At 33.7% G+C, this 72089-nt stretch overlaps 1 long non-coding RNA gene, 1 other non-coding gene and 2 pseudogenes across 3 annotated transcripts; 3 read left to right on the top strand and 1 right to left on the bottom strand.

The window, feature by feature from the left end:
- The first annotated feature begins 17323 nt into the window (after positions 1-17323).
- Positions 17324-17430, top strand: LOC120173564. Its single transcript, XR_005521081.1, has one exon. It is a non-coding gene; the product is annotated as a small nucleolar RNA R71 (small nucleolar RNA).
- Positions 17431-20663: 3233 nt separating this feature from the next.
- LOC120173555 lies at positions 20664-22131 on the top strand. 2 transcript variants are annotated; one of them, XR_005521080.1, is made up of 4 exons: positions 20664-20882; positions 21456-21588; positions 21668-21761; positions 21834-22131. It is a non-coding gene; the product is annotated as an uncharacterized LOC120173555 (long non-coding RNA). The 2 variants fall into 2 exon arrangements; XR_005521079.1 differs by having other exon boundaries at positions 20664-21588.
- A 13723-nt stretch (positions 22132-35854) lies between these two features.
- LOC120173551 lies at positions 35855-40032 on the bottom strand (annotated as a pseudogene).
- Positions 40033-71715: 31683 nt separating this feature from the next.
- Positions 71716-72089, top strand: part of LOC120173557 — a 4288-nt pseudogene continuing 3914 nt past the window's right edge.

Below are 72089 nucleotides of genomic sequence, written 5' to 3' on the forward strand. Positions count from 1 at the left end.
GAAGTCTTTCACCCTCTATAGATATGCCATTGTATCCATATTCATATTAACTTGTATTATAGACATGTAAATAAATATATTCTTTTGGACACTATATGAAAAAATTAGTTAGTTAATGTTTTAGATAAAATGTTTTTCTCATGTAAAATGAGATAATTATTTTCTCATTTAGAGTGAATGATATAGTGCTCCATAAAAAATACTTAATAAACCGTAGTTTTTGGAAGACATCGAAAAAAAAACAAGATGTTTTTACATTCTTTCGAGAGGAAACAATTTTATGAACATATATGAAGTTTGAAGAAGACATCGTGTCTTCTGAGAATCATTAAAAAATACTCATATCTTCTACACTTCTTTTATATAGTATTCACTCTAAATGAAAAATTAATCACCTTAATATATTATATATAAAATTATTTTTTAAGTATTATTTAAATAATTTTACCCTTCTTATAAATTTTATTTTATTCATTGATCTTTATTTCTCTTTTTTTTATTAAATAAAAGTAATAACTATTAACAACTTCCTATTATAAAATATATTCCTCAATTTTAAATTAACACATTATAATTAAACTAAAATCGTACCTATATAAAGAAAATTTTATATCGAATTATTCAAAATGATGTTTACAGCTAAGATGAATCTTAAATCAAAGAAATTGAATGGAATTTAATATGATTTTAATCGAAGAAATTAATCGTTGTTAAACACGAAGAGGTGGTTGGTGGGAGTCATCAAAGTGTCTATGTTTTGTCTCCCAACATTTAAACCTTTTGGTTCATTCTTTCCAACCAAACCACCATACACATTTACTCTACTAAACAATCAAATATCTTTATAGAGAGTAAAGTACATAAATAATCCTAAACTATAAAACATTATTTTATTGATTTCTTTGATTATTAAACCTACAAAAAAAAATTGTATATAGTTAGTCGAGAATAGACGATCCTACCATAATTCCCACTCACAATAAATGTGATCAACCGTTTGGCAATCAAAGAGGACGACCGCTGAAATCGATGACTAGTCAGATCATTCTAGTGGTGCAACAACTTTCCCATGAACGACATATCGCCTAAGAGTTGAAGATTAGGATACCCTTATGAGGGAGTCTCTTGTGTCTGATACTGGAATTGACGCGCATCTATCGGGAGATACTACAAACGCCCTTAATGATCATTCATTTGAGACCACTGGAGAAGATTTACATGAGAGTAAGCAGCATCAAGGTGGAGAAAACAATCAACCTGATCATTCAATTTCCCTCAATGGACTTGAAAATCAACTCCAAAAGATCTCCTTCTCGGATATGGTTAAAGGGTCAGTTCTTTACATTAAGAAATCAAACTCCATCAATGATCTGTACGTTGATGTTCAACAGGAGGATGTGATACTGGGCAATAATGGACGCATTCCTGGAATCAGATTCTCTGAATGAGTGCATGTTGCAATCGATGTCAAGCTTGCGAATTCGATTATTGTTAGATTATTTGGGAAATCTATCGGGTATAAAGCGTTGATGAATAGAATCAAGGCGTTATGGAACCCTTTAGGCAATCTAAATTTGATCGATCTAGATAATGAGTATTATCTCGTATGTTTTGCATTGGAAGATGACTTTAATCATGTTCTCACAGGAGGACCTTGGGTGATTAACGGAAGCTATTTGACGTTCAACCCCTCATGATTATGGTCTGGGTTCGACTACCAGGTTTGCCATACCGCTACTATACGCGAAATTTGTTTGGCCACATTGCAGGAGCTATTGGTAAGGTTGATAGAATCGATTTTAATACTGAGGATGAAAAACGAGGTCCGTTTGTGAGGCTTGCCATTGTTGTTGATTTGAATAAGTCACTTATATATGGTATTATCATCGATGGCCAGAGACAAACTATTGAATATGAAGGCTTACCGATGATCTGTTACACTAGTGGAAAATACGGTCATTCAAAAAAAGCAACGTGGGAAGGAAGGTATAACTAACAACAGAGTTACAAAGTATTGAACTAACTTTTGATTTTGATATAACATGAATTTTTAAATGATTTAATTTGTTAAAATTTGCATTTCACAATTTTATAAAAAAAAATCATAAACAATTTTAAAGTGTTTTTAAGTGTGAAAAATAATCATAAGTGTTCTTGAGTAATTTCACAAATTGCAAGTCTTGTTTCAAAGCTCAAAACACTTATATTTTAGCCAAAACCCCTCTCAGTCTCGAGACCAAAGTGCTAGTTTCGATACAAAAAGCTCAGAAGGCTTCTGAGTCTCGAGACCATGGTCCCAGTATCGAGACCGGTGGTTGAATATCGATACTCATTCAAACAGTATCGACACCAAGGGTTCAACGGCTATAAATATGACCGTTAGGATGCTCGGTCTTGATACCAACACCCTGGTACGATACCGATTGTACAGGTGAGCATTAAATGCTCAAAATTAATGATTTCAATGGCTCAAATCAATCCCCAACGGCTCCAAACGGCTAGATTGATGTTAGAAGACATAAAAGGGACCAAGATTTAAATGGAGAATAACAAGAAACAAAATTAGAAGATCAAACCAACATTAATAGAGTTTTAGAGCAAAAATTGTCAAATTCATTTGTAACGCACTTGTGAGCTACAATTGTTAAATTTGCTTAAGTGTGATTTTTTTGTGAGTGCTTAATTTGTGCAAACATGTTTTCCATTGTGAGGTTTTTATTTTGTTTGCTAAATTTGTAATTACTCTTAGGGAGAGTGTGTATTCAAGGTTTTGGGGTATAAACCTTAAAGTGTTTGTAAGGTTACACAATTGTCCTTAAAGGTAAGGAAATCTAGTGGATTTGAGAAATCCTTATTGTAGATGCTAAGGTAGTGGATGTAGACTTTGTTTGAGAAAGTCAAACCACTCTAAATCAGTGTGCAAAACGTTTATATTTCGATTGCTTCCACCAAATTCTTAAAATGGCCAATTCACCCCCTATTGGCATTGTTCAGTTGATCAATAAAGCTAACAATTGGTATCATAACGGGTCTCTATCGATGGTTTAACAACCTTGAGAAGGTCTTATGAGAGCTCTATCAATTTTCCCTATCAACCGAGAAAGATGGCTTCAACTTTTGGATCTTATTATGTTGAAGATTCTCAACCGGTCAACAAGCTACCTTATTTCAATGGTGCAAATTATGCCTAATAGAAAAATATGATGACGCTCTTCATTCAAGCATATTATTTAGGAGCTTGGGAATCTATCATGACGGGTCATTCTACTACAACTAGAGCTTTGGCAGAATGGAGTGAAAAAGAGAATAAAGAGTTCCAACTAAATGCTAAGGCCTTGCACATTTTGTTTTGTTTATTAGGCCTGGATGAATATGAAAGACTTTCCCTCTTTTTCAAATACTAAGGAGATTTGGGATAAGCTCTAAGTCACTCATGATGAAACCAATGAAGTAAGGGAAACAAAAATCAGCCTTCTCAACCATAGCTATGAGAATTTCAAGATGAAACCGGATGAAGGCATCAAAGCTATGACATATAGATTTTCAATAATTGTCGATGGTCTTAAGGGATATTGAGAGATTATCTCTAATGAAAAGATTGTGAGGAAGATGATTTACTCTCTTCCAAAATCTTGGTAATCAAAGAAGAAGAAAATAATCGAAGCAAAAAACCTAAAGTCACTCAATCTTGATGAACTTATTGGCTATTTGCTAACTAATGAGTTAATGGTAAAAAAAGAGGAGCAAGAAGAAGAAAAGAAAGAAGAAGGAAAGAATGAGAAGAAGAAAAATGATGTTGGCATTACTCTCAAATACATCAATGAACACAAAGAAGATTCAAGTGAAGAGGTGGATGATGAAGATGAAGAGATGGTCAAGCTCTTAAAGAAATTCAAGAGATTTATGTCATCCAAAGAAAAGAAAGGAATCATGAATCAAACAAGGAAAAAGATCTTATCATATGCTACCATTACCAAAAACTGGGACACTTTAAGTATGATTGTCCCCACTTAAAGAAGAAAGGATCAAGCAAGCCAAAGAAAAAGGCTTTTGTGTCTACATGGAGTGATGAAGACTCCACCAATGATGAAGAGGGTGAAGTAGCCAATCTTTGCCTCATGGCCATCCAAGAAGATTCAAAGGTATCATCTAACTCATCTAATTCAAATTCATATACATTTGATGAGTTGTAAGATGCCTATGATGAATTAGTTTTGGAATGTGAAGTCATGATCTCAAAACAAAAAAAAGATTCATTTAAAGTTGAAAATAAAAAATGACTCACTTCCTAAGACTAATAGTGAACTTGAAAGCCAAGTCAATGATTAGCAAGAAAAATTAAATGTTTTTGAGAAAAAGAATTTAGACTTGCAAAACTTGTTTTTCAAAGTTCATAAAGATCGTCAAAGGAAAATTGATGATCTTAAGAAAGAAAAGGCAAATTTTGACAAAATTATAGTAAATTTTAAAAAGGAGATTGCTCAAAATCAAATTTTGTCAAAAATGGCTTTCACAATAGACATAATTATTCCCCCAAATTTTATAAAGGAAAAATGGTTAGGAGTATATAGGTCCCTAAAGGACTCACTGCTGCAGAAAATTTGGATATCATATCTTCATGGATACCTAAGGGGACTAGATTATTCAAACTAACATGAATGGACCCAAAAAGATTTGGGTACCAAAAATTGTATAATTGTTTATTATAGGTGTGTTGGAGCTATGATGAGCGATGTCAAGCTATTTTGGAGATCCAAAAACACGCTAAGGAAGAAAACTTGAAGAAAAGAAGACTTAACCAATCAACCTTAGTTCAAGTGGTAAAATGTTTCAATTTCATGCAATTTTATGTTTTTATGTGATTATACTTATTTTTGTGCTTGATTGTATGTCTCCTCTTAGTGACTTATTACATTTAGTAAGGGGAAGTAATATTGCATGAATTAGATTCTTGTGGCCTTATATGATTAACTTGATATCTTATGGCCTTAAATTCTTTTTCATATGTTTTGGAACTTGTTTGATATTGGTAATAATTTCTTCAAAAATCTATAACATACACTTTATTAAAGTACCTAGCAAAACATTAAATTTAGTATAAAATATTTATTTATAGTGCCTAAATAAGTTTCTAATGCTTCCTATAATCTTAAAATCATTAGGTGTTTATTCTGGAATGCCTTGAGGGTTTAAAATGTCATTTTTGGCATTTCCAGGCTATTGGTATCGAGACCATTCTATCGGTATTGAAACCGCAATTATAGTACCCAAAATCAGTATCGATGCCGCCTTTCAATATCGATACCATTAGAAGAGTCTTGAGATCGTTTGTCTCGATATCGAGATCGGGGTCACTGTACGCATTAAAATGGGTTGTTTTCCCCAAAACTCAATTTTTTTAAAAGAGCAATCAAAACCCTAAACACATCTCCTCTTACAAATCTATCTTCTCCGCTTTGATTAATCACATTTTTGTGCCAAATTCCTTGTTCCTTCATCATCTAGAGTGGATTAGCAAACTCATCATCACATTTTTCTCATTAAAAAGTTGAGGTAATCAAATTTTAAACCTATTTTTTTTCACAATTTATGTTAAAAATTGATTTTAATTCATGTTGTTAAGTTCCTTTTGGATCTAAAAATGTTTTATAAGGTTGTTTGAACACATTTTCATTGATGTAACATGTTTCTCTAAAAAATTCTTTCAAAAATTTTCAAATTTAGAATTTTGAGTCCTTTTAAACTTATGTAGTTTTTGAACAAAATTGATATAATTGATTGGTTTATTGGGTTGTATTATATGTATTTTCATTGCATGAAGTTAACCCATTCACCAATATTTTCTTAGAACCATTGTTTTAGGTTTGTTCTCCAAGTGTTCGATAAAATTTCTAAAAGAGTTCTCTCTTGTCTTTAGCCACTGTTTTTGTTTAAAATTCCACATAGAACTAATTTGAAACGTATTAGGACTAGTGGAACTACTGAACTTAGTCAATCCTTGAATACAATTAGTTCTAAAAATGCATGCTTTTGTCATTCTAATACCCTTGAACTCTTCAATAACTTTTTTTAAAATAACACCTCTTCGAATTGAATGTACCATGGATCCAAACTTTCTTATGTCCAAGGATTATCAATTTTGTATTTTTGAAATGTTCGTCACTTGAGGTTGGTTAGATTTGTTTAGCATTCTTCCTTTAGTCAATCCTAACCTCGTTTGAGCTTTCTCCTCGAATGTTATTCTTATTCATGAGGAGGAGGATGTAAACAAAGTTGTAGGGATATAGTCATACCTCATGGGAAAAACTTTCACTCATAGTCCCGCTTCAATTGGCTTTTTTCTTAAAAATCAATAACGATGATGGTCCTTTTAAATAAAATGCTCATGTTCCTATGAAGCGATATCCAAATGATAGCCCTACTTCTCTTAATTTTCTCGATCGCCTTCTTTTACTCCTCATTACATGATTTTTCGTCCTTCCGGTGATAAAGCTACCCATATGCACGCTTGTGGTTATTGGTGGTTTTATCATATCAATAACGACAATCGTCCTAATTTTGCCATGATCATTTTTCTTGAGCTTGTCGATGTTGTGTCTAAAGGGACAAACTATGCCAAAACTCTTCCCTATAGTTGTATTCTTATTTAGATATTTAGGGATAAGCTTAAAGTGTCTACCATATATGACCCCATTCCTTTCATTAGTATAATCAATATCAAATCAGCCCACAAGGCTAATTGGGATTTTGATATAAGAATTGTTGAATGACGTGCTTTTAGTCAACATCTCGAGGATATATTCGAGGATCAAGAAAATAAAATGGAAGACCCACCGATACCCCCACCTCAAGAGGAGATTTCGATGAAGACCATGTATGATTATATGGTTCAAAGCTTCGAGAACATAAATGCTTGTTTGGACACATCTGAATATAATGTGGATCATCACTTGGATTCACTTGAGCATGACATTCATTCGAAGCAAATGAAATGGAAGAGCCACCAATGCCCCAACCTCAAGAGGAGATTTCAATGAAGACCATGTATGATTATATGGTTCAAAGCTTCAGGAACATAATTGCTCGTTTGGACACATTTGAGTCTACTATGAATCGTCGCTTGGATGCACTTGATGCCTCCCTCTCTTTCTCCACTGCATCCGGAAGAATAGGTATATTTATGATGTTTTTAGGATTATTGCATTATGACTTATTTTCATGCACCTTATGGATTTTATTTTAGCACTTTATGTTGTTTTATCTTTGATACTATTTTATTTTGGTAATTTATGTTTGAACTACTATTGTGATGAATTTATGCTTATTTGATCTTTTAAACTTGTTTATTTTATGTTAAGAATGAATTTGATCTTATGTTTATCGTTGAATATTTGAGTTCTCTATTACACTAACATATTTTCTCTTTCGAAGTTAAATTTGAATCTAACAAAAAAGGGGAGAAATATGTGTAAGTGTAAAATTTTCTAGCCAAAAATTGTTTTAGCCAAAAATTATTTTATTTAAGGGGATATTTTTTCTTCAAAAAACTAAATTGACAAATCATTTTTAAAGCTAAAGCAAATTTTCACAAAGGGTTTTGTTATATCAAAAAGGGGGAGATTGTTGAACTAACTTTTGATTTTGATATAACATGAATTTTTAAATGATTTAAGTTGTTAAAATTTGCATTTCACAATTTTATAAAGAATTTGTCATAAACAATTTTTAAGTGTGAAAAATAATCATAAGTGTTCTTGAGCAAAATGACCAAAATTGGAATGGACCAAGATTCAAATGGAGAACAACAAGAAAGAAAATTGGAAGATCAAACCAACATCAATAGAGTTTTAAAGCAAAAATTGTAAAATTCATTTGTAACACAATTGTGAGTTACAATTGTTAAATTTGCTCAAGTGTATTTTTTTGTGAGTGCTTAATTTGTGCAAACATATTTGCCTTTGTGAGGTTTTTCTTTTTTTTGCTAAATTTTTATTTACTCTTAGGGAGAGTGTGTATTCAATGTTTTGGGGTATTGTTCGTGTTTTGAGAGTATTAATTATGGACACGAAATATGTACAAGTATACACAATCAAACAAGTAATATAATGATGATTGAGTATTGTCTCTACAAGGATTGGTGGAAATTTTGAGTTTAACCAAAGCAAAGAACTACTTAATCTAATTATATTAGTGTGATGGTATGTACCAATGAAAGATACCGAAACAAAATGAAATGTATGTTGGTGGAGATGGAATGATAGTGTGATGTATCAAACTATGGAGATGTAGTGGCAAAATAGATGGAACTGTCGTGGCAAAATAAAGTGTATGTGGTAAAATAAAGTGAAAATATAAAAGTAAAACAAAAGGTAAACACTGCATTTGACTAAAATGCCTTGATAATCCTCGCACAACAAACTACTATGGGAATGAATAATAGGAGTCACTTGGGAAACTTAAGTCTAACTTCTCAGGATGATCTCACTTCTATGTTTTACTTGTCCGACACAGTTTACTAAAGGTGTCATATGTTATCTCTAGTCAAGGGACTCGACAGGTTGAGAATGTCATGGAAATACTTGTTGGCATTAGCAGGTATAGGGATCCCATTAATGCAACAAAATATGTCACGGTAATACCATTCAGTATTCACACTAGCATCTACCCTCTCGACTGAGCACTACTCTTTTTAGTCGATTAAAATCCTAGCCTTACGTTTAAGGGAGGATTAGGCTTAGTTACTATCTAAAACCCATTGCCTATGTTGATCATCCTTAGTTTCTCTCAAACACTAAAGATAAGCTACTTAGTTTCTCTCGAACACTAAGTATTTTCCTAAGGAATGACTACTCTCATAGCTCCTACAACCTTAGGCCATTAAGCACCATAAACAAAACAAATAAGATCATAGAAAAAGAACAATCATCCATTAAAGAAAGAACTTAAACATCTATAGTGAACTCCCACCAAATAAAGCTAGTTCATGGTGGGGTTCGAATAATCAATGAAATAAATCATAAAATCCATTCGTTCCTTGCAACCCAAATCAAATGAGAAATAACAACAAAGGAGAAGGAGGAAAAAGCCTTCGACGTGCACTTCCGGAACTCTACTCGGCCACCACGAACCGCTTTAACTCGCTAGCTCCTCTCGAACGCCTAGCTCACCACTCCTTAGAGCTCGTTAATATAGGAACACACTAAAAAATAGAATGAAGAAAATGGATATTTTCAACTCGTATAACCTTCTTCTCTCTCTCCCCCCTATGTGGTGTTTTTAAATAATAAAATTATATAAGGATATTCTTAGGTTTTTGCATTCAAACTTCCCAGCACACCCCCAAAGTCACTCCTTATGCGTGAGGTCTATCTCCAGAGGTGTAGTAGTCCCCAACAGGCGGTTGCAACGATCAGACACGTGCCTTGCCAATTTTCCTTTTATAAAAATATCTTTTTGTCCTTTTTGTGGCAGAAATGCCAAGACATTTCATTATATTTCAGCAACGTGTGATGCAACAACATCATTTCCTAGCTCGCCCTTTGCTTGTTATTTCCTGCACATCACTAAAAACCATACCTTGCTCCTCATACATCACCTTAACAAAATAAAATAACACAACCACCACAAATGCAATTATATGCATATGCATGCATCTAAAATGACTTAAATGAACCCTTAGACAAACAATAACTTAAGTGAAAAATTTCTTAAAAGTATCCATTTTATGGAGTTATCACCCCCCAAACTTAAGCTATTGTTTGTCCTCAAGCAATGGATAGCAATTAACACAAATAAAATGTCATGGCAATTTTTAGCAACAAGACAATCAAGACAAAAATAAAATTTCAACCCTAAGAAAAGTTGACTTCAACATGCTAGACAATAAAAAAATTAAGTATTTTTCCCTATGTCAAGATTCTTTGTGGTTGTGTGTGTACGTAATTGTATCCAATTTATACTTAACAAATCTAAGAAATTTCTAATTGAGTTTCCTAGTTTTTCCCCGACATTTACTTATTCATTAAACACATTTATACTCCCTTTTTTACTTAATCTTTTTTTAACGCTGCAACGAGTAGAGTCAGCCCATCACATCTACCATCCCACACTCTAGGTGAGAGGGAGCATACATTCCACTCCAAGCTAGTCAAGTAGAGTCATCTCATGACTGCTTTTATTCACTCATATGCTCATGACTGCTTTCATTCACTCATATGCACATGACTACCATTTATTAAAGAAAGTTCTAGGCAATGCCACGGCAAAGTGGAGTGTCATTTTACAGCTATGCTGAAGCATTTATTCACAATTTTAGATATAAGAGAGTTCTCATTGATTTATCATTTTTAGCATAATTCTAAATTCAATGCCAAGGCTAACTAGATTTCTTTCATAAAATGTCCTAAATTTCTTAAGTATAGAGGACATATGATCATGTAAGAATAATTCACAAAGCATTAAACCCTAGAGTCAATTCTATCATTCTCAACAGTCATTTATATTCAATTTTTAGCCTAAAAAGTTCTTCATCATCAGGATGTCACCAAAACATTTTGTCTAACTGTCCTACCATTTACTGATGTCATGACATAATGTTATGTTAATACTATCATGCATATGTTCTACAAAGAACACTATCTCCCTCAAACTTGAGAGAAACATTGTCTTCAATGCATTAAGAGAACTAATTAATAAATGAAACTAAATGCAATGTTATGGAATGCAAAATGAGTGCTAAATGAGGTACCTCAATTTTTTATGGTGGTGGAGTTATCTCGGTGGATGTTCTGGCAGCTCCACACCTTGTTCTCTTTCGGAGTGATGTGGGACTGGAATATGAAGATGTTGAATAGTAATGGGAAATATTAATATGCCTTGCTGATATCTTAATGCAATAGTTGGTTCGATGGGCAGGAGAAGGTTCAAGTACTATGGGAGAATCCAAGTAGGGATTAGGGTTTAAGATCTGGTACGGTCTCACCAATGGGAGGGTTTGCATCATCTGGCTCAAGAGATGCCTCAACATCAAATGCCGACAGAATTTCATCTAGGAAACCTGAGAAATTTCGTTTGATATGGGGTAATATCTCTTGAAAAATGGATTCCACCACAGTATCCCTGTGCTTTACATAGCCAAAGAAATTTCTTATATCATTGTGCAGAGCATACAAATAAGTCATCATCTGTTGGATAGTTTCCTCGAGAGTAAGCATTCTTGCCTCGATATTAGATGGTTTATCGTTCTCAGACTCTTCAGTCGTAGTTGCACTAGATTTAGGGTTAACCAAACCCAATAACATAGGCAATCGGGCTCTTGTTATGCCCGAAACCTCATATAAGACCTCATCAAAACTACTTTCAGAAACTTTTTTCTTTCGAAAGAGTGTGATAATAAGATTCATAAATACCAAACATCTAGCTTTCTTACTCAAGCATTCATGCACTTGTTTAACAATTATTCTACCCACATCAATAGGATGTGTAACCATAATGGAGTGTAAAAGCATTAAAAGTGGAAGGGTTACCATTGTACTGTGGATGGTCGGCATGAGCTTATGCTTCATGAAATGGTTCCACAGCTTTACGCGCGGTTGAAGGCATTCCCGATTAATAGAGTAATGACTGGTATGACGGCCGTTCCAAGTGGAATTCAAAAAACATAAATCCTCAACGACTCTATCGTATATTGCACCGTCAGCATCTTTCTCAAAGATTACATGCTGGTCTTCAACACCCTGTAAATGAAAATAACGATTCAAATGAAAATGGCATGTTGATTTGGTTTATAAATATTCGCATAGAACTCTTTTACTAAAGAGGCATTAATGGGGCTAGGGTGTGCCTTGCAAACTTGTGCCATTTCAATGGCTCAGCAATGTTCATCCCGTCTGGCCCAAAATCACCATCATATTTATTGATGTAGATGAACCCTAACTCGAAGAAAAGCTTGTAGTTCTTGAAATTTTGAAATATATCCTTTACAACATTGTCAACAAACTGTTGAGGCATAGTAGCTTCATCTTTTGTGGGTCTCGTACGTACCATTTTTATACCGGTTTAAAAGAAGAAAAAGAAAAAATGATATAGCTTTGCTTACTTTAAGAGCTTCGGTTGTGGAGGAAAATGAGAGAATTAAGAATATGGAAAGGAAAAGTTAAAAAAATAATAAGAGAGAGATTGAGTGAACGGTTGAAAATGATGTGAGTGGATGGGGTGAAATGGGTATGTTAAGAAGTAATTGCAAACAATAAATGAGGTGAGAAAGGACAATTAAAAAATGGAAATAAAATTAAATAAAGGAATAAAGTTTAAAAGAATATTTTGCCCCTTAAGTTTTGTCTTTTCTTCCCTTGGCAACTGCTTCTTCGTACAGCCTGAGTACTGGTGGGTCCTTACAATACAAAACTAATTGGTATTATCCCCAGATAAAAACTAAAGATAAAAATGAAAATGAAAATTAAAGATAAAGATAAATATAAAAGAGAAATAAGTTTGTTATTTAAGCACAATCAATAAAATTCAATATTGTGGCATTGAATTTTTGTTTATGGTTCAGGCACATTCAGACGTCGTGCAAATACAACACCGACTTGTCACTCAACATTGGAGCTTCGCTGTAAACTTTTAGGTGTTGACCATTGACTTTAAAGATCGTCTCATCGTCCACATTTTTTATAACAACTGCACCATGGGGATAAACATCATGCACTTTAAATGGTCCTGACCATCGAGATTTAAGCTTTCCAGGGAAGAGCTTAAGTTTGGAATTGTAAAGTAACACTTGTTGGCCAATATGAAAATGTCTTGGAATAATTTTTGGTCATGCCACTTTTTAATCTTTTCCTTGTATATCTTGGCATTCTTATATTCTTGTGTCCTAAACTCTTCCTCTCATTGAGTTCCAGCAATATTTGCTCTCCAACTAATTGAGCATCGAAATTTAACCTCTTAATGGCCCAATACACTTTATGTTCTAGCTCGACAAGGAGGTAACAAGTCTTCACATACACCTACTTGAAGGGTGACATACCAGAGTTTTAAAAGTTGTTCTATATGCTCAAAGTGCCTCATCTAACTTTGGTGACCAATCATTCCACCTTGGATTCACCACATTCTCTAAGATATGCTTAATCTCACGGTTGGATATTTCAACTTGACCATTCGTCTGTGGATGATATGTCGAGGCAATCTTATGACGGACTCAATATCTTCTTAATGTCTTGACAATCAACTTTTTATCAAAGTAGGTTCCCTCATCGCTAATGATGGCTTGAGGTACTCCAAATAGAGTGAAGATATTTTTTTGTAAAAACTTAAGCGTTGATGTTGCAATGGCCTCCACCCACTTGGATACGTAATTCGTGGCCAGCAAAATTTATAATCACCACAAGAAGATGAGAATAGTCCCATGAAATCATTGCCCCAAATTTCAAACAACTCAATTTTCAAAATGTCTTGTAGTGGCCATGCTGCATGGATATGTTCCAGTGCATTGGCATTGATCGCGGGACTTCAAAAATGCTTGAGTATCTTTGAACTGTGTTGCCCAATAAAATCCTAAATGCAAAACCTTGGCAACGGTTTTTGCTCCTCCAAAATGGCCTCCACTTGGGGTCGTATGACAATGGTATAGAATGTCTCATTATTCTTATTCAGGTACACATCGTCTAATAAGTTGGTCAACACAATGCTTGAATAAATATAACTCATCCCAGAAGTAGTACTTTGCATCATGCTTGAACGTTTCTTACCCTAGTTGTTCAATTCAAAAGGCAGTATACCACTAACAAGAAAATTAACTAGGTCAGCGTACCACGTGATTGCTGTGGCATATAATATTTTCTCATCAGGGAATTCGTCTTAAATATATACAGTGTCATTTCATTCAAAATTGTTCTCTAGCCTAGATAAATGATCAGCAATTTGGTTCTCAGTACCTTCTCTATCTACACCCTCTTGCAAAAGTAAGATTCACCTAATAAGTCTAGGCTTAGCATCTTTTTTGTTCACTAAGTATTTTATAGTTAAATGATCAATGTGAATAATAACTTTCGTTCCTATTAGGTATGATCTAAATTTATCAAATGCAAATACTACGACAAAGAATTCTTTCTCAGTGGATAGCATAATATATAACATGAAAAATCTTACCTTGGCATTGCCCCAACACAGCTCCTATGGCATAATCGCTTGCATCAAACATTAACTTAAATGGTGATGTCCAGTCGGGAGGAACTACAAAGGGCGCAGGGATAAATCATTGCTTCAACTCAGTGAATGTGTCTGGGCATAACTCGTCAAACACAAAAGGATAGTTGTGTTACAGCAAGGTGCATAAGGGCTTAGAGATTTTGGAGCCAGCATTTCCAAGAAAACTCCTTATGCCCTTGACAGAGGTAGACGGTGGTAATTTTTTAATTACTTCAATTTTAGCTTTATACACCTCAATGACCTTATGAGATATCTTGTGCCCTAATACAATGTATTCAGTCACTATGAAGTGATATTTCTCACAGTTCAAAACTAGATCAGCCTCCTCACATCTTTTAAGAACTTTTGCCAAATTGTCGATGCATCGTTCAAAGTCCTCTCCAGAAATGGAGAAATCATCCATGAATATCTCAAGGAAGTCCTCAACCATATTGAAAAGATGGCTTGCATGCAATGCTGAAAAGTTTTTAGGGCATTACAGAGTTCAAAAGGCATCCTCCTAAAGGCAAAAGTACCATAGGGACAAGTGAATGTAGCCTTCTCCTGGTCATCTGGTGCAATGACAATTTGATTTTGTACCTAGAATATCCATATAAGAAACAGTAAAATGCTTTGCCTGCCAATCGATCAAACATTTAATAGATGAATGGTAGAGGAAAATAGTCATTCTTTGTAGCTTTGTTGAGGTTACGATAATCCATATATATCTTCCATCCAGTGAAAGTAAGCGTGGGTAATAGCTCATTATCTTGATTTGTAACCATAGTCGTGCCACCTTCTTGGGCACACATTGGACAGGGCTCACCCATGAGCTATTAGATATGGGGTAAATCACTCCAGTGTCAAGTCATTTAAGTATTTCTTTCATCACTAATTTCTTCATAATAGGGTTGAGTCTTCATTGTGGTTCTATCAAGTTGCCATGACATTCTTCTAGCAGGATCTTGTGCATGTAAATCATGGGACTAATCTCCTTTAAATCAGTCATAGTCCAACCAAGCACTTTCTTATGTTGTGACAAAACACTTAACAAACTTTGCTCTTGGTTAGTAGTAAGGTTAGAGGAAATAATCACAGGTAAAGTATTATCACTACCCAAAAAACATATTTAAGATGCCCTGGAAAATGATTAAGCTCTAGGGTATGTGCATGCAATAATGATGGCAAAGGAGGTATAAATTCATCAAAATCCAGGGGTTTAAAGTTCATACCTGATCTAGCTAGTAGTAAGCTAGATTTCTCCATCCCAGCTGGTAATTTGTCATGCTTCTCCATGGTTTCATCATCAATCGAACATTCTTTATCTACTAACTGAATGAAAGTATACTGACAAATTTTTTCAGTTTCTTCTTCAATTAATGAGTTCGATTCAAAAATGCCTTGGCATTCGTTAGGGTCATCAACATAATTGAAAGTATAAAAAACATTGACAATCATGCATTGGTTGGAAACTCTCATGGTGAGTTCACCTTTTTCACAATCAATCAAAATACGACCAGTGGCTAGGAAATGCCTCCCCAAAATGATTGGCACCTTGGCATCAACTTCATAGTCAAGGATAAGGAATTCGACTGGAAACACGAATTTATCCACCCTTATTATGACATCCTTGACTCTCCCTTCAGGTCTAACATGGGATCATTCAACAAGTTGTAAAATCACCGAGGTGGGTCTCACATCTCCTATACCAAGCTTTAAGAATATAGGTTATGACATTAAGTTCACACTTGAACCAAGATCGCATAATGCCTTTCCAATGAAATTAGCTCTTATAGAACAAGGAATACTAAAATTACCTGGATCATTTTGTTTTGGTGGCAACTTACTCAATACAGAGCAATATTCTTTTTCATGGCAACTGTCTCATACTTATCAACTTTTCTTTTATTGGTTCAAATTTCCTTAAGAAATTTGGCATAATTTGGCATTTGTTTAATAGCTTCCAAAAAAGATACATTAATATGGAGCTGATCAAGAATGTCCACGAACTTTTTGAACTAAACTTTATCATTGTGCTTCTTCAGTCTTTGCGAAAAGGGTGGTGGGGGTCTAACTTCCTTAACTGCGGGAGCCGGAATTGTTTTTGCCTTTGCATCATAATTTAGTGCTTTGGAAGGCTCACTAGTAGAACCCTCCTCTTATCCTTCTCGGTGATGATATCTTCATCTAATTCAGGTTCAACTTGTTCAACAGTGGGGGTAGTATCATTATGTTGTGTTCCCGTAACCTTGTCTTGCTGATTAATCTTTTTTCCACTCCTAAGAGTCAATACATTGATTGTTATTTTCCAAGATATTTAGTGACTTTAATGTCACTTAGAATACATCCTTTCTGACACTCTTGCAATGTTGTAGTAATCTGACCAACTTGACCTTCCAAAGCTCTCAGATACGAGTTATGGCTTTGAAGTAAGACGCCTTAACTTTGAACCGAAGCTCCTTGATTTTTAATTGAAGTAGAATAGTCTTGCAGCATTGTCTTCGTGGTAGATATGAAATCTTGAATCATGGATTCCAAAGAACTAATGCTCGCTGAAGATGAGGTTCCCTTATTAGCATTAAGCAATGGCATAGTGTTTTGGTAGCCTTGAGATTCAGTGTAATTCTGCTGACAATTAGGTTGACTAGCATTATGGGTTCCTTGATTACCCCATAAGAAGTTAGGGTGTTGACGTCATCCTGCATTATAAGTGTTAGAATATGAATTTTTATTATTACCTCGATTAAAATTACCTACAAAGTTGATAGACTCATGATTGGTAGGGAATTCGCTCTCGTGATGATTGCCTTGGCATAGCATGCATGCCGAGCTGGCTTCTTTCACTTCCTCTACCTCGGTGGAGCATTGTAAATTTTCAGCATATTAGTGATAGCTGAGAGTTTAGCAGACACTGAGTCCTTGGTATCTAACTCGAATGCCTCATGTGCCTTTCTCTCAATTCCAAGCCTTGAGGAAGGGAATTGATAGTCATTGTTGGCAATTCTATCCAAAATAGTAAACGCCTCAGTAGGTGATTTATCCAGCAATGTCCCATTTTCCAAGGCTTCAAACATCATCCTCGTGGGTACATTTGACTCCATTATAAAACATAAATACTTGAGTCCAGTCTTGAAAACCATGATTTGAACATTTTTGAAGCAAACTCTTGTAACGATCCCAACATTCATACATAGATTCATCATCGCCCTGGTGAAAGTATGATATATCATTTCTCAGCTTAGTGTTTATATTCGGCGGGTTATAGTGCAATAGGAAGCTTTTACAAAGATCAGCCTATGATTTCATCGAACCAGATGTAACACCACTCAACCAAGCCCTCGCTCGGCCACACAAAGAGTATGAAAATAACTTTAACATCCTCATGCACTTCTTATTGGAAGAATCACAAACCTCCAAAAAGTTGTGAATATGTTGCCTGGCATATTCAGTTGGTATGCCCCCAAACTGCCCTATAGAGTTCAGCATATTAAACATGACTGGTTTGAGCTTAAAATGGGCTGCTTGAATTTTGGGTGCTACAATTCAAGGATTCAGATCATCCAGTATAGGATTCAAATTATCACAAATAGCACAAGGCCTATCAGCATGTCTAACATTTTGGAATGACTCGACATTATGATTTCTGTCATCTTGACCAATGCCCTGGTTCCCAATTTGATATATATTTTCTCGAGCACATTAAGCACGTCTCCTTTGCCTAAAATGTCTTTCAATCTCAGGTTCAATCGGTTCTAATAACTCATTGAATGTCTTATTGGCATAAACCAAATAAGCCTGAAAAAGAATAAAGTAAAATATCAAGTAAATTAATTCAAAAATAAAGAAGCAAAAATAAAATGCTCTGGCAAAACTAATTAACTTCACGTTGTCAATCCCCGGCAACGGTGCTAAAAACTTGTTCGTGCTTTATGAGTACTAATTATGGACGCGAAATATGTGCAAGTATACATAATCGAACAAGTAATATAATGATGAGTGAGTGTCATCTCCACAGGGATTTGTGGAAATTTACGAGTTTAACCAAATAAAAGAACTACTTAATCTAAGTATAGTCAGTGTGATGGTATGTACCAATGAAAGATGCCGAGACAAAATGAAACGTATGTTGGTGGGGATAGAATGATAGTGTGATGTGGAAGCAAATGCAGATGTAGTGGAAAAATATATGGAAATGTCGTGGCAAAATAAAGTGTGTGTGGTAAAATAATGTGAAAATATAAAAGCAAAACAAAAGGTAAACACTGCATTTGACTAAAATGCATTGATAATCCTCGCACATTAAGCTACTATAGGAATGAATGATATGAGTCACTTGGGAAACTTAAGTTTAACTTTTCAGGATGATCTCACTTCTATGTTTTACTTGCCCGGCAGAGTTTACTAAAGGTACCCTATGCTATCTCTAGTCAAGGGACTCGACAGGTTGAGAATGTCATGGCAATACCTATTGGCGTTAGCAGGTGCAGGGATCCCATCAGTGCAACATAATATGTCACGTCAATACCATTCAGTATTCACTCTATCATCTACCCTCTTGACTGAGCACTACTCCTTTAGTTTATTGAAATCCTATCCTTATGTTTAAAGGGGGATTAGGCTTAGTTACTATCTAAAACCCATTACTTATGTTGATCCTCCTTAGTTTCTCTCAAACACTAAGATAAGCTCCTTAGTTTCTCTCGAACACTAAGTATTTTCCTAAGGAATGTTTACTCTCATAGCTCCTATAACCTTAGGTCATTAAGCACCATAAACAAAACAAATAAGATTATAGAAAAAGAACAATCATCCATTAAAGAAAGAACTTAAACATCCATTAGTGAACTCCTCCAAATAAAGCTAGTTCGTGGTGGGGTTCGAATAATCCATGAAATAAATCATAAAATCCATTTGTTCCTTGCAACCCAAATCAAATGAGAAATAACAGCAAAGGGGAAAGAGGAAAACCTCTTCGATGTGCACTGTAGGAGCTCTCTTCGTCCACCATGAACTGCTTTAGCTCGCTAGCTCATCTCGGATGCCTAGCTTGCCACTCCTTAAATCTCGTTAATGGAGGAACACCACTAAAAATAGAAGGAAGAAAACGGTGGAGAAGATAAAGAAAATGGATATCTCCAGTTGGTGTGTAACCTCTTTCTCTCTCTCATATGTGGTGTCTTTAAATAATAAAAATATCTAAGGGTATTCTTGGGTTTTTGTATTCAAAATACCCATCATACCCCTAGAGTCACTCCTTATGTGTGAGATCTATCTCCACAGGTGGTAGTGGTCCTCAGCAGGTGGTTGCAACCATCATACACGTGTCTTGCCAGCTGTCCTTTTATAAAAATATTTTTGTCCTTTTCTGCACCAGAAATGCCAAGGCATTTCATTCTGTGGAATCAACGTGTTATGCCACGACATTCTTTCCCAGCTCGCCCTTTGCTTGTTATTTTCTTCACATCACGAAAAACTACACATTCCTCCTCATACAACACCTTAACAAAAGAAAAAAAAAACACAACCACCACAAATGTAATTATATGCAGCTACATGCATCTAAAATGACCTAAATGAACCCTTAAACAAATAATAACTAAGTGAAAAAGGCCTTAAAAGTAGCCATTTTACGGAGTTACCAGGTATAAACCTTGAAGTATTTGTAAGGTTACAACTTGTCCTTAAAGGTAGTGGATATAGACCTTGTTTGAGAAAGTTGAACCACTTTAAATCGTGTGCAAAAGTTTATTTTTTTATTGCTTCCACAAAATTCTTAAAAAGGCCAATTCACCCCCACCTTGGCGTTATTCGGTTGATTAATAAAGCTAACACAAAGACAATCTAGAAAAATGATAAATCAGAGGAGTTGTACGGGCCTTGGATGCAAGAATTCCAGGATTGGTTCACTCTTTGGATTCTACAGGAAGTCCAGGATGCACTACAGTAAAATAGGTTTGTGGCGGCGGTTTTAGTGGTGTTTTTAAAGCAAACACCACTAATTTATTTACATATAGTAGCGTTTTTAGACATACGTCGCGATAGACCGATATACAATGACATTTGACATTTTTGGAAAAACATGATAATATTTTGGTACTATAGTGACATTTTGTTTAAAAACGCCGCAATAGACTATTAAAGGTGGCATTTTTTTAGAAACATCACAATAGTTTAGTACTTTTTTAGTTTTTTTTTAAAACACCGCAATAGTTTAAATTATTAGTGGCGTATCATTTAAAAAATTTAGCTGACCCTATTCCCATATGTATTGGGGTAAGGGGATGTAGGTAGTAGGTTATCCCCAACGCCAGGTTGATAGTAACTTCTGTGGAAGACCTCTGTTATGAATTATCTTCAATGAAACTCGATTTCATAACCACAAAGTTAAAAACATTGCGCTCAACCAACGGAGCTTGATGGACGATTTATAGCGGCGTATAATTGTGTGTCCATCAGTCAGCTCTCTGCCTCTCTCAATTGTTTCAAGTGCTCTAACCCTAACTCAGCACAGCCAGCAGCCGCCGTCGCAGTCTTCCAGTCGTCAGCTGCCAACAATCGGATATAAGTTTTTCCCTTATTCTCTCTTCTCTCTTTCCTTCTGTCTTAAGATTTAATTCCTCTTTGTAACTGTTTTGCCGTTGATTTTAGCACCAATTTGTGCAACAGTAATCTTTTTCCGAAGAATCATCAAGGTTACTGCTTCGATCTTTCATCCGATCCTTTTTTATTTCTCCAATTTGTCTTTTCCCTGGGAATCCTCAATTCTTCGTTTTTGTTTTCAATTTTCCGTGTTTCTAGATATTTGTATGGTGACTGAAGTTTTTAAGGCTTTGATGAATCAAAGTCCTCTGCTAATTGTTACAAGATCATTTTCTGACACTGAAGAAATAATTTGTTTCATTTTTATTTTCCTTTGTGAGAATTTTGCTTATTTTTCGTGCTTCAATTATGGTTTCTTCATTTTTGATCTTAACAGGAAACGCAAAGTCTCCTAAGTGAACCGGGAAATTTCTTTGCTGTTTTAATAGAAATTATTGTTGAATTTTGTTTAATAATTTGTAAAATTTTCAGTTGATTGAATAATAGTTGGTCTGGGATGATTTAAATAGTAAAGAGGGGCACCGATGCAGATTATCTTTTATCATAAAAAATGATTTCTGTACGGACTCTAGTTAAAACTTGGAAAACTTTTCATAAATGATTTTCGAGTGTTCATTTTTCAGCAATTATTTTGTTGAATTCTACAAGGTCTTGCAATTTTACAGGACGAATTTCAGCAGTTATAACGAAATCTTTTGTAACCTTGGTGCATGGCCTGGAAACTAAATTTTATGCTGAAATGGCTGCTATGACCCGAGTTCCAAGGGGTACCATTGAAAGTGTTGGGGACCAATCAGGGTAAGATGCATTCCTTTTATGATTTAATTTCACCAAGGCTAGTGTCAAGGTTTAAACACCGTATCATTGTCTTGTGTAGATATGTCAATGGCAAAAATATATGATCCTTAGGAGCAGTATTCCTGCGCTTGGGAGCCTTCTTTCACCTATTTACTTCGTTTTTCTTGGACAAGGTAAATACAAGAAAAATGGGCCTTGCACTATGTCTCTTAACATGGTTAACTCTTGCTATTTACTTCTTTCAGATAGCTGTTCTGTGCAACTTCCTTATTGTTTATTCTTGCGGCTTGCATCATCACTTGGCCCCCGGTTCTACCTGAACATTTTCAAATGCAAGCAGATACCAGAAACAGAAGCCCAACAAGTACTTTTTAGTTTTCACCTGTTGTTTCTCAGTTTCCGCTAGTATTCTATTCATGTGTTTAAGTATAACTAATATTGGCAGTCTCTAACTCTACATGTATTAACTTTTGGTGAATATCATCATTTGAGATGTTAACTCATTTGCAATTACTTGTAATCATCATGTATCAGCTTTTGAATGTGATTATTCGCATTCTGATAACTAAAAATAGAGTTTGGAATAATTGATCCCGTAACATATTAATGTATAAATTAATGGTACAATTGTATTGCAGAAAATAACATTTGCAAAGCTGGTTTCATTTGTGGCATTTTAAGATAAAAAACGCACTAATGGACTGCAACTAAATTACCTACCTATTGCGGCGTTTATAAGAGAAACATCGCTAATTATCTGAACCTATTGCGGCGTTTATAAGAAACACGCCGTTAAATATCTAAACCTATTGCGGTGTGTGTAAGAAAAACGCCGCTAAATGTATGAACCTATTGCGGCGATTGTAAGAGAAGTGTTGCTAAATGTATGAACCTATTGAGGTGTTTGTAAAAAAACACTGCTAATGCCTGAACCTATTGCAACGCTTTTTATTTACAAACGCCGCCATGTTTGCAACGTTAGTTTTAACGGCGTTTCTTGTGGCGCTTCTTTATATGTCTGGAAGGTTTTTTGCGATGCTTAAAACGCTGCTATAGGACTAAAGCTATAGCCCATTCTGCTGTACTGATGGCGATTCCTTGGATGTCAACAAGGCTAAAAACCCCATTTTGGTGGAAACTAATACAAGTGAAAAGGTAGCAGTTACTGACAGCTTGAATGTTAAGACAATATTTATGGGTGAATCGAGTAAACACGGGATGAATAGAGGACCTACCAAAGACTATACTGTGGCAAATAGAAGTGTTTCGATTAAACCACAACACAGTTAACAATACTGAAGTGGTTGTACAAGGGAGGATTACACAAGTTGATTCTTCGCTCAAAAAGTATAAACATGTTGAAATTCAGGTGGTTGATAACGATGAGAACTTACGACCCCAGGACCATAATATAATTCAACGAACTTCATGTGCTACTAACTCTAAACTCACCAAAAGATTAGCGGCAGTGAAGAGCATGACGAGGAAGGGTCTAAAAACCAAGAAAAAGGATGAAAAAATACCCAATAAACCTGTGTTGGTTGAATGGGTGTCGGCTATGGCTTCAGAGTTAAACAAAGTCGCTGCCACTGTTGAGAAATCGATTGAAGAAGTACAAGCTTCCATGAAAGAAATTAGTGAATCTGTCCAATGGAGAGCGAACTCCATGTTCGCACAGATGGATGATAATAATAAGCAGGTTTAACCTTGCTTCTTTGTTTTTTATTCTCTCCATGATTAGAGTATTTTTTGGGAATGTGCAGGGTGCTCAGGACCCTGATTTTAACATATACTTCAAGCTATTATTGAGAATTTACATATTGTTGCGGTGATGGAACCACAATTAGCGATTTGGCAGTTGTAATTTTATTGAAAAGTTTGGCTTTAAATATTCGTACAGAGTTGAGGCGACGAATTTCTCTAGTGGAATCTGGGTTCTTTGGAAGGAATCAGTTAATTTGTTGTGCTTGCTGTTTCTAGACAGTATATCCATGATATGTGCACTATTTTGAGCGAGAATTGTAGTATATCCATGATATGTCCTGATGGGGGTACCGGAAGTCTTCTGTGGAATCAACTAAATGAGCTGCAAACTGATTGTAGATGGTCGTGGGTTCTAGGAGGGACTTTAATATCATTCGGAAATATTCAAAAAGACAAGGTGGATCTCATCGACGTACTAATGTTTGTCCCAAATTTGATGATTTCATGTTTGAGACATGTTAACTTAATATGGGTTTTTTGGGCCGAATTCACCTAGAAGCGTGAAACTTTCTCACAACGTTTGGATAGGTGTATTTTGCGTGCTAATTGGTATACTCATTTCGCTCATTCGGATGTAGTTCACCTTCAATAGGATCAGGTCAAGTAATCATTCAGGTTTCAATCGGATTCTGTCAGGTCATGTAAAATCGGATACAGGTCATGTCATGTCATTTTGATAGTTCAACTCAGATCAAGTCATGTCAAATCAGTTCGGGTCGTTTTTAGGTTGATATGACATCAGATTCAGGTCGAGTTAATTTCAATTCGGATTGATGTCAATTCAGGTCAAAACGTTTCAGGTGTGAAGCAGTTAAACACCATGTTAATTCATGTTCGGATAGAATTCAGTCAAATCTCGTTCAGATCGGGTCACATCATTGACAGATAAAATTCAGGTCGGATCTTTACCGGATATGAATTGACTTTAGGTCGGATCATTTTTTTATTTTTGGATTAATTATTTTTCGCCTTTCGTGAAAGTTGAATTGCAATTTGTAATTGTATATGATTTAGAGTAAATTACTAAAGATATAAATAATTATGGATTAATTTTGATAAAAATATATTTTTAAGGATTAAATTGAAAAAATATTAAATTACAAGTAAAAATTTAAATAAATTAAACAACACGCATTGATGAGGGACCAAATTGAAATAATTTTAAAATGTGAGGTTGAAATTAATATAAAAATATACTAAATTATACCCATTTAAAAGTTATGGTCCAATTAAAAAATATAAATAACAAGTATGGGCCAATTTATATGTAAATATAATTTTAAGGACTAAATTAAACAAATATGAAATTATAAATAAAAATTTAAATAAATTAAACAACACAATCGGATCAAATCGAAGTAATTGTAAAATATGAAAAAAAAATATGAAAAATAAACTAAATTGCATTCATTTCAAAAGTTAAGAAAAATTTGAAACAATATATATATATATATATATATATATATATATATATATATATATATATATATATATATATATATATATAAACTATACAGTTTATATTTATATATATAAATATATCAATATATATATATTATATATAAACTATATAGTTTATTATAGTTTATATATAAATATATATCAACTATATAAAACTATACATTTTATATTTATATATTATGTATAATTATAAATTATATATACTATGTATAAATTATATAATTTATTAATATAAACTATAGGTAAACTATATGAACTATATATAAAAAATTATATATATATATAAACTATAATTTATATATAAACTATATACTATAGTTGATATTTATATACTATATAATATATAGTTTACATTATTACATGAACTATTATATATATATAAACACTATATACTATATAGTTTACATATCAACTATATATAAACTATAGTTTATATATAAACTAACACTATAGTTGATATTTCTATAATTTATACTATATAAATTCAAAGTATATATTATATGTATGAATAATATATAGTTGAATATATTAATGAATAAACTATTTATATATATACTACATATATAAACTATATATACTATAGTTTACATATGAACTATATATATTGTTTATTAATGAATTATAAACTATTTATATAGTATATACGTTTATATTTATATACTATATAATATAGTTTATATTTATGTAATTTATATATATAATTCAAAGTGTATTATATGTATGAATACTATATAGTTAAATACATAAATGTATATATACATATAATATTAATTGAAAGAATTGAAAAATATATAGGGATTAAATTGGAAGAATTTATAATATAAAACTTAAATTCAATAAATTGTGTTATACATTTGGACTAAATTGAGCGAATTCAAAACAAGAGGACGACACTACAATGCTGACTAAACTTAAAAAACGCTCGGGCCAACCGGCCTGAATTTAAACTAATATATAAGCCCAATATTATCTAACTTCAAATTTTTTATTCTTTTCTCATTTTGATTTCTCTGTATAAACTCTGATTCTCTCAAAATCCTATACACCCAAAATATATAGTTGACTTTTTGAATGCTCGAAACATGATCGACGAAAGAGACGAAACGACAGCAGTGCGGAGGTGATGCGACGACGACTCGATGAGGAAGATGATCGAAATACATGCGCCGGCGAGATCTCTAGCCGGTTGGGACGTGCTGGTGGTGAGTGCACCTCCTTTGGATGATGAAATCTTAGCCATTGGATCCAATCTTGATCCAATGGTTAATATTAATTCTTGCCTTTTCACTTGGATGCATGATGTGGCTTAATGGGAGCCATTAGATCTAGCTTCTCATCCAAGGGTCACATGATTTTTTTCTTTCACATGGATTGAAGCAATAGTGACCATTGGATGAAGGCTAATCAAGGATGGAAATTAGTTTATGTTTTTTCACAAAGATTGGTGATGTCATCACTTAAAAAGTCACACCACCATAAATGCTTATTTTTTACTTTTAAAAGCAACAAAATCCCCCAAAAAAAACATCCAAAATGGCAATTAAGGATGAATTATTTATTTATTTGTTTATGCATATATTTGTAACAATGTGGGCTAATTATTTAGGCATTTGGAAAAACTATGTAAATGGACTATTATCTAATGAAATGGACTATTTTTGGTTTTTTATTATTTAAAATGGGCTATACTATATGGACTATTTATTCTAACATGCAAACTATATAGTATTTACTAACTATATAATATAAACTATGTAATATATTAATTACTTAATATCTAATATAATATGCAATATTATTTATAATATACAATTATTTGATATGAAACTATATGATATGCAATGCAACTATTATTTAATATGTATTGTATAACATGCTAATTATTATTTAATATGCAATCACCTAGCAATACACTATATGGTATATGATATATCTAATATGCCAACTATATACTATATACATACTATATATTATACACATGCCCACATATTTATTATATTATTATATTATAATTGAAAACCGCCACGTGTCATCGTCCGGATAAAATGAGTGATGACAGATAGAAAAGCTCGATGAAGAAAATTCTGATAGTAAAGTTATGCTTTTAGCCTTATAAACTTTTGTTATAAGATCTGAGAGCTTAAAAAAACACTTTGTTTTTGTTCATTTTATTGTGATTTTATTGTATTCAACTGTAATAAATCAAATATTATTCAAATTTTAGATCAAATGTTATTTACTTATCAATTAAATTCATCTTTTATATTTTGTGTTATATATGTTATTTTTGTTAGATAAATTTTATTTACATAAATTAAACTATATAATTTACATTTAAAATAATTTTATAATCATGTTCAATGCTAATAAATTATTTTAACTTATAATCATTATAATAATTTAATTAATATTTCAATACACAAACTACTTGATAAATAAAATTAATGATTATATTGAAGATTTATAACATAAGAGTCCTAATATAATCATAATTAATATAATAATCTATTTATTAATTTAATTATCATAATTAATATTTATTATGACATTTAAAAATCATCATATTAATTACTATGATTTATTATAAACTAAAATCTCACAATTTTATTAAAATCTTATAATTTCACCAATGATAATATATAAGTCAGGTAAATGTCAAGTCATGTAAATATCAAATCAAGTCAATAACAATCGGATCATATACAGGTTAGGTTGAAAACATGCCGGATAATACCGGTTATTTACCAGATCAATCTCAGATTCGGGTTCATACAAGTTGGATGTAGGTTGGGTTCGGGTATCATATTTTTGGTTCATTTAGGGTTCAGGTCATTCTCAGTCGGGTTCAGATCCATAATTTTCAGGTCCAACTCGGGTTCAGGTCAACACCAGTTCCAACTCGAGTCGGTTTTGGATCGCCACAGCGCAGGTCAAAAACGGTTTTGACTCCAATCGATTTTAGTCAGTTTTACAGGTCGGTCAGCTTTTTACACCCCTAACCTCCAACCTCTATTTTGAAAATCGGACCGGCCGGTTCAACCGGGAACCGTTGCTTAGTCTGGTTCAATCTAAACCGGTTGAACCGCTATTAGTGAACCGGTCAGAACCGCTGAACCGGACCGACTGAAAATCGGAAAAACCAGAAAAAACCGGATTTTTTTTTTAAACAAATTAAACCAAACAACGTCGTTTGTTAAATGACCAAGTGAACTCGAGTATTGCTGAGCTTGACTCGAACTTGAAACTTTAAAAGTAAGCTCAACTCAAACTCACAAGCTAAAAATTATCAGTTCAACTCAACTTGAAATATAATATTGAAACTTGAACTCAAAAAGGCTTAAACTCAAAAAAAAATTAGAAGCTCGATTGAAGCCTAAAATTCGAGCTTGATTGAAGTGAAAGAATAGTTCACTCAATGCTCACCAAAAGACTCCATGATTTTGAATATCAAATTACCTCTATTATTTATAGAAGTTAGTTGATGCGCTTCTATGTTTCTTAGCAATGTGAGATTGTTTTGTTCTCATATTTTTACTCTTTAGACTTTTGGGATGCTCTTCTATGTTTCTTAGCCATATGGGATTGTTTAAAAAAAATTAAATCAAACAATATCATTTTGTAATGATTTTTTAACCCCAAATTTATTTTTTAATTATAGTTATATAATTATTTATATTTAATATGTTTTACTTAAATATATTTTGTAGTTATTGAATCATTTATTTCACTTGATTTTATGGTTTTAAACTTATATATTTATGACTTGCTTGAATATGACTTGTGATATAAAAAATTATTTTTTATTAATTTTTTTGTATTTTTATTTAATTTTTTAAATAATTACGTCGTCCGGTTCTTCCGACGGATAACATCGTTGATTTTTCAATTGAAATGTTTCAAGTGGAGTAAAGAGGTATTTGGCCACATTGGTAGACGCAGAACTCTTTTACTAGGTAGAATCCGGGGTATTGAAGACAACTGAGGCTAATCTGAATCCCTTATTAAATCTCGAGACGAAGCTTAAGAATGAGCTGAGCATTGTCCTTACCCAGGAAAAAACTTTTGGCATCAAAAGGCTCAAAACAGATGGATTTCCAAAGGTGACAGATACGGGTTTCTTTCACGCTTCAACGATCAATCGTCGCAAAGCTAATAAGATCCACATGTTGAGAGTCCCGGATGGAACCTGGTGTCATGATCATAACCGCCTTAAGGAGATGCGGTGAATTATTTCTAAATTCATGAGTGCATGCCACCATTGGTTTGGAATGTGGGTTTTAGTATGGCTCCCTTGAGAGCTTATGGGGCGGATGGTATTCATGTGAAATTTTTTCAATGTCATTAGAGCACAGTTGGGTCTACAGTCTTTTGGTTTGTAAAAAAATTCTTGATGATAGCGTTTGGAGGATTGGGTAATCAAACGTTGCTGGTTTTGATTCCGAAAGTCAGTAAACCTATATCTATAGAGCTGGTTATCTTTTTTTTTTTTTTTTTGCGAATGATCTCGTACTTTTGCGGAAGCCTATATGAATCAACTAAGGGTGTTGAAGAAGTTTTGGACAACTTTTGTGGTGAATCAGGCCATCGAATAAGTGTCTCTAAAACGCAATTTTTCTCCAAAAATTCTTCGGTGCACAAGACAAACCATTACTCGGGGATTTGGCTTTGAGGGGGTCAAAATTTTGGGGAAATATCTTGAAGTGTCTCTACTTCGTAATAGGATACTCAGACTACCTACTCTTACCTGCTCGACAAAATGAACCAACGTTTTTCTGGTTGGATGGCAAAGACTTTGTCTTTAGCCGGCAGAATAACGCTTGCTAAAACAGTTCTTCAAGCTATCCCGATTTATGTTATGCAAGCAACTTAGGTGCCTAAGGGAACAAACGATGATATGGAAAAAATAATCCAAAGATTTGTTGGGGCTCTAATATGGTCAAACCAATACTCTTGTTAAATGGGACTTGATCAAAGACCAAGTGGTGGTGTTGGATTAGGGAACCTACATCAACAAAATAACTTTTTTTTTTTGAGGGGGGTTTACATTGATTTTTTAAGCCGGACAAACTGTGGGTGCAAGTCTTGCGTGGTAAATAAATGGGAGAACTCTTTTCGTATTGATTTGAAATGTTTAAATGGTTTCCGCTTGTGGAAAGGACTGAATGATACTTGGAGGGATTTCAATAAAGTATTTTGTGGAATATTCGTGATGGTTGATATACGGATTTCTGGTATCATCATTGGCTCGAGGACGAAAATCGACTTACTTTCTATTTTAAAGGAATCCACTCCCCTAGCCCTATTTCTGTTTGCGAAATGGTGGTGGGCCAAATTGGCCCATTACGGCAAGTTGAAAAATTATTTAGTTCATTAAGGCACTTCAAACATTTAATTTGGGATCTACGATAAATTGAACAGTTCTCATAGAATATAATTTTTTAATGGACTGTGTCAGGTGTGCCCCACAGCCTGGTTAAAATATTCTTGAGGTGTGACGAGTCCCAATAATTTTTTTTTGTAATTTTTTAAAAGAAAATTAAAAAAAATAATATTTTAAGCCATGGAACTCGTCACGCCGGCGTTACAGTTCCAACGGGTATATTTCAAATATTTGACCGTTGGATTGACCGTTGTTAAACGACGATTTTTTTTTAAATTAAATGGAACTCATCACACTGGTTGTTTCAGTTTAAAAGAAAAACTAGTCGTTAGGTAGAGTAGTATAAATAGATGTTTGGGTTGGATAAATTTTTCATTTGTAATCAAACATTCTACTGAGAGCAAAAACTTTTGTTGAAATGGCCTCAAGAGAAGAAATGTTACGTCTTGATGAAGTTCAAATTCGTCGATCGAGTTAACAACGGTAAGTTTAATTTGTTTTATTTCATTTAGTTTAACAAATTATAGTATTAAATTATTTATTTATGTAATTATATTAAATAATTATTTTCAAATTGTAACGAGAAGAACGAACCATTCGTCATCGAGGAATGACGAATGAAGAGCCACATCATCGAATTATGATATCCTTCACGATCCGGATTATATGGAGCGACGTTTCTTTGTTGATTAAGGTGATGCCGACACTGATATCGACGTTGATTGAGCGTTGGAGGCCCGAAACGCATACATTTCATTTACTTTGTGGTGAAGTGTCGATAACTTTAGAAGATGTCGCGTATCAACTTGGCGTTCTGATTAATGGTATGCCATTGTGCTTCGCAACACTTATAAGGTAATAATGTTATTTCAAATTTATTGGGAAAGGAGGCTCCAACCGATATCATTGATGGGTTGCGGGTACATATGACGTGGTTAGAAAGAGGATTTATCTTCCGGATAAATCAGGTAATTTTTTCTTTTCGAATTTAGGGCTAGTTTTATTTAGTTTTGCTTAAATGAGTGAATGGCCTTTACTTATTTTGCATTTTTACACTAGAATATACAATTTTTTTGTGGACTCGTATTGAGTTTTGAGATTAATTGAGTGCATGAGTTTTGAGATTATTGAGTGCATACATATGTATTGTCTTTCTTGCAGGTAAATCTTTATTCTGATTCTCTTTAGCATGTCTCACAAACGTCATAGATCATCCTCCTCTCGTGCTAATCCACCTCCTAACCCTCCGCCAAATCCTCCTCCCAATCCAACCTAAATGACCATAGTAAACTCGTGTTTTATGAACTGAATCTTCGAAATTTATATTCACGATATCTAAACTATTTTGAGTCTTATGCTATTAGGGGTGAGCGTAGGGATGGCAATGGGTCGGGTCGGGTCGGGTTTTTGGGCCACTCGACCCGACCCGAGAAGAAAGGGTTTTTCACCCGTGACCCGACCCGACCCATTCTACTGAGAGAAAAAACTTTTGTGTTGAAGAATTTATGTTGAAATGGCCTCAAGAGAAGAAATGTTACGTCTTGATGAAGTTCATATTCGTCGATCGAGTTAACAACGGTAAGTTTAATTTGTTTTATTTCATTTTAGTTTTGACAAAATTATAGTATTAATAATTATTATTTATGTAATTATATTAAATAATTTATTTTCAAATTGTAACGAGAAGAACGAACCATTCGTCATCGAGGAATGACGAATGAAGAGTCACATCATCGAATTGTGATATATCTTTCACGATCCGGATTATATGGATCGACGTTGATTGAGCGTTGGAGGCCCGAAACGCATACATTTCATTTACTTTGTGGTGAAGTGTCGATAACTTTAGAAGATGTCGCGTATCAACTTGGCGTTCCGATTAATATTATGCCATTGGTGCTTCGCAGCACTTATAAGGTAAATAATGTTATTTCAAATTTATTAGGAAAGGAGGCTCCAACAGATGTCATTGATGGGTTGCGGGTATATATGACGTGGTTGGAAAGATGATTTATCTTCCGGATAAATCAAGGTAATTTTTTAAAAAAACCCTAATTTTTTCTTTTCGAATTTAGGGCTAGTTTTATTTAGTTTTTGCTTAAATGAGTGAATGGGCTTTACTTAGTTTGCATTTTTACACTAGAATATACAATTTTTTTGTGGACTCATATTGAGTTTTGAGATTAATTGAGTGCATGAGTTTTGAGATTAATTCAGTGCATACATGTGTATTGTCTTTCTTTGCAGGTATAATCTTTATTCTGATTCTCTTTAGCATGTCTCACAAACGTCATAGATTATCCTCCTCTCGTGCTAATCCACCTCCTAACCCTCCGCCAAATCCTCCTCCCAATCCAACTGAAATGACCATAGTAAACTCGTGTTTTAATGAACTGAATCTTCGAAATCTATATTCACGATATCTAAACTATTTTGAGTCTTATGCTATTAGGGGTGAGCGTCTCCCCTCTCTTTCGGCAATGCAAGAAATGAACTTTAAATACGTACCCCTTATACAAGCTTGGAAATTTGACAACACTTTCAAAGTTAAACCCGTTGTCTTTCACCAACTAGTTCGCATTTTCTATTCTAATGCGGTTTGCACCCAAAATGAAGATCGTACACAAACTGAAAGTATTCGTTCCTATCTCTTGGGCGAATACATTACCATTGATTCTAACTCTATTGCCCGTGCTTTTGGTCTCGAAAACATCAGGATTGATAATGAGCAAGATACCGTCCCTTCTTCCTTAGAAGTAGGAAAGAGCGCTAGTATCCTTGACTTCCACGAGTGATTTCTTCACTTGATTATCTCTTAGTGGTTTTGACCATCTAGAGGAAAGTACTCCTCTTTCCGAAGTATCGACATTAGGTGGATCCATTGTTTTCAAAACAATAAAAGAATTAATCTTGCTCAAATAATCTTCGGTGAACTAATGGACATCGTAAACCATATTCCCTCTAAGAGAGTCGAGTCTTTGGTTTACGGTTGTCTTCTTAGTAATTTCTTTATCAAAGCCGGTCTTAAAGTCGACCTAGATGATGCCATCCCCTTGGGTACCCCAATAGATTTTACCTCTATCCGCAAGTCAGGATGGACTCAAGTTGGGACAAATTGGGAACATACACCTAAAAAGACGCTCGGTGCTAGTTTTTCTCGAGCGACTCTAGCTCCGGCTCCTCCTCATGCCGATGATGTTTTACAAGATGTTGATGGTCCTGTAAATCGCATCCCTGATGAGCCTCCGAGCACTAGTAATGCTATGCCTCCATATTTTTATTCTCTGATGGAGACTTTAGATATGAGGTTTGCAACTATGGAGTCCCATTTTACTGCCTTGGGGACTCAACCGACCGAGCTGCAACGCGACACCCTAGCTCGATTCGACACCGTGACAGATAGGCTCGATCCTCCATCGGATGATTGATCGTGCTATTGTTTTGCTTGTTGTTCTTTGTTGGTGTTTCAAATGTCATACTTTGAACTTTCAATTTCCTTGAATTTCTTCGTATTTGATATTTTGGATTTGGTTATACTATTATGTTTTGGATGATCGGATTTATATTTATTTATTATATTTCGCATATTTTTATTACCATGTTACCTCTTATTATGTTTATCACCATGCCCACTATATTTTGGATATTATTTATGTTGACTGACCTCTTATTATTTATATTTTAGATGATCGAACTTTAATCAAGTTAAAAAATTATTTTTAAATATAGTAGTACCGATACTTCTATAACAATACTGATACTATTACAGAAGTATCGATACATATATCAATACTGAAACCCAAAATAATTAAATAGAATCAATACTGATGAGGCGGTACCGATACTGTCAAAATAGAATGCTAAAATGATATCGATACTTATGAGGCAGTACTGATACTGTCAAAACAGAATGCTAAAATGGTACCGATACCATATATGATATCGATACTGTTAGAGTAGTAGTACCGATACTCTAAGTTATGGTAACGTCGGCGTGACGAGTTCCATAGCATTAAAATATATATTTTTTTAATTTTCTTTTAAAATATTACAAAATAAAAAAAATTATTGAGACTCGTCGCGCCGGTGTGACGAGTCCCTCAATAATTTTTTTAAATCAGGCTGTGGGGCCTACCTGACACGGCCCATTAAAAAAAGTATATCCCATAGAACTCGTCATGCGTTTCATGGGGACTGTTCAATTTGTCGTAGATCTCAAAATAAATATTTGGGTGCCCTAATGAGCTAAATAATTTTTCGAACTTGCCGTAATGGGCCAATTTGGCCATGGTGCTTCCATCAAGAGATTGATATGGGCCGAAAATTAGACTACTGCTCCTTGATTATATTATCCATCACATTGCGGCTGTTCAACCACCTCAAGCTTGGTTGGGTTCAGATACACTTGGTTGTAGATGGGAGAACGATAGGAGATTTACAACCAAGTCTGCGTATAATACCATATCCTAGAGCGAAACTGCCATTAGTCGATCAGTTTGGAGGCTCATCTGGAGTTTGAAAGTCCCTCAAAGAATTAAAGTTTTCCTATGGCTTGATGGGCAGAACCGTCTTCTCACGAATGCTGAACGTATGAGACGTCACATATCCACCACCGATGACTGCTAGATTTGTAGTCAAGGAATAGAGGATGTAGATCACATCCTACGATGTTGTAGAATGGCTACACAGCTTTGGAGTGGGGTTATTCGATAGGAAAATTATAGTGAGTACATCTCTTTAGCCCTTGACAAATGGCTGGAACAAAATCTCAAAACTAAGAATGTAGTCGCTTATACGAATGATATCTGGGAGGTTCGGCTCGCTGTTTACTGCTGGTTCCTTTGGAAGCTTCGATGTAATGTTTTTAATCCCGAGCACGTGCAAAGAGATGAGATTAGTATTTGTTGTAATCCGTTGATTGATGAGATATTGGTTAGTATTGTTGAAAATGCAGATTATAATCCAGTGCCGAGAGGAGACCGTTTGAAGTGGATTCGTCCTCGCATAAGGTGGATGAAGGCGAATTCGGACAGTGCCGTTCGAATGAGTGATAAAATGGCGGCTTCCGGTGGTATTTTGCAGAACTCAGATTGGGACTGGATATTTGGATTTTCAAGAAGCCTTGGCAGATGTTCAGTCCTTATGGCGGTTCATGATTTACTTTTCATGCTTGGAGACCTGGTTTCGTCCGATTGAAATTGAAAAGGAAGTTTTCAGGATTTACAACAATTTGTCTGATGCTCTTGGAGGCAATGCTTTGGTTACTTTAATACTCGAGCTTCGGAATAGAGAATGGACGACGAAGATGACACATGTTACTCGGGAATAGAACATGGCTGCTGATCGTTTGACTGCGTTGAGTCAATGTGCTCCAGTTGGTGTTAATTACTTTCCAGAACCGCGGTGGAGTTGGCAAATATACTCCGGGATTCTAATTAGTTTCATACGTTTTGTTTCTCCGTTTTACCCCCCCCCCCAAAAAAAAAATACAAAATAATCGTTCTAGGATTATATAATTATTTACATACGTTCTATTAAAGAATATCATTTTCTATCAAAGAATGGCAGTATATCTGAGCTGAACTTTAATAGACTAATGTGATTTTTATCCTACAATTCGAAATGAAATCGGGATTTATGAAACATCATCAAACGTCGATATGAGTCTATTATAAACAACAATTGCTATTATAGTAGGATAGAAAGAATAGCATGTTTCCTTTGTTCCTCTGAACAATCCCATAGTCCAGAATCATGGAGATTCAAAACAAATAAAAGCAAAGAGGATTAATACCAAAAATAACCCAAAACTCTAGCTCGTGATGAAAATATGATAATCATATGATTATGATATTGTCACGGGCTAGAAACTTGGGTCCGAGACATCGGTGTAAGCGTCGGCGTCGAAGTTCTGGGGGCGTGACAATATGCTACTCCCCCAACCATGGAACATCCAAAATCTGATCACGTTACAACCAATCTTTGCACTCACAGCAACCCCACTTCGAAGAGATTTCTCCGTCTCAAAGTCTCGTCCACGAGCTTGAACGTTTTCTTCACGACCTTCTGGTCGAGGGCGGTGGTTCTGTAGACCTTAAAGACTCGATCTATTCGATCAGGGGCTGTGCTTTGAAAATACAACTCCTCGAATTTCTTTTTTATAAACCTGGAGAAAGAAAGTTGTCAAGAGGATGAAAATCAATTAATTCTCGGCAACTGGAGAAAAACGCTTACTCGTATGCATGCTCAATCTCTTGTTTTCCAGTTGAAACTGGTTGGTAGTCTTTGAACCACTCGCATACGTTTAACGGAACCTACATAATTTAGAATATATCAAAGTCTGTGGTAATGCTAAGTTTTCAACATCTGGAAAACGTTCTACTGTTCCGATGGACTTGCCTTTAGAACCTTCTTTTCGAATATGTCAAATTTGGGTTCTTATAATATACATATGTGTACGTACGTATATAATATAAAGAAAACTCGAAGCATGGTGCTTTAAAACCCAGTCGAAGAGTTCTTTTGTCTCCATCATCCGGTTCTTCTGTTCATCTTCGAAAAGAGTTTGATCATACCTTAAACAGCAAGGATTATGAGGTTAAATTTCAGCATCGACACAAAAGACTGCTTGGCTGACAGACGACACGGCTTTGCAGATGGAAAAAAGCAGAAAAAGGATCTTACTCGTTAATAGCAGCACAAAGATCACAGCTGTAACTCCTCAAAGAGATGGATCCATTTCCTTCTCTCGTTTCTCTGGCCTCCCACATCAAAGAGTCTGTATACTTCGCCGCTTTTCTTATTCTCCCCTACAGGGCTTCAGATCAGAGGTGATAGGCAACATGAGTTACTACCGGTATCTATGATCTAACCATCGATTTGCCATCTTTAAGTTACAATGTGCAAAGATTGTGTCAAAATGATCGCCGACTTCTCAGTAATGCATTTGCAGAGGAAAAGGAGGGATTAGAAATTCACCTGAACTGGATTTCTACCACACCGGTTGTACGAACTCTTGCATATAGAACATCCTCCTGCAATACCAAACAGATTCGTGATTCGTGCATTCTCATCTTGTTGGAGCAGGACATATTCCTGCACTACTCGAACTTTTTCAAGAATTCCGAATTCGAAATACCTTGTTGGGACATAATTTGCATCCGACAATCTTTGCAAATTTTCCATGAAATAATGAGTACAATCCGGAACTTGAAGTTCATTACACGGGTATAGGTCTCCTACAAGTGGATATGGAGTGAATAAGTAATAAAATGTACCATCAACCAACCTCCTAACATCAAATATGCGACGGATATAGTAAAATTAGCTTTATATCGTTCGTAGACAGAGTGATTACTTGAATTGCAGAATCTTCCAGAGCTCTCCTATCTCCTCTGCGAGTTCTCTATTTAGCGTGGAAAATCCAACCTGCTTCCGATTTCCGATAGTTTCTCTCCAATAACCTGAAAGAGAACAAATTTATATAGTTTCTTGAACACGGATCAAAAGATTATTTATTTGAAAAAGAAAAGAAACCAATCGGAATGCAGACCTTATTTTCACCGGATAAAACATATTGGAAGAATCGACATCATTTTGAGCAAATTCCTTCGATCCGTCATATAGAATCTGTTGAGCCATGTAAAACACAATTCAAAAGTGTGTATGTATAAAATCGCTCTCATTAACAGAAAGTAAGCTTCTCGACACAGATTACCAACACCAGCCACCATTATATATTTATATACAAAAGGGAAATAACCAACACACCCTTTTCAGTTTTCCGTACTTTTATAGTCTGATAGATATTGGCATCGATGACTGATACATAGCTCTTTAGCTCTGCCACGTCAAAGCCGGTTTGGAAAAGAAGCCTTATCTGCGGACAAGTCATGTTAAATATAACAAAGATACACATATTCAATAAAGGGCTGACGATATATCTTACCTGCTTCAAAATTGTTGACTTCCCTGATTCACCAGCACCTTAAAAACAAATGAATTTGAATCATTCACGGATCTCGGTTAAAATAAAATAAAATTGAGCAACACAGGCCATGAAATAAAAACAAATAGTTACAACACCGGTATGCATATCCAAGTCCCCAAGGACGCCGACTAAGAGAGATAATTTTCCATACACAAAGCACGTGACATTAATTATAATCATTTCATTCCCGTAAATTTGGATACTGCAGAAAACAAACATAAGGCTACATATGATTCCAATGTCCTTAACCGTTAAGAATGAGAATTTAACACGGTCAAACTATGTAACACCAAGCAAAACAGTCTAAGTTGTACGCACCAAGAAGTAGAAGCTTCTGGATATGCTTTTCAGCCTCTGTTTCTTGTTCGATTCTCCTTTCGATTTCAGCAGCCTGCAAAAGTACAAACTATGAATCAAACAAGACTACATAGTACGTAAACAAAGCTACATCAAGATATGACATCCACCTGTGCGTTCTCCTCAGCATCCGATTCTGTATACTGACGGTTCTTGCTGCAAAGTGAGCCCATATTGTCTAGAAAGTTGACAGCATAGAAGATGCATGAATCAATATCAAAAAAAGCTTCTTATTTGTCCTCGCAACCCACAGCATTTGCTACGATCACATATTTAAGCCGACCTAAGCTGAAAGCCAACAATGGTTAGAGCCATCCTCCTTACAAGTGACCTCGAGTAAAAAATCAAAAACCACTTGATTGTTCTTCAGAAACTTTCATGCACCCCCCAAATTTTGAGTTTAAATACTTAATAAGCCCTTATATTTTTTATGTTAGCAATTTGGCCCCTCCTAAGTTCGATCCCGGCTTTTTCCATGCTTTAAAACAAGTTCAAAACCACAAATCTAAGCAAAATTATAGTCCTGGATACTTGAGCAAAATTATAGTTCTGGAAACATGGATTAGATCGACAAAACATTCAAACAAGAGGAAGCATAGATTATATAGCATGTTAGATTCGATTGCAACTCGGATTTAAAACAGCAAATCAGTGATCAAATTACAAGTCACTTTACACGTGAAAAACATACACAATCCATGAATGCTCATATCTTAACTCAACATAACACACACAATCAAGACACCATCCTTTTACATGTTTTATGAAGCTTCTAACTTACTGATCTCTTTAACCCCATAATTATCAGGCCTCCCCAAATTTTCCATGGAACTTTAGAATCAAAATATACAGACTAAAGTGTTATGCTTTATCAAACAAGCTAAAATTACAATCTCACCACCAATTTAACAAAAGCCACAAATCCCAGTTGTTCATCTTTTCAGTTTACCATAAATCCATAATAAACAATGAAAAAAAAAACCCAACAAAAAAGAACCCAAAATGCTAAAACAATTAGCCCTGATCTAAACACAACAAAACCAACAAAGGGATCTTCAAATTCAAGGCAAATAGAGCAAGAAGATCTAAAGAAAAAATGACTTAGAACTTCAACAAATACAAAGAAGAGAAGAAAGGACACTTACCCAGAAACGAGAAGGGGGGTCTGGTGAGGTAATGGATTTGGACAATTGGAGCAGGCTGAGAGAGAGAGAGAGTTTTAATAAAGAAAAAGGCTTTAGCTTGTTTCTTTACGTTGCTAAGTACGGATTATGTTGTTTTTATTAGGATTAATAAAGAAAGTTTGAAGGTTTGTTTAAGAGATTTCTTTTAAGAGAATTCAACAATGAAGGGAAGAAAGAACGCCGAAAGCTGCAAGCAAAGGGCTAATCTTCTTCAACTCTAATAATCTTTGGTCAAAGATTTAGAAAGATGTGTAGCCTTCATATGATTTTGTAAATAAATTAATGGGAAAAATGTGAATAATAATAGTATTTATATGAGATTTCTTGGGGAGATACATATATACACGCCTACACTAGAATCTGCTGCTGCTGCTGCTATTTTTTCAGCCTTTTCTTTGATTTTTCACTCTGAGTTCCTGTGTTCACAAAGTCTGCATACATTTTGACCAAAGAAACTGACTTTTCCTTTTTGATACTTTATCAGAGAGGAATGTTTTTTTTTTAATTTTGGAGATTTTTATTGAAATATTATTTAAAGAATTAATTATTAGATTAACATTCATTTCAGTTTAATTCTTAAATCAATACCTTATTTTTACAAAAGCGTACCTGTTTCAAATGACTTTTAAATTTTTTAGTTTTAAGATATTTATTATTGAATTCACTATCATCTAAACAAATATTAAAGACATCTAAATATAAAATTAATAAAATATATTAAATTTGAGCCCAAATCCCATTAGGCCTAGTGGCCTACAACCAACTAACCTCAAAATTAGGCCCGAATATAACCCTGTAAAACCCACACTACGTCCATCCATCCATCAATCTTTTCTCTCACTCTACTTTTTATTAATATTAAAAAATAATAGGGATGGGCATGAGATCCGAACCCGATGGGGTAGATTTTTTTTTTTAAAATTTTGAGTTTGGGTTGGGTCAGATTTTTTTTAAAGGTGATGTTCAAGTCGGATTTGAGTTTAGGGTTGAAAAATACCCGACTGACTTGACCGAAAAAATATAATTTTATCTTATATTTATGAATAATTACAATAATACCCATCTATATATAATTTTTTTTCAATTAAATCATTATTTTTATTGAATAAAAATAATATTTTTATTATTATTTCTGGTCGGGTCGGGTTCAGATTTTATTTCAAAAAGTCGGGTCGGATTCAAGTCGGGTGAAGGGTATATATTTTTTGGGTCGGGTCAGGTTGGGTGAAGAATGTACAATATTCGGGTCGGGTTGGTCGAAACCCAACCCATGCCCATCCTTAGGCAATAAAAATAAGGTAATATCTATTTAAAGATAAACTCTCATCCTTTTGATATTGAACGCTCACACGACTGACATATATAATGGTCGAACCCGAGTACTCAAGGAATAACAACAATTTCTTTACCATGGAGATCACTTGGTTCGTGTCTCACTCAAATTCTTGGAATCTTGTTTTTATACTCCCTCAATTAATTCCAACCGTTTGGGTTTTTGTGGGAGTGAATAAAGCCATTAAGATGTAGTTTCCCGCATTAAATGTTGTCCAGAAGCTTGTAGTATCGATACTCAGTCTCTCAGTATCGATACTCCCTGCATTAAATACAAAAATATGATTGTTGGGAAACTCTAGTATCGATAATGTTACAAGGGTATTGGTAATACTATATTCAGTAGCATCGATACTGTATATAGTATCGGTACCATTTGAGTATACTGAAATTTTGACAGATTCAAAACCAAAAAGGTAGTATTGGTACTACTATACTAAGTAGTATCGATATGTATATTATTGATATTATTTTAGTATTATGTTTTATCAAACTTGCATACAATATCGGTACTGCCTTAACAGTATCGGTACTGCCTTATCAGTATCGGCACTACTTCATAATTTTGGGCTTTAGCCTCGATATCTATATCGATACTTATTGAACAGTATCGATACTTTTCTTGTAGTATCGATACTACTATACTTAAAAATCATTTCTGACTAGATTAAAGTTCAAAACCCTTAGTAAAAATTATTTCAAAATTATTTCAAAATTATTTCCAGTATAAGACTCAATTTTTCAGTAGAGTGAAGGGTAAAATTGACCTTTTAACTTTAAAGAATAATTTATATATTCAAATGTCTGAATTGAATATAATCTTAAAATTTGTGAAACTTATTTAACAATTTTTGGTATATCAAAATATCAAACCCTTTTCAACAATCTCCCTCTTTTTGATATAACAAAACATTTAAGAATTTTAAGATTTTCTTGAAAAAATTCTCCCCCTTACTCTAACATTTCTCCTCCTTTTTGTTAAATCAAAAAGATAAGTTTCAGAATAAACAAGATAAATAATAAAGCTGTGAAGATCAAAAGGCCAAACAAGTTAGTCAACATAATTAATATCCATAGGTTGTGGGCATGGTCACAATAAAAGGAAACATGGCTGAAAATATTCAAAATATTATAAAAAATTTATCTGACTATCTTAAACATAAAAGAAACACCAAATCCAAAATATCAAAGTCTAAGAAAATCACCCATGAGTAAATTCAAAGTATGACATGCAAAACCAACTAAAATGCAACTAGCAAAGCAAAACGATTAGGCATTCGATGGAGGATCAGGATCTGAAGGAGGTGCGCGAAAAGAAGCAAAGTCTCGAGAGAGAGCATCGAGCCTATCAGTCACCACATTGAATCGAACAAAGATGTCTTGTCAGGAATCCACATGTATCGCTTGCAGTGCCAACTACTGAGAAGTTATCTCGGATACCTGAGTCCCCAAAGCAATAAAGTGAGACTCCATAGAAGGAAATATCAAGTCCAGCGTCTCCATCATGGACTGAAGGTAAGGAAGCATCTCACCACTAGCACTAGAAGGATCGTCGAAAATGCGATTCACTAGATTGCCAACGTCATGCAATACATCATCGTCTTGAGTTTGAGCCACTCGAGATGAACTTGTATTGGACGCCTCTTTTGCTTTTCCTTTGACAATTGTCTCCAACTTTAGTCCATTCCGACTTACGAAGAGATGTGAGATCAATATGGGTCACCAAAAGGATGACAACATCAAGATCGACTCGAAGATCGACTTTTAGAAAGAAATTGCTAAGAAGACAACCTTAAATAAGATATTCAACCCGCTTAGAAGAAATATGGTTAATGGTGTCCACTAATTCACCGAAGATGATTTGAGCGAGGTTAATTCTTTTATTTTCTTGAAAGGAGTGAAGCCACCAAATGTCAATGCTACAAAGAGAAGAATATTTACCTCCGGATGGTCGAAACCACCAAGAGATGATCAAATGAAGGAACCTCTCATGAAAATCAAGAACACTAACGATCTTCCTGACTTCTAAGGAGGAAGGGACAGAGTTTCGTTTATTATCAATACCGGTGTTTTCAAGGCCAAAAGCATGGGTGATGGACTCAGAATCAAGAGTAATGTATTCCCCAAAAGATAGGAATGAATACTTTCGGTATGAGTGAGAGCTTCATTTTGAACACAAACTGCATTGGAATAAAAATTGAGGATGAGTTGGTGATAAACAATAGGTTTGACTTTTAAAGTGTTATCAAATTTCCAAGCTTTGAAACAGGGAAGATATTTAAAAGTAATGGCATTCATAGCGGAACATAAGGGAGATGCTCACCCCTAAAGACATATGATTCAAAATGATCAATATATTGTGAATAAAGGTTTTGACAATTAAGTTCATTAAAACAAGATTTCATGATGGTTATTTTCATTTTGATTTGAATTAGGGTTTGGCGGAGGGTTAGGAGGTGGATTAGCATAAGAGGAGGATGACCGAGGGTGTTTATGAGACATAGTAAGGGTCAGGATAAAGTAAAACCTGCAAAGAAAAACAATATATATGTATGTAACCAATCAATCCCAAAACTCAATATGAGTCCACAATTCAAGGCATGATATAAAGAAATTAAATTTTAAAAAAATAATAATGGGCCAAAAAGAAAATAGTGTTAATATATAAATTTAAAGAATTTCGAATGTAGTTAAAAAATGTAGATTATAATGTAGAAATGTAAAATAAGTAAAGCTCATTCACTAATTTAATCAAAAACTAACTAAAACTAAGCCTAAATTTGAAAAGAAAAAGTTAGGGTTTTAAAAAAATTACCTTGAAAAATTGGATTGAGATTAAATTGGATATGAATGCACGAATTTATGATGCTAGCAGGTAAGAATGATGAAAAACAACACAAAATGACTCCAAAATGATGGAATGAAGCAAATTTTCGAGGGGGTTATGGAGGGTTTTGGTTGCACTTGAGAAAGGAAAGGGAAAAGTAAAAAAATGTGATTTTTAGGGAAATATAATGCAAAACTCGACCAGAAGGATCCGTACTTTGAGGGGAGTATGATATTATAAAGCAAAATTCTGATGGTATCGATATGTCGATACCCTATTGAGACTGCAAAAACGGTATCGGTACATTATGAACATTATCGATACTGACGAAGAACAATATCGGTACAGATGAACAATACTTGTACTAAATGCACAGAATGGTCCAAAAATGCAGTAAATAAAAGAAAAAATGCATATTTTAAAACATTAATAGTGGAGTAGGCAACTCTAAATAGGAAAAGCAAATATGTTCAAGCAAACAAATTTACAATTAACATAGTGTGAACATATTGTCAATTTCCATAAAAGTCATAAACTCCCCCTAACTAATAGCATAGAAGGCATTAAAGAGGTCATATTGCATACAGTTTTCATAAAATCATAAAAGTGCATAAATTATTTAAACACAAAGTCAAGGTAGGTTGGTTAGACCTAATTCTCTCCTAAGTGCCCAAAGTCTTTCCTTGTCTAAAGGCTTTGTAAAAATATCATCTACTTGATGCAAAGTATCTACATACTCTAGAACTATATCTTTTTTTGAGACATGATCTCTGTTGAAAACATTTTGATGTTTCGATATAACAAATAAAGTACTATTGAATTTTAAGATTTTATATTCAATTTCAAAATTAATATTCGAGTAAATTATTCGAAGATCAAAATATTACTCCAAGTTTTCAAATGTTAATTTTAATCCTTACTTAAGTGTAAAATTGTGTTTTAGTCTTAAACTATTTTTGAAACAATTTTTACAAAGTATTTCGAACCTTAATCGGACCAATTTTTTTTTTACAAAGGGATGTACCGATACACTATTGTATGTACGATACACCCCCTACATCGAATGTAATTAGTGTACCGATACACAACCAATGTATCGATATACTCCTGGCTCCGAGAAACATCGAATGTAATTAGTGTACCGAAACACCTGGGATGTACCGATACACTAGGTTAACCAACAGTCGAAATATTTGAATTTTACACTGAGTGTACCGATACACCTAGAGAGTATACCGATACACCTATGCTCCCAACAGATTTTTAAATGCTTTTCACCCCATAACGGCTCTATTGACTTCACCAATGATCTTCAACATTCAAAATCAATCAAAGGTGTATATAAACAAGTTATGAAGCCATTGATCAACAACAATTAAGAAGAGAAGCTAGAGAATCAAAAAGAAAACATTAAACCTCAAGGTTGAGCATTTCAAGCCTATTTTCATTCAATATTCATTTTACTTTCAAGAACATCATTTGTACTCAATTGTATTCATTCTTTAGTTTTCTTTCTTTGTTCTAGAATTGTGCAAATATCTTGCCTAGTGATTTTTTTCTGTAAGTTTGTGAAATTTGTATTCTTCTCTTTGAGAGAGAGTGTTCTCAAGAATTTGGGGTATAATTCTTGAGGGAGTTGTAAGGTTACTCTTTGTCCTTAAAATAAAGAACAAAGTAGTGAATTTTTTGGAAAATCCTTAGTATGGATAGCTATTGGACGTAGACTTTGGTTGAGAAAGTCGAACCACTCTAAATCGATGTGAAAATATTTTCAATTTTTTGCAAAAGCTTTAACCAAAATTTTTATTGCCAATTCACCCCCTCTTGGCCAATTCATCGATCGATTAACTCAACAATTGGTATCAATGCTACATTCATTTGAAGGTTTAACCACCTCTTGAGTTAATTCAGGAAGAGTTAAATCGATAAAGATGACGTCCACTTCCGGTTCATTCTCCATGGAAGACTCACGACCAATTGACGTGCCTCCTTACTTCAATGGAACAAACTATCGTCGTTGGAAAAGGTTTATGACAATATTTATCCAAGCACATGATCTTGAAGAATGGATAATAATCAAGAAAGGGTACCCCCCTCTTACGAAAAAGGCAAAGAAGTGGAGTGATCAAGAACGGAAGAAAGCTCAGCAAAACTCAAAGGCCGTGCACATGTTATGTTGTGTAATTGATCCAGATATCTTTAAAGGAGTTTTTCTTGTTCAAATACCAAAGAGCTGTGGGATAAGCTTGAGGAAATCTATAGAGATGAGAAAGAAGAACATATACCGGTGATGTCTCTATTAGCTCTAGAAGATCCCAAGGTATCTTCAAACTTAAACAAATTAGATTCATATTCTTTTAATAAGTTACATGATGCCTATGATGAATTATTTTCAGAGTTTGAGACCATGAACTCCGCATATAAGAAATTGATTTCTAAATTTATAGATAAAAATGATCTTCTTTTGAAAGCTAAAATAGACTTGGAAAATCAAAATAAAATTTTGAAAAAGAAGTTAGAGCTTTCAAAAATGAAATTTGAAAACTTTGAAAAAGAAATTTTCGAATTAAACAAACTTCTTCTAGAAACTAAAATGGATTTTAAAAATCAAAATGAAATATTGAAGAAGGATTTAGAGCTCACAAAAATGAAATTTGAAAGCTTTGAAAAAGAAAATTTCAATTTGAAAGTTAAGCTTGAATGTTTAACAAAAGAAAAAGAGATCATTTTAAATAATTCATCTAGTTCAATAATGACAATATGCTCACGTTGTCATTATCATGGTCATAAGGAAAATACTTGTCCTCTAAAGAAAGAAAAACGATTTAAAATTAGACAAGTATGAGTTCCAAAAGGAACAAGGGGCATTGAAACTAACGTTCAAGGATCCAAAGCAATTTGGATACCAAAATCTATTTAAATGTCTCTTGTAGGTGTGTGGGAGCAATGATGATGAAAGTGATGATATTCAAGATGCTCTAGCCACATATGAAAAAGGAATGGGTAACCTCTAAACTTAATGTTATTATTATTTGGTTGCTCATGTAGTCTATGCATGCATGAATTTTTTATTTTTAAATAATTATATTTTATCTCATGTATGTTGACAAATGTCCTATGATGAGCAATTTAGATTTTTCAGTATTATTTAATAACTTTAGTTCATCATAATAATTTTTGGTCAAAATTATTTTTAAATGTAAATGATATCTCTCTAACAATTGATATCAATTTTTCAAATACTTTGGTTTTACAAATTTTTGACCATAAACTTTTTAATGTTTATGCATAAAATTTAAAGTTTTAATTATTTCTCTCTAACAATTGATATCAACTTTTAATGCATAACATCTTTAAAACTCTATGCATAAGCACTTAATCTAGATAATCGACGTTGCATAATGTTTTATATGTGAATGGGTTAAAGCACAATCTTTTGAATAACGAATTTGACAAAAGATGCAATGTCTTATTTTAAATGATTGCAAAAATGATTGACATTGCATCTATTTCAATTATGCTTATTGGTGATAGAATAGGAAACATTTACATGGTGCATTTAGATACAATAAATATGACTAACTTGTGCCTAGTTGCTAAGGATGAACATGATAGTTGGTTATGGCTTAGGAGACTAGGACACACTAGCATGAGTGTTTTACAAAGACTAATTCAAGGAGATTTAGTAAGAGGAATTCCAAAGCTAAAATTTGACAAAGATAAAATATGTGATGCATGTGCTAAAGGAAAACACAAAAGTGCTTCCTTTAAGTCCATTAATGATGTATCAACTAGTAGAGTATTACAATTGATCCATATAGATCTTTTTGGGCCAATTAGGATTGTTAGTTTGGGTGGAAAACAATATTGTTTTGTATTGGCAGATGACTATTCTAGATATACTTAGGTTCTATTCTTAAGTACTAAAGATGAAGCATTAGAAAATTGCATCACGTTTTCAAAAGTAATCCAAAACGAAAAAGGTTACTCCATTTCTAGTGTTAGGAGTGATCATGGTATTGAATTTGAAAATATTGGATTTACTGAGTTTTATAATTATGATGGTATTAGCCATAATTTTTTCAGCACCTAGAACCCCTCAACAAAATGGAGTTGTTGAGAGGAAAAATCGAACTTTAGAAGAAATGGCTAGAACCATGCTTTGTGAAAACAATTTGCCAAAATATTTTTTGGCAGAAGCCACAAATTCGCTTGTTATGTTATAAATCGAGTAATGATTAGGCCTATTTTAAAGAAAACTCCATATGAACTTTTCAAAAATAAAAGCCTAACATTTTCTATTTTCATCCCTTTGGATGTAAATGTTTTGTTTTAAAGAACGATAAAGACAATCTTGGAAAATTTGATGCTAAAAGAAATGAATGAATTTTTCTGGGTTATTCCTTAAATTCTAAAGCTTGTCGAGTTTTTAATAAAAGAACTTTAGTGGTAAAAGAGTCTATATATGTTGTTTTCGATGATAATCCCCTTCCGAGAAAGGATTCTTGTGTTGATGACGACGTAGGTATTGTAAATACACATGATGTTAGACATGACGTTGGATAACCAACATCAAATGAAGAAATCTCTGATCGAGAATCCAACCATTGAAGAAAGGGAAGTCTCTTACCCAAGAGAATACAACTATGTCAAGGATGGTGGAATTATAGGTGGTCCATCAAAAGGGGTAACAACTCGATCTTCTCTCAGAAATATATGTAATTATGTTGCATTTATTTCATGCATAGAGCCTAAGAATATCCAAGAAGCATTAAAAGATGAAAAATAGATTATGGCTATGCAAGATGGGTTAAATCAATTTGAGATAAGTAAAGTATGAACATTAGTTGAAAGGCCTAGTAATAAATCTACTGTAGGTACTAGATGGGTATTTAGGAATAAGCTTGATGAAAGTGGTAATATAGTGAGGAACAAGGCTAAACTTGTTGCTCAAGGCTATATTCAAGAAGAGGACATAGACTATGATGAAACATACACTCACGTAGTAAGGATGGAAGTAATTAGAATGTTATTAGCATTTGCATGATTCAATGAATTTAAATTATATCAAATGGATCTTAAAAGTGCATTTTTAAATGGTTTTATAAAAAAAGTTTATGTGGAACAACCTCCTGGTTTTGAAGATTCAAAATTTCCAGATCATGTTTTTAAATTGACAAAGCTCTTTATGGTTTAAAACAAGCTCCTAGAGCTTGGTATGAAAGATTGCCAAACTTTTTAATCAAAAAAGGTTTTTCAAAAGGGAAGGTTGACACTACATTGTTTATAAAGCGAAAAGGTAAAGATTTATTAGTAGTTCAAATTTATGTTGATGATATAATATTTGGTTCTACTAATGATGCTCTTTTCCAAGAATTTTCTAAGCTAAGGCATAGTGAATTCGAGATGAGCATGATGAGGGAGCTCTCATTTTTCTTGGGACTCCAAATCAAGCAAAGAAAAAATGGCATCTTCATCAATCAAGCAAAATATGTCAAGGATATGCTTAAAAAGTTTGGATTGGAAGATGGAAAACCCTAAGCCACTCCAATGAGCTCATCTACAAAGCTTGACAAATATGACGGAAGTAAATATGTAGATGTTAAACTTTATAGGTCTATGATTGACTCTTTGCTTTATCTAACCGCAAGTAGACCGGACATTATGTTTAGTGTTTGCTTATGTGCTAGATTTCAATCATGTCCTAAAGAATCACATCTAAAAGCCATTAAGAGAATCTTTAGATACCTTAAGGACACTCCTAGTTTAGGACTTTCGTATCCTAGAGACTCTAGCTTTAGCTTGCATGCCTTCTCTGATGTGGATTATGAAGGATGCAAATTAGAAAGGAAAAGCACCTTCGATACTTGTCAATTCCTAGGAAATATGCTGATTTCATGGTTTTCAAATAAACAAAATAGTGTTGCATTATCTACCACTGAAGCGGAATACATTTCAGCTGGTAGTTGTTGTGCACAAGTTTTATGGATGAAACAACTTTTAGATTATGGAATTGAAGTTGGTACCATACCTATCAAGTGCGACAATACTAGTGCTATTTGTCTCACTAAAAATCCCATCCAACACTCTAGAACTAAGCACATTGAAATTAGACATCATTTCATTAGAGATCATGTCACTAAAGGTCATACTTTGCACCAATTAGTGGATATTTTTACAAAACCTTTAGATAAAGAAAGATTTTGGACACTTAGGAGAAAATTAGGTTTAACTGACCTATCTTCACTTAGTGTTTAAAATAATTTTAGCACTTTTAATTAGAATTGAAAATGCTTATAAAATAACACTTTTGATTGCATTCTTTGCTAATAGTTAGGGGGAGTTTATGATCTTTAGTGAAAATTAATTATATGTTCAAATAAAATTTTAAGATATATTTGATTGATTGAACATTGTTAATTTTCGAAATATGAGTTTCCAATACCACTAGAGCTAATTGATTTAGCATTCTAAGTGTTTAAAACAGATTTTGACATTTTTGTGCAAAGTGAATCAATACCTATGTATCGATACATCCTTGCTATGTATCGATACACTATAAATGTGTACCGATACATTCCTTGAATGTGTATCGATACACTCACAAGTGTACCGATACACCCATCGGGTTTTGGGTTTAAATCCCTAAAACTTCTTTTTTATCAAAACCTAAACACTCTAAACACTCAGTCGTTCGAACCGTTTCTCACCAAAATCTCCATCTTGCTCAAACATCAACGAAATCAAGTTGGAATTCAACTAGTTTTCAACGTACAATCCTACTATATTCATTAAAATCGTGCAAACAACATCACATTCCACTCAAGTCCGAATTTTCAAGGTAATTTTTTCTTAAAATAAAACTCTATTTTATTGATTTTTAAACTTAGAACTAGTTTTAATTAGTTCTAGGTTGAAATAGATATCAGTCATTTGTTAGATTATAGTCTAGAACTATAATCTACAACTAATTTCTTCAAAAAAAAAAAAAAATTCAAACTTTTCTTAATTTTCGAAATAAAAAAATGTTTTGATTTTAAAAGTGTTGTTTTTTTTATTTAATTATGTTGTTTTCATGAAAACTATACATATTATGATTTTTCAAACAATGTTTTAAAAAATAGTTTTCAAAATTGCTCATTAGGATTAATTTTAGAGAACCTTGAATATTGAGGACTCATATTGAGTTTTGGGATTGATTATATTGCATACATGTATTTTCAAATTGCAGGTAACCTTATCCATTCCGATTAAAAACCATGTCTCATTCAAAATGCCCTAGGTCTTCGTCTAGTCGATCGAACCAACCTCAAAACTGACCTCCTATTGCACCTCAAAATCCAAACCCAAACGCTCATGAAATGACTATCCTAAATTCCTACTTTAATGAACCTGGCCGTCGAGAAGATCTCTACCATAGGTTTGTTAATTTATTCGAGTCATATAAAATCCGAGAAGAGAGTATCCCCTCAATCCAAGCTATGGTCGATATGAAATTTCAATATCTTTCTACCCTTAAATCTTGGAAATTTGATAAACCTTTTTAGCTCAAACCTATCGTTTATCACCAACTTTTTTATTCCAATGCGGTATGTGTCCAAAACGAGTCTCGAACTGCCTCCGTAGGGATTCAATCTTATCTCTTAGGTCAATTCATTTATATTGACTCTGACACAATCACTAACACCTTTGGTTTAGATAACGAGGGTCTAGATAACGAAAAAGAAATTGTGGCTACACGTTATAAAGCTAAGAGTAGTGCAAGTACATTGTTAACTCATCACGAGCGTTTTCTTCATTTGATCATCTCTTGGTGGTTTAGACCATCCGGAGATAGGTACTTCACCCTTATAGTTTTAGATTTATGGTGGATACATTGTATCCATCATAAAAAGAAAATAAATTTGCCACAAATCATTTTTTGGTGAGCTAGTTGAAACCATAAACAACGTTCCCTCCAAATACAAAGAAACCTTAGTTTACGATTGTCTTCTTAGTAATTTGTTTATCAAATCTAATCTTAGGGTCCAGCTTGATGTAGCCATCCCTCTTAAGAACCCAATAAATTTCATAACCTTGAAGAAATCGGGATGGTCCGGGGAAAAGGATCAATGGGTTCGATCAACCGAGAAAACACCAGGTGCTAGTTCTTCACGAGCAGCACCGATACCGGCTGTTGATGATGATCCCAAGCTTGAAGAACTTATGCGAGATATTTATGATCACGCACCCGAGGATGAGTCGGTACAGCAAGAGGATCAAATGCCTCCATACTTTCGATCATTTTTGAAGACATTTGATCTGAGGTTTGCATCCATAGAGTCCCATTTAACCGCTATGGGGGCTCAACAATTGGATATTCAACGAGAGATGTGTGCTAACAACGACGCTATTAACGAGAGACTCCATGCATTTTCACTCGATATGGCAACTATACGATCGCGTTTTCCTCCTCCCGATCCACCTATGGATGATTAGACCTTTTCTTGTTTAGTTTTCTTGGATTGAATTTGAACTTATTGTTAAAACATTTTGAATGTTTTGGATTTTGTGTGTTTTTTGATGTTTGGACTTATTTATTTTTGATTTGAATATTGAATGTTTATTTCTTTTGAACTTAAATTGAATTTTCATGTTATGCATCATTTACACTTTAGACAAATTATGACCAATTACCATTACACATTTATGAATATTGATTATGGACTAATGGCTAATCTTTCTCTTGTTTGTGATCTTAGTAGCTTAAGCTATATTTATATTTAAATCAATATGTTATTTTTCTTAAATACTTGTTTAAAAATGTTTTATAGAGTCTTTTTGATTTAACAAAAAGAGGGAGAATAAAGTAAGGGGGAGTAATTTTCAAAATTGATTTCAAAAATGTTTTTGTTCTAAGAAAATCTTAAAATTACTCAAATGTTTTGTTATATCAAAAAGGGGGAGATTGTTGAAAATATTTTGATGTTTCAATATAACAAATAAAGTAATATTGAATTTTAAGATTTTATATTCAATTTCAAAATTAAAATTCGAGTAAATTATTCGAATATCAAAATATTACTCCAACTATTTTTGAAACAATTTTTACAAAGTATTTCGAACCTTAATCGGGCCAAAATATTTTTTTTATAAAGGGATGTATTGATACACCCCCTACATCGAATGTAATTAGTGTACCGATACACAACTAATGTATCGATACACTCCTGGCTCCGAGAAACATCGAGTGTAATTAGTGTACTGATACACTAGGTCAACCAATGGTCGAAATATTTGAATTTTACACTGAGTGTATTGATACACCTAGAGAGTGTATTGATACACCTATGCTCCCAATAGATTTTTTAAATGGTTTTCACACCATAACGGCTCTATTGACTTCACCAATGATCCCCAACGTTCAGAATCAATCCAAGGTGTATAAAAACAAGTTCTGAAGCCATTGATCAACAACAATTAAGAAGAGAAGCTAGAGAATAAAAAAGAAAGCATCAAACCTCAAGTTTGAGCATTTCAAGCCTATTTTCATTCAATATTCATTTTGCTTTCAAGAACACCATTTGTACTCAATTGTATTCATTCTTGAGTGTTCTTTCTTTGTTCTAGAATTGTGCAAACATCTTGCCTAGTGAGGTTTTTCTGTAAGTTTACGAAATTTGTATTATTCTCTTTGGGAGAGAGTGTTCTCAATAATTTGGGGTATAATTCTTGAGGGAGTTGTAAGGTTACTCTTTGTCCTTAAAAGAAAGAACAAATTAGTGAATTTGTTGGAAATTCTTAGTGTGGATAGCTAAGGTAGTGGACGTAGACTTTGGTTGAGAAAGTCAAACCACTCTAAATCCCTGTACAAATATTTTCAATTTTCTGCAAAAGCTTCTACCAAAATTTTTATTGCCAATTCACCCCCTCTTGGCCGATTCATCGATCAATTAACTCAACAATCTCTAATGAAATTATGTCTAATTTCTATGTGCTTAGTTCTAGAATGTTGAATGAGATTTTTAGTGAGACAAATAGCACTAGTATTGTCACACTTGAAAGGAAATGTACCACATCAATTCCATAGTCTAAAAGTTTTTGTTTCATCTATAAAACTTGTGCACAACAACTATTGGTTGAAATATATTCTGCTTTGGTGGTAGATAGTGCGACACTATTTTGTTTCTTTGAAACCCAAGAAATTAACATATTTCCTAGGAATTGACATGTACTGGAGGTGTTTTTCCTATCTAATATGTAACCTCAATAATCCGCATACGAGAAAGCATGCAAGCTAAAGCTAGAGTCTCTAGGATGCCAAAGTCCTATGCTAGGGGTGTCCTTAAGGTATCTAAAGATTCTCTTAATGGCTTGTAAATGAGACTCCTTAGGACATGATTGAAATCTATCACATAAACAAACACTAAACATAATTCCTAATCTACTTGCGGTAAGATAATCCAATGATCCAATCATAGACCTATAAAGTTTAACATCTACACACTTACCTTCTTCATCTTTGTCAAGCTTTGTAGATTAACTCATAAGAGTGGCTTGGAGTTTCACGTTTTCCAATCCAAACTTCATGAGCATATCTTTGATGTATTTTGATTGATTGATGAAGATGCCATTTTTTCTTTGCTTGATTTGGTGCCCCAAGAAAAATGAAAGCTCCCCCATCATGCTTATCTCAAATTCACCTTGCATTAGCTTAGCAAATTATTGGCAAAAAAAAAAAATCATTAGTAGAACAAAAAATTATATCATCAACATAAATTTGAAATACTAATAAATCTTTACCTTTACTTTTTATAAACAAGGTAGTGTCAACCTTTCATTTTGAAAAACCTTTTAATCTTTCATACTAAGCTCTAGGACCTTATTTTAAGCCATATAAAGTTTTTTTCAATTTCAAAACATGATTTGGAAATTTTGAATCCTCAAAACCGGGGGGTTATTCTACATATACTTCTTCTTTTATAAAACCATTTAAAAATGTACTTTTGACATCCATTTGAAATAAAATAAATCCATGATAACATGCAAATGCTAATAATATTCTAATAGCCTCCATCCTAGCTACGGGAGCATAGATTTAATCAAAATCTATTCCCTCTTCTTGAGTGTACCTTTGAGCAACAAGTCTAGCCTTGTTTCTCACTATATTACCACTTTCATCTAATTTATTCATAAATACCCAGTTTGTACCTATAATAGACTTATTACTAGGCCTTTCAACTAATGTCCACACTTGACTTCTCTCAAATTGATTTAACTCATCTTGCATAGCCATAATCCAATTTTCATCATTTAATGATTCTTTTATATTCTTAGGTTTTATGCATGAGATAAATGCAACATAATCACAAATATTTTTAAGAGAATATCTAGTGGTTACCCTTTTGAATAGATCACCCAAAATTTCACCATCCTTGACATAGTTGTACTTCCTTGGGTACGTGACTTCCCTTTCCTCTAGAGTTAGATTATTGAAGACATCTCGAGTTTCCTCATTCTTCACTTCTTTCGATGATGATTCACAAACTTCTTTTGGATTTGAGATACCTACATCATCATCAATACAAGAATTATTCATCGGAAGGGGATTATCATCGAAAACATGTATTAACTCTTCTACCACTAGAGTTATTTTATTAAAGACTCGATAAGTTGTAGAATTTAAAGAGTAACCAATAAAAATCCCTTCATCACTTTTTGCATCAAATTTGCCAAGATTGTATTTTCCATTATTTAAAAAAAAACACTTGCATCCGAAAGGATGAAAATAACTAATGTTAGGTTTTTTATTTTTGAAAAGTTCATATGGAGTTTTCTTTAAAATAGGCATAATCATTACTCTATTAATCACATAACAAACGATATTTAAGGCTTCCGCCCAAACGTAATTTGGCAAATTATTTTCATAAAGCATGGTCCTTACCATTTATTCTAAAGTTCTATTTTTCCTTTCAACAACTCTATTTTGTTGAGGGGTTCTAGGGGCTGAAAAGTTACGGTTAATTCCATTTGAATTACAAAAATCATCAAACCCAAGATTTTCAAATTTGGTTCAGTGGTCACTCCTAACACTTGAAATAGAGTAACCCTTTTTGTTGAAACATTTTAATATTTCGATATAACAAATTAAGTTAAATGGATTTTAAGATTTTTCAAATGATTTTCTAAGTATATTCGATATAACTATTCGAATATCAAAACATTACTCCAAATATTTCAAAAATCATTTTTTAATCCTTACTTAAGTGTAAAATTAAGTTTTAATCATAAAACAATTTCAAAATAATTTTACAAAGTATTTCGAACCAATTCAAAGCCAAAAATTCCAGATTGCTCAGAGGGAACCGATTCCCCCCCCATAGGAGGAACCGATTCCCCCCTGAACGGTTTGGCTCCGAGATTTCCAGAATGCTCGGAGGGAACCGATTCCCCCCTGTTCAACGGTCGAAATATTTGAATTTTACACTTAGGGAACCGATTCCCTATGAGAGGGAACCGATTCCCCCCACGCTCCAAGCTGTTTTATTAAATGTTTTCACACTAAAACGGCTATAATATCTTCTCTAATTATCCCCAACGTTCAGAAGTGATCCAAGGTGTATTTAAGCAAGCTTAGAAGCCATTGATCAAAAACAAGAAACATCAAGCAACTAGAATCAAGAGAGAATCAAAGAGAAAGCATCAAACCTCAAGTTTGAGCATTTCAAGCCTATTTTCATTCAATATTCATTTTGCTTTCAAGAACACTTTTTGTGCTCAATTGTATTCATCTTTGAGTGTTCTTTTTCTTTGTTCTATAATTGTGCAAACATCTTACCTTGTGAGGTTTTCTTGTAAGTTTGCAAATTTGTAATCTTCTCTTTGAGAAAAGAGTGTTCTCAAGAGTTGGGGTATACTCTTGAGGGAATTGTAAGGTTATCTCTTTGGCCTCAAAAGAAAGAACAAATTAGTGAATTTGTTGGAAAATCCTTAGTGTGGATAGCTAAGGTAGTGGACGTAGACTTTGTTTGAGAAAGTCGAACCACTGTAAATCGCTGTGCAATTACTTTCAATTTTCTGCAAAAGCTTCCACAAAATTTTTATTGCCAATTCACCCCCCTCTTGGCCAATTTCGTCATTCGATTAACTCAACAATTGGCATCAGAGCCTAACTCATTTGAAGGTTTAATCGCCTCTTGAGTCGATCCGGGAAGAGTTACATCGATTACAAAGTCATCAATGGCCTCCACTTCAAACTTCGACTCCGGTCTCGATTCGATGCCCGTCAACAAGCCTCCTTTCTTCAATGGAGCTAACTACGCCTATTGGAAGAATAGAATGATGTACTTCATTCAAGCAAGTGACATGGGAGCATGGAATGCCGTAGAAGAAGGATACATTAAGCCTATCACTCATCCAAGGTTGTGGAGTGAAGGAGATACAAAAATGTTCCACTTCAACTCCAAAGCCATCCATATTATCTTTTGTGCTCTTGGACCAGATGAATACGGAAGAGTTTCATCGTGTACAACCGCCAAAGAAATATGGGACAAGCTTCAAGTCACACATGAAGGTACCGATGAGGTAAAGAAATCAAAAATTAGTATTCTAACGCATAGCTATGAAAATTTCAGGATGAAACCAAATGAAGACATCAAAGCTATGACGGATAGATTTTCAACGATTGTCAATGGTCTCAAATCATATGGAGAGATCATCTCAAATGAAAAGCTTGTGAGGAAGTTAGTCTACTCCCTCCCAAAATCATGGCAATCAAAGAAGACGGCAATCATCGAGTCTAAGGACCTATCGTCCTTAACTCTTGAAGAACTTATCGGTTCACTCCTCACTCATGAGATGATGCTTGAAGATGAGGTGGACCTTGATAAAGTTGAAGAGACACCAATGGAGAAGGAGAAGAAGAAAAACATTGGAGTTGCTCTCAAATCCACAAAAGATGAGAGTGATTCTAATGATGATGATGATGACGAGGAAATGGCATTGTTTGCCAAACGGTTCAGAAAAATGATGAGACCTTACCAAGGAAGAAAATTCAAACGAAACGAAGGCCTCAAAAATGAACCAAAAGAGAAGGACCCAATCATTTGCTATGAATGCAAAAAGCCGGGGCATGTCAAATATGATTGTCCACAATTGAAGAAAAAGGGTCAATCAAAGAATAAGCACAAGGCTCATGTGGCTACATGGAGCGATGAAGAAATTTCTGATGAAGAGGAACAAGAAGTAGCAAACTTGTGCTTGATGGCATTCGGGGAAGATTCTAAGGTAACCTCTAACTCATCCAATTTTTATGATTTATCTTATGATGAGTTATTTGAGGAATACAATGGGTTGGCTTCGGATTATGAGAAATTGTTTTTAAAATATAAAAATGATGTTTCAAAATTGAAAAATGAAAACAAACTCATATCCAAAACCAACAACGATCTTGAAAGTAAAATCAAAGATTTGAAAATCAAACTAGAAGAGTTTGAAAAGAAAAATTTAGATTTGCAAAATTTACTTTCAAAGATCAATGATGATCATCAAAAGAAAATTGATGATCTTAAAACTTCTTTTGATAAAGTTGGAACAAAACATTTTGAAAAAGGTGGAAATTCAAAATCCAACTTTGTTAGAAAAAGTTTTAGAAACTACAATCATAGAGGTCCCCAAAGAACCTCTAATGGAAAAATCATTAGAAGTATGTGGGTTCCTAAAGAACTCATTACTACTAAAGATAAAAATATCCTACACAAATGGATACCTAAGGGGACTAGGACTTTGGAAACTAATGAATATGGACCCAAAAGAATTTGGGTACCAAAAATCAAAAATTAATCTATGTTTGTAGGGAAAGGAGCATTGCTACAAGGCACGGGAAACAAATTCAAATTCATGGTACCTTGATAGTGGATGCTCAAGACATATGACCGGAGACAAAAGCCGGTTCATTGAGCTTAACGCCAAAAATGGAGGAGAAGTGACTTTTGGAGACAATTCAAAAGGTCACATTGAAGGTATTGGTACAATAGGTAATACCTCTTCCATACAAATTAAGAATGTTTTATATGTGAATGGATTAAAGCATAATCTATTGAGTATTAGTCAATTATGCGATAAAGGATTCAATGTCTTATTTGAAATTAATGGTTATAAAGTCATTGACATTGCATCTAATCGGATTATGCTTGTTGGTCATAGAATAGGAAACATTTACATGGTGCATTTAGATTCTATTGATATGACTAATTTATGCCTAGTTGCTAAGGATGAGCATGATAGTTGGTTATGGCATAGGAGACTAGGTCATGCTAGTATGAGTGTTTTGCAACGCTTAATTCAAGGAGACTTAGTAAGAGGATTGCCTAAGCTTAAATTTGATAATGATAAAATCTGTGATGCTTGTGCTAAAGGAAAACAAAAACGAGTTTCTTTTAAATCTATTAATGATGTATCAACTAGTAGAGTATTACAATTGATCCATTTAGATCTTTTTGGGCCAACTAGAACTACTAGCTTGGGTGGAAAACAATATGCATTTGTCTTGGTAGATGACTATTCTAGATACACTTGGGTTCTATTCTTAAGTACTAAAGATGAAGCATTAGAAAATTTCATCACATTTTCAAAAATAATCCAAAATGAAAAAGGTTACTCTATCACTAGTGTTAGAAGTGATCATGGAACTGAATTTGAAAATCTTGGATTTATTGAGTTTTGTAATTCTAATGGTATTAGCCACAATTTTTCAGCACCTAGAACCCCTTAACAAAATGGAGTTGTTGAGAGAAAAAATCGAACTTTAGAAGAAATGGCTAGAACCATGCTTTGTGAAAATAATTTGCCAAAATATTTTTGGGCGGAAGCCACAAATACCGCTTGTTATGTTGTAAATCGAGTAATGATTAGGCCTATTTTAAAGAAAACTCCATATGAAATTCTCAAAAATAAAAAGCCTAACATTAGCTATTTTCATCCTTTTGGATGTAAATGTTTTGTTTTAAACAACGGTAAAGAAAATCTTGGTAAATTTGATGCTAAAAGTGATGAAGGAATTTTTCTGGGTTATTCCTTAAATTCTAAAGCTTATCGTGTATTTAATAAAAGAACTTTAGTTGTAGAAGAGTCTATACATGTTGTTTTCGATGATAATCCCCTTCCGAGGAAGGATTCTTCTGTTAATGATGATGTAGGTATTGTACAAGCAAATGACGTTAGAAATAACGTTGGAGAATCATCATCAAAGGAAGAAACAAAAGATGAGGAAACTCATGATCCCCTCGAGAATCCAACCATTGAAGAAAGGGAAGTATCTTTTCCAAGAGAGTACAACTATGTCAAGGATGGTGAAATTATAGGTGATCCATCAAAAGGGGTAACTACTCGATCTTCTCTTAGAAATATCTGTAATTATGTTGCATTTATTTCATGCATAGAGCCTAAGAACATCAAAGAAGCATTAAAAGATGAACATTGGATTATGGCTATGCAAGAAGAATTAAATCAATTTGAGAGAAGTAAAGTATGGACATTAGTGAAAGGCCTAGTAATAAATCTACTGTAGGTACTAGATGGGTTTTTAGAAATAAACTTGATGAAAGTGGTAATATAGTGAGAAACAAGGCTAGACTTGTTGCTCAAGGGTATACTCAAGAAGAGGGCATAGACTACGATGAAACATACGCTCCCGTAGCTAGGATGGAAGCAATTAGAATGTTATTGGCATTTGCATGTTTCAATGAATTTAAATTATATCAAATGGATGTTAAAAGTGCATTTTTAAATGGTTTATAAAAGAAGAAGTGTACGTGGAACAACCTCCAGGTTTGAAGATTCAAATTTTCCGGATCATGTTTAAAATTGACAAAAGCTCTTTATGGTTTAAAACAAGCTCCTAGAGCTTGGTATGAAAGATTGTCAAATTTTTTAATTGAAAGAGATTTTTTAAAAGGAAAGGTTGACACTACATTGTTTTTAAAGAGAAAAGGTAAAGATTTATTAGTAGTTCAAATTTATGTTGATGATATAATATTTGGTTCTACTAATGATGTTCTTTGCCAAGAATTTTCTAAGCTAATGCAAAGTGAGTTTGAGATGAGCATGGGGGAGCTCTCATTTTTCTGGGACTCCAAATCAAGCAAAGAAAAGATGGCATCTTCATTAATCAAGCTAAGTACGTCAAAGATATGCTCAAGAAATTTGGACTGGAAAATGGGAAACCTCATAACACTCCAATGAGCTCTTCAACAAAGCTTGACTTAGATGAAGGAGGTAAATGTGTAGATGTTAAATTATATAGGTCAATGATTGGCTCTTGCTTTATCTAACTGCAAGTAGACCGGACATTATGTTTAGTGTTTGCTTATGTGCTAGATTTCAATCATGTCCTAAGGAATCACATTTACTAGCTGTTAAGAGAATCTTTAGATAACTTAAGGACACTCCTAGTTTAGGACTTTGGTATCCTAGAGACTCTAGCTTTAGCTTGCATGCCTTTTCTGATGCGGATTATGGAGGATGCAAATTAGATAGGAAAAGCACCTCCGGTACTTGTCAATTCCTTGGAAATATGTTGATTTCTTGGTTTTCAAAGAAACAAAATTGTGTTGCATTATCCACCACTGAAGCGGAATACATTTCAGCCGGTAGTTGCTGTGCACAAGTTTTATGGATGAAACAACAACTTTTGATTATGGAATTGAAGTAGGTACCATTCCTATCAAGTGTGACAATACTAGTGCTATTTGTCTCACTAAAAATCCCATCCAACACTCTAGAACTAAGCACATTGAAATAAGACATCACTTCATTAGAGACCATGTCACTAAGGAAGATGTAGTTCTAGAATTTGTTGATACTTTGCACCAATTAGCGGATATCTTTACAAAACCTTTAGACAAGGAAAGATTTTGGACACTTAGGAGAGAATTAGGTTTGACCAACCTATCTTCACTTAGTGTTTAAAATAATTTTAGCACTTTTAATAAATCTTGAAAAATGTTTATCATAATAATTTTTGATTGCATTCTTGCTATTAGTTAGGGGGAGTTTGTGATTCTTAATGAAAATTAATTTTATGTTCAACAATCGATTAAAGATTAATTTAATTGTTTGAACATAATTAATGTTTGATATATGAGTTGCCAATACCACTAGAAAAGATTAATTTAGCATTTTGTGCTTAAAAAATTGGATTTTAGCATTTTGGTGCAGAGGGAATCGATCCCCCCCTGAGGGAACCGATTCCCCCTTTGAAGGGGAACCGATTCCCCCACAGGGGAATCGATACCCCCCTGGGGTTCTGTTAAAATCGGGCAGAACACCCCCAAAATCCCAAAACCCTCTTCTCTCCCTCTCTTCCGCCATTTTTTCACCTCCTACACCCTCAAATCTCCATTTTTGTCTCAAATCGACGATATTAATCAGAATTTACTTCAAATATCATCTTCTAAACCTGTTGAAATCATTAAAGTCGTGCAAACAACATCTAAATCCCCTCAATCTTCATTTTTCAAGGTAATTTTTCTAAACTCTCTATTTCATTATTTTTGAACATAGGATTAGTTGTAATTAGTTCTAGGTTGAAATAGTGATCGGGCATTGCTTATTTAGGGATTAGAAACTAGATGTTACAACTAATTTCATCAAAAACACAAGAATTTTTCAAAATTTTTAAATTTTCGAAATAAAAAAAATGTTATTTTTCAAATTATTGTGTTTTGATTAAATTATGTTGTTGTTATGAAAAACTATACATATATTGTTTCTCAAAACCATATTTTTCAAAAGTTTTTCAAAAACTTTGCCCATTAGGATTGATTTAGAGAATCTTGAAATATTGAGGACTCATTTGAGTTTTGGGATTAATTGAGTTGCATACATTTGTTTTAAAATTGCAGGTTATTCTATCAATTCCGATTTCCTTCACCATGTCAAATCCTAAACGTCCTAGGTCTTCATCTAGTCGTTCTAGTCGTCAACCAAATCCACCTTCAAATCCTCCTTCTATTCCAATTTCTAATCCCAATCCCACTGATCCTAACTTGACTATCCAAAATTCGTGTTTCAATCATCCTGGGTCTAGAAATCACCGATATTGGTATTATCAATATTTCGATTCTTACAAAATCCGGGAAGAACGTATTCCTTCTCGTCAAGCTATGTTAGCTATCGATTTTAAATATCTTCCCATTTTACAAGAATGGAAATTTGATAAACTATTTGATCTTGAACCCATCGTTTACCATCAACTTGTTCGTATATTCTACTCTAATGCCGTATGTGTTAAAAACCAAGCTGAAACCGAAACTATAGGAATTCGTTCCTACCTCCTAGGACAATTCTTATATATTGACCTGACATATATAGCCAATACATTTGGATTAGATAATGATGGTATTTCGAATGAAAAACAAATTTTAGGTTCTCGTTATAAAAGAAGAGATAGTGCGAGTGTCTTAGACCTACATGAGCGTTTTCTTCATCTAATGATTTCTTGGTGGTTTCGACCATCCGGAGGTCGTTATTCTACTCTTAGAGCTTTGGATCTTTGGTGGTTACATTGTTTCGAAAACCGTATTAAAATTAACCTACCTCAGATTATTTTTGCTGAAATTGTTGAAACCGTAAATCTTATTCCTAACAAGAAACACTGTTCATCTCTAGTTTACAGTTGCTTTTTGAGTAATCTGTTTTCCAAAGCTGGGCTTAGAGTCGGTCTAGATGCCGTTTTTCCTCTTAAGAAACAAATAAATCTTCTTTCCTTAACAAGAGCGGGATGGGTAAAGGACAAAGAAACCAGTGAATGGGTTCGATCTTCTACTCCGGGAGCTAGTTCTTCACAAGCTCCACCCGAAGGTGACGAAGATCTCGAGCTTGAGCAATTAATGCAAGATATTGATGAAGCCGAAGATGAGCCTGATCAGCCCGAAGAGCAGCCCGAGGAGCAAGCACAACAAACGCATCAAATGCCTCCATATTTTCAATCCTTTATGGAGACATTCGATTTCTGATACGCTACCATGGACTCGCGCTTTTCCTCTATAGAGTCTCATTTATCCACAATGGGAGCTCAACAATTAGAGATTCTTCGGGAGATGCGTGCAAACAATGAATCAACCAACGCTCGTATCAATGAACTAACTCATGAAATGGCTGCTATGCGAGCCCGTTTTCCTCCTACCAATCTGGATACTTGATTTTATGTTTAGCTTTAAAACTTTGAACAAAATGAATATTGTTTCAACATTTTGAATTGTTTGATTTTGTTGATTGTTGGATTTTGGATTTATGAATGGTGTGAACTTATATGTTTGGTGTTTTATTCATTTTTGCATCATTTACATTATCATTAGCAATATGACCAATTTTGCCATATCACATTATTTATGAATATTGATTTATGAAACTAATGGCTAACCTCTCTTTTGATTGTGATCTTAGCAGCTTAAGCTTATAATTAATAAATTAATTGGCTAAATGATTTTCAAAACCTTGTTTTACAATGTCTTTTTGATTTAACAAAAAGGGGGAGAAAAATAAGTGTTAAATGTTTTACATGATAAATTGAAGAAGTGATAAAGTAAGGGGGAGTAATTTCAAAACTTGATTTCAAAAATCTTAAAATTACTAAAATGTTTTGTTATATCAAAAAGGGGGAGATTGTTGAAACATTTTAATATTTCGATATAACAAATTAAGTTAAATGGATTTTAAGATTTTTCAAATGATTTTCTAAGTATATCGATATAACTATTCGAATATCAAAACATTACTCCAAATATTTCAAAAATCATTTTTAATCCTTACTTAAGTGTAAAATTAAGTTTTAATCATAAAACAATTTCAAAATAATTTTACAAAGTATTTCGAACCAATTCAAAGCCAAAATTCCAGATTGCTCAGAGGGAACCGATTCCCCCCCATAGGAGGAACCGATTCCCCCCTGAACGGTTTGGCTCCGAGATTTCCAGAATGCTCGGAGGGAATCGATTCCCCCCCAAGGGGGTACCGATTCCCCCCTGTTCAACGGTCGAAATATTTGAATTTTACACTTAGGGAACCGATTCCCTATGAGAGGGAACCGATTCCCCCCACGCTCCAAGCTGTTTTATTAAATGTTTTCACACTAAAACGGCTATAATATCTTCTCTAATTATCCCCAACGTTCAGAAGTGATCCAAGGTGTATTTAAGCAAGCTTAGAAGCCATTGATCAAAAACAAGAAACATCAAGCAACTAGAATCAAGAGAGAATCAAAGAGAAAGCATCAAACCTCAAGTTTGAGCATTTCAAGCCTATTTTCATTCAATATTCATTTTGCTTTCAAGAACACTTTTTGTGCTCAATTGTATTCATCTTTGAGTGTTCTTTTCTTTGTTCTATAATTGTGCAAACATCTTACCTTGTGAGGTTTTCTTGTAAGTTTGCAAATTTGTAATCTTCTCTTTGAGAAAAGAGTGTTCTCAAGAGTTGGGGTATACTCTTGAGGGAATTGTAAGGTTATCTCTTTGGCCTCAAAAGAAAGAACAAATTAGTGAATTTGTTGGAAAATCCTTAGTGTGGATAGCTAAGGTAGTGGACGTAGACTTTGTTTGAGAAAGTCGAACCACTGTAAATCGCTGTGCAATTACTTTCAATTTTCTGCAAAAGCTTCCACAAAATTTTTATTGCCAATTCACCCCCCTCTTGGCCAATTTCGTCATTCGATTAACTCAACACTTTTCATTTTGGATTATTTTAGAGAAAATAATGAAATTTTCTAAAGCTTAATTTTTTTACTTAAGAAAAGAACCCAAGTAAACCTAGAGTAGTCATCGACCAATACAAATACATATTATTTTCCACCCAAGCTAGTAGTTCTAATAAGCCCAAAAAGATCTATATGGATCAATTATAATACTCTAATAGATGATACATCATTAATAGGTTTAAAGGAAGTTCTTTTGTGTTTGCCTTTAGCAAATGCATCACATATTTTATCAAGATCAAATTTTATCTTAGGCAAACCTCTTACATGATTGCTTTGAACAAGTTTGTGTAAAACACTCATGCTAGTATGTCCAAGTTTCCTAACCCGCAACCAACAATCATGCTCATCTTTAGCAACTAAACATACATTAGACATGTCAATACTATCTAGATGCACCATGTAAATATTTCCTATTCTATGACCAACAAGCATAATCATATTAGATGCAATGTCAACAATTTTGCAACCATTAGGCTCAAATAAGACATTATATCCCTTATCACATAATTGACTAATACTAAGAAGATTATGCTTTAACCTACTTACATATAATACCTTTTCAATAAGAATGAAAGAGTTTTTACCAATAGAACCAATTCATTCAATGTGACATTTTGAGTTGTCACCAAAGGTTACTACTCCTCCACTTTTAGCTTTAAGCTCCAAGAACCGTCTCTTATCACCGGTCATGTGTCTTGAGCATCCACTATCAAGGTACCATGAGTTTGAACTTTTGTTTGTGCCTTGTAGCAATGCTCCTCCACCTACAAACATAGATCAATTTTTGATTTTTGGTACCCAAATTCTTTTGGGTCCATAGACATTAGTTCCCAATAATCTAGCCCCCTTAGGTATCCATTTTCTAGGATATCCTTGTCTTTGGTAGTAATGAGTCCTTTAAAGACACATATGCTTCTAATAACTTTCTCATTTGAGGTTATTTGGGGACCTCTATGATTGTATGGTCTAAAGTTATTTCTAACATAGTTGGATTTGGAATTTTGTCCTTTTTCAAAACGATTTATTCCAACTTTGTTAAAAGAAACTTTAAAATCATCAAGTTTCTTTTGATGATCATCATGATTTTTCTTTTCAAACTCCTCTAGTTTGACTTGCATATCCTTGACCTTACTTTCAAGTTCATTGTTGGTCTTGGATAAGAGATCATTTTCATTTTTTAATTTTGAAATATTCTTCTTATATTTTGAAAGCATGATCTCAAATTCTGAGGCAAACTCATCATAAGCCTCTTGCAACTCATTAAAAGAATATTCATTTAATGTAGATGAGTTAGAGGTTACTTTAGATTCTCCCTCAAAGGACATGAGACATAAATTGGATACATCTTCCCCCTCTTCATTGGATGACTCATCATCACTCCATGTAGCTATATGTGCCTTGTGTTTCTTCTTGGAGGATCACTTCTTCTTTAATTGTGGGCATTCAAATTTAACATGCCCCGACTTTTTGCACTCATAGCAAATTATAGGGTCATTCTCATTGGATTCATTCTTGAAGCCTTCTTTTCTTTGCTATCTTCTTCCTTTGTTGGACTTCATAAATCTTTTGAATCTTTTGGTAAACATTGTCATTTCTTCATCTTCATCTTCATCATTTGGGTCACTCTTTTCTTTGGTGGATTTGAGAGTAACACCAATCTTTCTCTTCTTTTCCATTTCCTTTTTTTCTTTATCTTTCTTTTGTTTATCTTTCTTTTCTTGATTTTTTTCTTCCTTCACCATCATTTCATGAGTAAGTAAGGATCCAAGCTTCAACTATAATTGTCTTCTTGGATTTCCATGACTTGGAAAGACTATAGATAATCTTTCTAACAACCTTCTCATTAGGAATATCTTCTCTAAAGCCTTTGAGTCCATTAACAATAACCAAAAATCGATCAGTCATGGATTTAATATCTTCATCCGATCTCATCTTGAAGTTTTCATAGCTATGATTGAGAAGACTCATTTTAGTTTCTCTTACCTCATTTGTTCCTTCATGAGTAACTTCAAGTTTCTTCCATATCTCCTTGGCACTGGAACAAGATGATCCTCTCCCATATTCATTGGGGCTAAGTGCATAAAATATAATGCGCATTGCCTTTGCAATGAGTTGGAATAATTTCTTTTCTTCTTCACTCCACATCTAGGGATGGGCATGGGTCGGGTTTTTGGTCCACCCTACCCGACCCGAAAAGAAGGGGACCTCCACCCGTGACTCGACCCGACCCGACCCGACAAAATTAGTTTTTCACCCGACCCGACCCGACCCGATAGATAATTTAAAAAATCTGACCCGACCCGACTCGAAATAATAAAAAAATTATTTTTATTCAATAAAAACAGTGATTAAATTGAAAAAATAATATATAGAGGGGCATTATTGTAATTATTCCTAAATATATAGGGTAAAATTATATATTTTTCCCGGGTCGGGTCAGATTTTTTTCACCCTAAACCTGAACTCGACCCAACCTGAACACCACAAAAAAAACCCGACCCGACTCGAACCCGAAATGTTTTTAGAAAAATCTGACCCGATCGAGTCAGGTCGGGTCGGAACCCGTCGGGTTCGGGTTAGATGCCCATCCCTATCCACATCTCCATTTCTCTAGTTAGAATAAAGTGACCTTTCACCATGATGCTCCATTCTCCCAAATCACTTGCTTTAATAAAGAGTTTCATCATATTCTTCTAATAGACATAGTTGACTCTATTGATGTATGGAGGCTTGTTAATGGGTTGAGAGTCACTAACATTGTCGAAACTTGATGTAGAAGCCATGGATGACTTGGATGCTGATTGAAATCCTTTAGGATCTTCTCAAGAGGTGGTTAAACCTTCCAATGAGTCTAGCTCTGATACCAATTGTTGAGTCAATCGAATGGATGAAATAGCCAAGACGGGGTGAATTGACAATTAAAAATTTTGGTGGAAGCTTGAAAGAAAAATATAAAACTGAACACAATAATTTAAAGCAGTTCGACTTTATTAAACAAATTCTATATCCACTACCTTAGCTATCCACACTAAGGATTTTCACAAATTCACTAATTTGTATCTACCTTTGAGGATAAGGTGTAACCTTACAACTCCCTCAAGAATTATACCCCAAATCCTTGAGACACTCTCTCAAAGAGAAAATTACAAATTGCAAACTTATAAAATCCTCACCATGAATGTGTTGTACAATTCAAGAACAAATAAGAACACTTGAGAAATAAATACAAATGAGTACAAAAAGTGTTCTTTGAAAGTATAAGGAATGTTGACTTGATTTAGCTCAAATTTGTTGTTTTTGGCTTTCTATTTTATCTCTTATATTCACATATGATTTGGAATCTTGTTTTTATACTCCCTCAATTAATTCCAACCGTTTGAGTTGTTGTGGAAGTGAATAGAGCCGTTGGGAGTTAGTTTCCCGTATTAAATGTTGCCCAAAAGCATGTAGTATCGATACTCGGTCTCTCAAATATCGATACCCCCTACATTATATACAAAAATATGACCGTTGGGAAACTCTAGTATCGATACTGTTATAAGGGTATCGATACTACTATATTCTATAGTATTGATACTATATATAGTATCGATACCATTTAAGTATACTAAAATTTTGACGGATTCAAAACCAAAAAGGTAGTATCGGTACCACCACTAAGAGTATCGGTACTACTATACTAAGTAGTATTAATACTGTATATAGTATCGATACCATTTTAGTATTTTGTTTTGTCAAACTTGCAAATAGTATCGATACCGTCTTATCAGTATCGGTACTACTTCATAATTTTGGGCTTCAACATCGATATCTGCATCGATACTTATTGAACAATATCGGTACTGTTCTAGTAGTATTGGCACTACTATACTTAAAAATCATTTTTGACTCGATTGATGTTCGAAACCCTTAGTAAAAATAATTTCAAAAATATTTCCAGTATATGACTTAATTTTTCAGTAGAGTGAGGAGTAAAATTGACCTTTTAACTTTAAAAAATAATTTATATATTCGAATGACTGAATCAAATATAATCTTAAAATTTGTAAAAACTATTTAACAAATTTTGGTATATTAAATATCAAAGTGTTTCCAACAATTTTTTTCCTCTAGTTAAATAATTTCGTCCATTTAGTTAATTTTTTTGCTCAATTCAACTCTTGGTTATTTCCTTTATAAACGATTCTGTTATTTATGATTATTTGAAACCCATATTTGCCTCCTATAATTAATTAAACTTTTTTTATTTCGTGATGTGATTTTGTATAGGAAATATTGCATGATAAAATAAGAAAGTACTCCTAGTTGAGATTACATATTAAGATTTGAGGTTAGTTTTCAATCTCTATAGTATTTGTTACCTATTTGCTCAAATGCTTGTTTTGATGCTATATGTATCACATCATTGTATTGTCACTTGTCTCTAATATATACACTAAATTACATCCTTTTTGTCTCATGTAGAACTAATGACATTACATTATGTGCTGTTTGATACTTATTATTATAAGTAATAATCGATTGGAATGTTATCTGAGCACAATGGTAATTGGAAATGTTAGTGTTTTTGCTTCAAAATTTTTAAAAGGTATATAAGTAAAATAAGTGAATTTAATTATGTTATATACTACTTAGATGGCACCAAGGGGGAAAAAAGAACATCAAAGAAAGTGAAAGAGGGGGAAGATGTAAATAGGGCTAGTTGGTTGAAAGAAAATGTACACATATTTTGTGATTTGTGTATTCAATATGCTAAAAGAAATAAGGGAAAAGCGATGTTAAGATCTCACAAAGAGTGTCATGGAAGATATAGAATTGCAATTTCAAAAAAAAAAAAAAAAAGACGGGCTTAACATATGAGAAGACTAAGTTTAAGAATAAGTGTTGATATTTTATATAAGGTTAATAGTATATATCAATCTCACAAGATTAATATTTGTAAATATTAAATTTTAAAAATATATTCAAAATTTTCAAAAATGTTCACTAATTTTCTTAAGGAATTATTAATTTATTGTCAAAAGCATTTTATCCGAATAATTTCATCCCAATAAAAACTAAAATATTATAAAACATATACATACTTAACAACTAAATATATCATACTCTTATTTGTTATTTTACCTATATCAAATATCAGTTAAATTTTACCAAACATTTCTATATAAATAGTTAATCAAAGCAATTTCTCCAATTAGCTAATCAAAAATCAGTTGGTCAAACTAGCTACTAGAATCAAGTACCATCAACTATAAGTTGTTTGCCAAACACCCCCATTATCTTTTATCTTTTTAATTTTTTTTATAATGAAGGATTTTCTTTCAAATTCTAACAGTTGAGAAGTGGAGAATGAAAAAATAAGTTGCATATTTAGATTTTACGCTGAACTAATGGCGGTGGATATCATAGGTCATATATTGATTTGTAATTTTTTTGAGTTTTGAGTTTGAGACTAAATTTTAAGGTGATTTAAGTAAAATATAGATTGATCGAATGGTAAGAGATAATAAGATGAATTTGATGTATATTGAATGATAAGAGAATACATAAAAAAATGATATTTACAATATTAACGTGATATAGAGTTAAAACTATAAAACTTTTATATAAAAAATACATAATTAAAAGAATAAGAAAATAAGAAAAACAATATAAATGACATGAATTTTGGACTAATAAAGAATAGTCAACATAAGCATATGCGGATGTCATTTCACCCTCCATTTATGACTTTAACATTCATATATTTAAAATGGGAGTAAACTAAAAATTTCATAAATAATTATTTTTTAATTTTAATTGATTTAAATAGTTAAAATAAAATTGAATAATAAAATTGATAATTTATTTATATTTTTAAATAAATGAAAATTATTATTTTATATAAAAAATTATTTATAATATATATTCGTGTTCCTAAGTTCAGGTATTACGTAGATTATAAAAGTTTTAGGCACCAAATATGAAAGGAACCCCTTCTTTGTTACTTTTTGTGGTGGGAAGGTAAACTGGTAGTGCCATTAGCTAAAGCCATTTTGGAAGAGGGAAAGAGAAACCTGTGTTGTGAAACAAAAAGTTGAAATAATGACCAGCAGCAAACAAAGAACGAAAACCGAATCTCAAATCCCAACAACAAAGTGATAAACAAATTCATGGAAACAAGTACTACTATCTTTGTTTAATTGCTTATCTTCGTTTTGCTTTGTTCTTCTCAGCCGATCTCTTTAGCTATGGATCCCTTCGATCTGTTTCGCAACGGTATAATTTTCTTCTTGGATCTCTTGTGTTTTTCATTTATCTATTCATACATTTTGTTTTGTTTCAATATTTTTTTTATAAAAAATTTGTGTTTTGGTGTTGGAGTGACTTAAGATTCCCGATAATTAGTTGCTTGGATAATGTGAGATTATAGTTTTGATTGATGCTTGTTTTTCTTTAATTGTTTTTCTAACTAAATGCTTATTTTTAAAAAT

This window comes from Hibiscus syriacus, unplaced genomic scaffold (genome assembly GCF_006381635.1).
Source record: "Hibiscus syriacus cultivar Baekdansim isolate YM2019G1 unplaced genomic scaffold, ASM638163v2 tig00111957_pilon, whole genome shotgun sequence".
In the NCBI taxonomy this organism is placed as follows: Eukaryota; Viridiplantae; Streptophyta; class Magnoliopsida; order Malvales; family Malvaceae; genus Hibiscus; species Hibiscus syriacus.